General features: G+C 42.5%; 5 protein-coding genes and 2 pseudogenes across 5 annotated transcripts; 2 read left to right on the top strand and 5 right to left on the bottom strand.

The window, feature by feature from the left end:
- Positions 1-7,875: 7,875 nt before the first annotated feature.
- On the bottom strand, positions 7,876-13,187 carry LOC129082413 (zinc finger protein 883-like). Its single transcript, XM_054588120.1, has 5 exons — positions 13,170-13,187; positions 11,745-11,868; positions 9,875-10,455; positions 8,193-9,454; positions 7,876-8,038 (listed from the first exon to the last, which is right to left on the bottom strand). Exons 1-5 carry the CDS (start codon positions 13,185-13,187, stop codon positions 7,876-7,878), a joined length of 2,148 nt encoding a protein of 715 aa, XP_054444095.1.
- Positions 13,188-20,355: 7,168 nt separating this feature from the next.
- LOC129082412 (zinc finger protein 551-like) lies at positions 20,356-25,037 on the bottom strand. Its single transcript, XM_054588119.1, has 3 exons — positions 24,996-25,037; positions 24,779-24,902; positions 20,356-23,491 (listed from the first exon to the last, which is right to left on the bottom strand). Exons 1-3 carry the CDS (start codon positions 25,035-25,037, stop codon positions 22,263-22,265), a joined length of 1,395 nt encoding a protein of 464 aa, XP_054444094.1. The 3' UTR covers positions 20,356-22,262.
- Positions 25,038-32,223: 7,186 nt separating this feature from the next.
- Positions 32,224-32,534, top strand: LOC129082411 (NADH dehydrogenase [ubiquinone] 1 alpha subcomplex subunit 3-like; annotated as a pseudogene).
- Positions 32,535-35,195: 2,661 nt separating this feature from the next.
- LOC129082541 (zinc finger and SCAN domain-containing protein 4-like) lies at positions 35,196-37,100 on the bottom strand. Its single transcript, XM_054588241.1, has 3 exons — positions 36,705-37,100; positions 36,033-36,198; positions 35,196-35,941 (listed from the first exon to the last, which is right to left on the bottom strand). Exons 1-3 carry the CDS (start codon positions 37,098-37,100, stop codon positions 35,196-35,198), a joined length of 1,308 nt encoding a protein of 435 aa, XP_054444216.1.
- Positions 37,101-48,314: 11,214 nt separating this feature from the next.
- On the bottom strand, positions 48,315-50,000 carry LOC129082410 (zinc finger protein 211-like). The gene has a single exon (XM_054588117.1). It carries the CDS (start codon positions 49,998-50,000, stop codon positions 48,945-48,947), a length of 1,056 nt encoding a protein of 351 aa, XP_054444092.1. The 3' UTR covers positions 48,315-48,944.
- On the bottom strand, positions 49,847-67,701 carry LOC129082409 (vomeronasal type-1 receptor 1-like; annotated as a pseudogene).
- Positions 67,702-69,805: 2,104 nt separating this feature from the next.
- On the top strand, positions 69,806-70,729 carry LOC129082542 (vomeronasal type-1 receptor 1-like). Its single transcript, XM_054588242.1, has one exon. The coding sequence runs from the start codon at positions 69,806-69,808 to the stop codon at positions 70,727-70,729; it is 924 nt and encodes a 307-aa protein (XP_054444217.1).
- The last annotated feature ends 594 nt before the right edge of the window (positions 70,730-71,323 follow it).

Raw genomic sequence — 71,323 nt, 5'->3', positions numbered from 1 at the left:
ACTCAATCCACTGAGCCACACCAGCCAGGGCGAACATTTACAGATTTCAAAGGAAGAATCAAATCTGCCCGCACACATCTTTAACATATTTTATGTTGCCAATGTTCCTTGATCACTGAATATTTCATTATTTGTGCTTGCTCTTCTCCATTTTCCATAGAACTTAACACTAATGAACTAAATTTAGTAACTGGGTTTTATGTAATGCTGTCTCTCCATTAGAAGTTAGGTTACATGTCTTATACAATAATGGTCCAGTATAGCTACCAAAGTGCCCAAAAGACGTAAGAACCTCAACGACTCTTTGGTAGTTACTGAAATGACATCACAGATATCTGTTCATTTGAACCACCCTGCTATCCTTTCTGTTCATCTCTTATCTCTTTTTCTCTCTCATCTGCTACTATACCTTCTGTTCCAGTACTCTGGAAAGAAATATTTTGAGAAAAATTTTCAAAATTATTAATAATCCTGGATAACAAAGAGCTGTTTCATTCTCACTTATTACATCCTAGTGTTTTCAGGCCTGCCCCGTGTTCCAAGATTTTTTTCAAAAATATGTTTCACAGGTAGGTCGTTCCCTAGCGATTTGTTTTCAACACAAAACTTTATAATTCAACATTAATTGCTTTCAGTAATTTGTACAATCTGCAAATGTTTTTCAAGGATCATCTCAAGTGCCCATGCAAGTATTTAGTGGAAATTACAGGTGACATGATAATCATTTTATACCAAGGAGATGAGAGATGACATCATGGTGTCCCAAACCATTATCTCAGGTTCAGATGGCCCTTGCCACACCTACACAGGTGCTTCCCTAGTACCCATTATCTTTTTTCCCGCTCCTTTTTCATTTCTTTTCTTTTCAACTTGACACCCACTGTCTTGACTGCAAATATCATTTGGAAAGTATCTGTATTTTTAGATGGGTATCAGATTCACTTACTTGTATCACTGAAATACAGTAAAAAGACAAACATAAAGCTAGTTATGTTTTCTGGGGTTGTAACAAAATTACATTTTTTTAAAAGATTTTATTTATCTTTTAAAGAGAGGGGAAAGAAGGGAGAAAGAGAGAAACTTTGATTGGTTATCAGTTGCTTCTCTCTCATGCCCAACCGGGAACCTGGCCTGCAACCCAGGCATGTGCCCCAACCAGGAATCAAACCGATGACCCTTCAGTTTGCAAGCTGGTGTTCACTCCACACCAGCCAGAGCCACAAATACATTTTGTACATAGTAAGGAATTATACTTCCTGAGACCATCTGATATATGCTACCCCTTTGCCCAACTGCTTTAGGCCTGCCTCAAACCGCATCTCTGCTCACAATTACAACTTCAGTGAATTGTTTTCATTTTCTCTCTCTCTGAACGCTGCACTCTGGAGACAGGTGCCCTGCAATTAGATGCAATTACACGCTGCCACTGCTGAGTTGCCTGGGGGTCTCAGCACAAGGACTGACATGCGTGTTTGGTTTTTGTGTATTTAATTTTGAAAAGAATTGATTTGTGAGAGATCAATTTGTTGTCCCACTTATTTATGCATTCATGGGTTGATTTCTTGCATGTGTCCTGACCTGGGACTGAACCCACAGCCTTGGGGTATCTGGACATCACTCTAAACAACTGTACTACTCAGCTAGGGCTGGATTTGGTGTGTTTAGTTGTGAGTTTATTGTGCTGGTCTCTGTAAAGATCCAGCTCTCAAATTTCTGTCATCAGAAGTGTTAGCATTTACCTCCTGTGTAGAGACCTCAGGGCCTAATCATTTCCTAAATGAGGAAATAAAATGCTCATTTAAACATAAAGCCTAATGCTTTTATGGTTTGGGGAAAAACAGGGAACAGTCAATACTTCAGTAGTGTTGATGGTATTACCCTAGTATGAAATATAACTGGATATTAATTGCTCTTCTGCTATTTGTCTCTCTACCCTCTAAGATATGTGTTTATTAAACTAAAAAAATAATAAAATTTTGACTATAGAACCTGTTTGATTGGCCAGGTGCATGTCCCTCCAAGAGCAAGAGCCACTTAATTCAGATCCCACTTTTGTTGCCCTGAGCCCCATGATCAAGGGAATATTATGATCCTTTCTTGTCCTGTGTTTCTGAAGTCTTTAATGAATGGAATGATTGATATCCATAGCAATTTGCAGATTTACAGGATCCTATAGCAGATGAGTTCAACAAATTTTACTAATTCTCACACCATATCTTTTTACTTGTTTTAAATTTAAATATTTAATGTCTCATTTAAAAGATTCTAAATCTTTCATTTTCCCTCACTCTCTGTCCTAATTCTGTTACATATTTTATTCCATTCTTTAGGCCCAAAATTTCTTTTTTGAAACTTGTTTATAAAATTTAAAAAATTTAAATTTACAAACTATAAACTTCACTGTGAAATTCTTAGTAAATCAAGGTATGTATATATTTAAGGGCAGAATGTTTTAAAAGCATTTAATTTACTTAACCCTAAATTGCACAATCATTCTGAAAAACAAGATTAGAAAATATGTGAATGATATTGGTAAGATGATGACTATTCTCAGTCCAACACAATATTGGCAACTTTTAAGACTAATTCAAGTTTCTGAGTTTAGAACATTATTTATTAAATAATTAAACCAAGAACCAGAAAAATGAAAGTAATTCTTTCATAAAAAAAGAGACTATATCATATAAAGTTTTATGTATTTATCATTCCAAATAATTTTCAAGAAATTTTAAGTTAGCAGATGTTTTGTATCCCACAAGAGGCGACACAGGAGAGGCCCCCCAAAAAACACACTTTATTATCTTCACAGGTCCTACAGTCACCCATGCAATAAGGAGGCCACTTGGGAGGCGCAACAAGGAAGATGGCTCATCCAAACAGGTGGAGAGAGAAGGGAGGGGTGGCCAGACCATTGGGCAAGTCCCCTTTTGGGAATGAGGGTGGATTACACAAGCAAAAGGTAGGAGATTTCATTAGGATATCTGAATGTCCATAGGTCAGTCAGGGAAGGGGAACTTGTGGCAGGGGCCAGACCTATCCCACTATTGCGCATGGCTACCTGGGTGGGGTGCCCACATCCTGCTTGGGAGGATGTTGAGACAGCAAGATAATATAAAGCTTTAGAATTTAGAATACATAAGGCAAGTATAGTCTTTGGGGGTATTGACTATGTCATAATGTGCTTTACACATAGAACTTATTCAGTCAATGTAGAAGGAGCTTGTTTCTTTGCTTTTTATTTTGCTTCACCTTGTAGCAAGTTAATTTTAGAAACCTTTGTTTCAAAAATCAGCACACTGTCAACTTAAATTAATTGGCTGCAATTAGTATAAATAATAGTCTCTAAAGTTGATTCCTTGGTTGAAAAATTTAGTTTTCATGCTTTTATTAATAAAAATGATGACAAATTTTACTCTGTAGTGCCTTCTATTACTTCCCCGCAAATATCCTTCTGCAAATTATAAATCATTTTTTATAAAAATGCAGTATTTTTTATTTGCTTGTTTATCTATCTATCCATCTATTGAGAGGGGGAGGGAGGAAGGAGGAGGAGAAAAACTTAGATGTGTGAGAGATACATCTAAGATAGATCAGCTGCCTCTTGCATGCCCCCAACTGGAGACCTGGCTCATAACCCAGGCATAGGCCCTGACCAGGAATGGAACCAGTGACCTTTCAGTTCGCAGGCTGGCACTCAATCCACTGAGCCAAGGTTGAAGGCGCACTTTTTAAAAACAATGTTTTAAACCTGCAGCTTCCCAGTCATTTTACTGTTTTATTATTGATGTTCTTGAAGTTGTTATTTGTTGCTACTGTATCAGCATGATAAAAATAGTGTTCTACTGAAATATCTTACCATCTCCATGTTCTGTGACATCACTACAGCAGCTTGAAACTGACCACGATGGGAGTATTTACACCAGGGACATTGACAAAAGATTACAAACCTAGACTTGACAATGTAGTATTGAATGTTTAGATTTAAAGAAAGTGGTGGATATGTTAACAATATAGGTTAAACTTATAAAAATGGTACAGGTGGCCTTAGGTTGTACATTAATATAAACATTGAGAAAAACAATATTCCTTCCAGTACTCAAAAATAACTGTTCTCTATGGCAAAGAAGTCACTCAGGTCACTGGGAAATGAGTGAAATTCCAGCATGTCTTTGTTGCTGCACTGTGTTCCTACTGGTTAAAAGAATAAATTCATAAAAAGAAAATAGGCAGCAATATTCAAGCAGATGTGTTATCAAAAGAAATACAGGGTAAATAAATGCATTTTAAAAAGGTAACCATTATAAATTCTTAGGAAAATGGAATCAAATCCAAAGCAAGTTATCACTACACTGACTTCCAGTACTAATATTTAAAAAGATTAACCACAGCAAGTACTGGCAGGGTTGCAGAAGAAATGGAATTTTCATATGCTGTGGGTAATGGGAAAGCAAAGGAAACCATTTTAGATCATAGTTTTTCATTTCTTAAAATGCAAAACATTCACTGACATGGTACAGTATGAGAAATAAAACATATGCATATAAAGAACTGAATGCAAATGTTCATAGCAGCTTTATTTGTAATACCCAAAACACAATAGAAATAACCCAAACCACAAATGGATAAACAAAGTGTTACCTATATAACACAAAACTACTCACTAATAAAAGAATTAACTATTCACATAAGCATTATTTTTGAATCTCAAAATAATTGTGCAGCACAGAAATACTTATTAAAGAGTATACACCTTATGGTGCCTATAAAATTATAGAACATACAAACTAATCTATTGTAAAGGAAGATAAATCAGCAACTACCTGGAGCACTAAGGAAGACAGGGAGAGAGACTATAAAAGAGCAGGAGGTAAATTAAATATAGGGTGGGACAAAAGTAAGTTTACAGTTGTCTGAATAAACAATATAATAATAAATAATACAAGAATTAACTCGGTGTTTTGCATACTAACAACTGTAAACCTACTTTTGCTAAACCTGTATGAGTTCTTTTCAACTGTGACAGTTTCACAGCTTTATCCTTATGTCAAAGCTCACTAAATAGTACACATTAGATAAGTGTACTCTTGTCGCATGTCAATTATATATATGCCTAAATTAAATTTAAAAAGTGGTTCAAAATAAAAACCTGGATATCCCTCTTTTCTTAGAAAATTAGGTTGTAAAAAAAATCAGGTTTTCAACTGTACATAAACTCTACCTCCTTTCTTCTCATACCCTATGGGGGCAGCCTTGCTTCAGTGGCAGCAAATATTGGGAAGCAGCCCCAACAGAGATGCTCAGTTGGGCATCATTCTGCAAAGTGAAAGGTCACCAGTTTGATTCCTGGTCAGGGCACATGTCTGTGTTGTTGGTATGGTCCCCCGTTGGGGGAGCACACAGAAGGCAACCAATTGTGTTTCTCTCTCACATTGATGTTTCTCAACCTTTCTTTCTCCCTCCCTTCCCCTCTCTCTAAAAATAAGTACATATAGTCTTTAAAAAAAATACTAGCAAGTAGTGAAGACTATTGCATTCTGAATCAAAAGCAATGCTGGCTGAGTTACAAAAGGACACATCCTAGGACTTACTACAGAGTCACTCTTCTCTCTAGCTTTGTTCTCTTGCCTAAAGAGCAATAGCCCTAAGATGAACACCCCAGAGAGGCTAGGGGAAGGCCACAAACTGTTAAATTTATCTTCTCTGCCAATGATCTCAGCTAGAGGAAACTGTTATGGAGGTCCTGAGAATGTCTGTACACACAGATCACACAAGCCATAGTCCCTAAAATATTTGTGAACATTCAGAAGAGGCACCTTCCATCTAATTTCCTGTAGTCTATTCCACTCCCTATTAATAGTGTTTGTCTCAAATGTGGTTGCACATAACCCAGAGTCTTAAAACAAATGACACCAACTTATCAAATTTTGCACATCATGGCACATGGCTCCTTTGCACAACCTGTGGAGGAGATCCTTCAACATTGCTGGGAATTGTGTAATATGTGTAAACAAAGCAATAAAATCCATTTTGTTCACAGAAGCACAACAAAAGCGTTCGCCTTAGGGTGACCTTTGACCTCTCCAAGAATTACAGCACCAGGCTGCAAATTAAGACCACAAAGTCATGCATTATTTTTCTTCTAAGGCCTTGGGTAGAATTACAAAACCAACTTATATTGAACAAAGAATGATTTCTGCCATCACACCTTACCTTCCGAAGCACAGGAAGTCTGGGATCCCCACAATACCTATTCACTTCTACATGCTGACAGACCACAATTCTCCTTTAAAATCATCCCACCAAGTAAAACCACCAACATTAAATGTACAAAAGCAAAAAAAGATGCTTTACCAAAAAAATCATAATCAAAAGCAGTGTACAGCAGGCAGTTTACAGGTTGGTGAATGAGAGCTTAGAAATATTTATCACAGCATAATGTGAGAACAACAATGTCCTTGAAAGAGGAAGTCCTTCTTGGCTAAGGATGGGTCCCCTGGACCGTATCAGTCAGTTCCAGTCCCTAGTCAGACAGAAAGGAACAAGGATAACACCAAAAGCTTGGAGTATTCATAATTTCCTCAAGCAAATGAGAACACGTGGGTCAGTTTACCTGAACATGTTGTAGTTGTGACTGACACACCCTGTGCAGGTGAGCCAGGATATAGAAATGAAATGGTTTTAGTCACAAAAACTGGCACTGACATTAATCTGGTAATAGCACAGTTCAGGTTAGAAAGTGCAGTGCAACTTCTTGAAGCCTCACTTCTTCCTGGAACTTACCAGAAATCTAACACGGTGTACATTCCACTACAAGAAATTTAAATTTAGGTAATTGGTTCTAAAGAGTCCCTTCCAGTGTTGTTATAGAGAGGAAATAAAACATTCCAAGCACATTTAAGGCTTTTTTTCATTGGGAACTCTCCAGTGTACAAGGAAGTGAGATTTATGAGTGAACTTAATGGTGCTGAATAAGGTGGCAGCATTGTCTATAGGATTTTGCACATTCACTGCATGCCTGAGGTTTTTTTGTCAGTATGAATTCTCTGGTATTGCATAAGGGTAGATTTGCAACTAAAGCATTTTGCACAAAGACTGCACTCACATGGCTTTTCTCCAATGTGAACTCTCCAGTGATCAGTGAGGCTAGAGTTTCCCGATACATTTGCCACAATCACTACACCCATAAGGCATTTCTCTGGTGTGAACTTACCTATGTAAAATGAGGTTAAATATTTAAGGTGTTTTTGACATTTTTAAAAATATCTATTTGTTAAAGAGAAGGGAAGGGAGGGAGAGATAAAGAAAAACGTCAATCGGTTATCTCTCATACGCTCCCAACCAGGGACCTGGCCTGCAATCCAGGCATGTGCCCTGACTGGGAATCAATGCAGCAACCGTTTGGTTTGTGGTACCCACTGAGCCACACCAGTCAGGGCAGGGTTTTGTTTTTTTAATTTGCTGCACTTATAAGCTTTTCTCCAGTCTGAAGTTTGTGGTGCCAAAAAAGGCTACAGTTGTTTCTAAAGGACTTCCTTCACACAGTACATTTGTAAGACTTTTCACTAGTGTGAACTCTCGTGTTCAATAAAGGTAGAGGTTTGGCTGAAGGACTTTCCACATTTATTACACTCATACAGATTTTCTCCAGGGTGAACTCTCTGGTGATCCATGAGGCTAGAGGAATGCTAAAAGACTTCCCACATATATCACACTTATAAAGCTTCTCTCCAGAATAAACTCGATTTTGTGAATGACTTGGGAGGTTGTCGAAAGGATTTGCCAGTCATTATAGTCATAAGGCATTTCTCCGGTATGATCTTTCTTAATGTCAAATGAGGTTACATTTTTGTCCAAAGGTTTTTCCAGTTGCTTCACTCATAAGGGTTTTTTTCCAGTGTGAATTCTGCAGTGTTGGAAAAGGTTAGAGTGTTGTCTAAAGGACTTCCCACATTCACTACATTCATAAGGCTTTTCTCCAGAATGAACTTGACAGTGTTGAATAAGATGGCTGTGTCGTCTAAAGGATTTCCCAATTTCACTACACTCATACGGCTTTTTTCCAGTATGGACTCTCTGGTGCTGAATGAGGGCAGAGCTTTGGCTGAAGGACTTTCCACAATCAATTCACTCATACATTTTTTTTCCCAGTGTGAATTCTCTGGTGATTATTGAGTACGTATTTGTAGCTAAACCACTTCCCACAATCACTACACTCATATGGCTTTTCTCCAGTGTGAACTCTCTGGTGTTGAATGAGGCCAGAACTGTGGCGGAAGAACTTTCCACAATCATTACACTCATATGGCTTTTCTCCAGTGTGAACTCTCTGGTGTTGAATGAGCGAAGAGCTTGTGCTGAAGGACTTCCCGCAATCACTACACTGATAGGGCTTTTCTCCAGTGTGAACTCTCTGGTGCCGAAGGAGGTGAGATTTGTGGCTAAAAGATTTCCCACACTCACTACACTCATAAGGTCTTTCTCCACTGTGAACTTTCTGGTGTTGAATGAGGTTAGATGTATAGCTAAAGTATTTCCCACATTCACCACACTCATAAGGCTTTTCTCCAGAATGAACTCGACAGTGCTGAATAAGTTGGCTGTGTCGTCTAAAGGATTTCCCACATTCACTACACTCATACGGCTTTTTTCCAGTATGGACTCTCTGGTGCTGAATGAGGGCAGAGCTTTGGCTGAAGGACTTTCCACAATCAATGCACTCATACGGTTTTTCTCCAGTGTGAATTCTTTGGTGGTTATTAAGCACGTATTTGTAGCTAAACCATTTCCCACAATCACTACACTCATATGGCTTTTTGCCAGTATGGACTCTCTGGTGTTGAATGAGGCCAGAACTGTGGCGGAAGAACTTTCCACAATCACTACACTCATATGGCTTTTCTCCAGTGTGAATTCTCTGGTGTTGAATGAGTATATATTTGTAGCTAAAACATTTTCCACAATCACTGCACTCATACGGCTTTTCTCCACTGTGAATTTTCTGGTGTTGAATGAGTATATATTTGTAACTAAAGCATTTCCCACAATCACTACACTCATAAGGCTTTTCTCCAGTGTGAACTCTCTGATGTTGAATAAGGGCAGAGCTTTGGCTGAAAGACTTCCCACAATCACTACACTCATACGGCTTTTCACCAGTGTGAATTCTCTGATGTTGAATGAGATTAAATTTGTGACGAATGCATTTCCCACAAACACTGCACTCATTCAGCTTTTCACCAGTGTGGCTTCTCTGGTGTTCAATAAGCTTACAGCTTCGGCTAAAGAACTTTCCACAATCTCTACACTCATACGGCTTTTCACCAGTGTGAATTCTTTGATGTCGAATTAGGTTAAATTTGCGGCGAAAGCATTTCCCACAAATACTGCAATCATACTGCTTTTCTCCTGTGTGAATTCTGTAGTGTTGAATGAGGCTGGAGGTTTGTCTAAAGGGCTTCCCACAATAATTACACTCATATGGTTTCTCTCCAGTGTGAACCCTTTTGTGTTGAATGAGAGCAGAGCTTTCACTGAAGGACTTTCCACAATCACTGCACTGATAGGGCTTCTTACCAGTATGAATTTTCTGGTGTTTACTGAGATTAAATTTGTAGCTAAAGCATTTCTTACAAATACTACATTCATAAGGCTTTTCTCCAGTGTGAACTCTCTGATGTTGAATGAGGATATATTTGCAGCTGAAGCATTTCCCACAAACTCTGCACTCATATGGCTTTTCTCCAGTGTGAACACTTTGATGTTGAATAAAGGAAAATTTGCGGTTAAAGCATCTCCCACAAACACTGCACTCATACCGCTTTTCTCCCGCATGAACTCTCCTATGTCGAATGAGGTAAAAGATTTGTCTAAAGGCTTTCCCACATTTGCTACACTCATAAAGCCACTCTCCTGAGCAGACACCCTGACACTGAATGACATTGTGATTGTGGCTGGCAGCTTTTTCAGATTCACCCCACCGGTGATGACTTTTTCTATCGCGAAAAGCCTGCCATATCTCACAATTGGGTGGCTCTACACTATTAGGAGTGGTCTGGTGCTGGAGAAGGCCTGAAATGGCTGGAAAGTTTTCCTCAACCTCTCTACTGGTGAAAAGTGCCCCTGATACACAGCACCTGCACCTAGTTACAAACCAGGCCCTGTCCATATCTTCTTTCCAGAGATTCTCTCCACTGGCAGGCCTTGGTTGTTGGTGAAGGTCTGCAATGAAGCAGAAGCCTCTCACACACACGTCACTGAAGAATGCTTTCTGTTCAAGGTATGATGCTTGGAACTCAGTCAGGTGCAAGATAGTTTTCAAGACTGAGACACAGTGCTCACAGGGATGGATCTTCTGCAGTGCTGGAGTTGTTGTAGAAACCTTTACCTGTGACTCTCCTTCTATAGATACACTCTGCTCAGAAGGGACCTTCTCATCTCCCGTCTCATGCCAACAACCTGAAAGCAGAGAAATGCTGAGGAAATGGATCTTGACTTTGGTGGAAGGGGTAAGACCCATTTCAAAAGAATGTCAGAAATAATATGTTGGTTTCATGGGATTATTTGAAAATAAGGGACCTGGAGGCAGGCTACGTAAGGGTCTGTTATGTAGTACTGGGCCTCTAAAATCACATATTAGGGGACACCTCACCAAAAAAAAAAAAGACAGGTTACATGCACCACATGTAAGAGAGAGCCAGACCCAACTCATTCTTCTGCTAACTTCGTACAGAAGGGCTTGTGTGCTAGTGACATGGGCAAGCTGTGCAGAATGTTAGTTACATCTTTCTCCTAGTAAAATTCAAAAAATGAATAGCTGGTGTTTGAGGACTACTTAAGGATATATGCACACTTCATAACACATGCACAGGTCAATGTTTTAGAATACTTCAGAGGAGGCAGTGCAATAAAACAGTGACACACAGAAACCACAAAAGTGAAGGTAGTCAGGAGCCAGGAAGTCACATATTAAATGACAAGTCAACGAAGTATTAAGTATTGGAAACAAAAAGTAAAAATAAGCTGTGGCCAGTGGCACTTGAACCAAAACAACATAGGGGAGGTTGCTGGTATGATCTGAACACAGCCCTTATCTCATGCCCTCTCCCACTGCCAGTCACCAGGACCAGGCCTCCTTTGAGACCATCCTGTGCTGTCCACCCTGTGAAAAATACCAGTGTTTTTCCTGCACCTTCTATTGTGAAACTACTGAGAATCTGAATAATCCGAGTCTTAATAAAAGGCAACAGTGGTGATCAGCCAGCACTGGCCCAGAGCAAGCCAGCATACAACAGTATCCAGGGAAGACAATATTACAAAGAACAATTGAGGAGTATGTTACAAGAACACCCCACGGTTCATGTAAGTAATGACCATGACCTGGCACGGGCAGGCACAATGAACTGTTAGCTAGAGGAAGTGGGGAAGAGCTAGAGGCCATCATCTGGAGGGTTACCAAGCAAGGAAGAGGGCAAGCAAGGTGGGATCCATTAAGCTCTCTGCAAAATTTCTGATTCACAGACATTTCCAGCACCTTTTGAGACAATAGGTAAGAGGGATGCTTGCGGTGTCCATGGCCCAGGGCACACCACACAGCTCAGCACTGGCAGCCATAGCACAAATGACAAGAAAGTGGGGTAAATTAGCAGAGCAAATAGTTTCGCTGTGAAAAAGACAAAGCTACCTCTAAAGAAAATAGGCAAGGCAGCACATCTCCTCAGGATACTGGGCAGATGCAAAGGTCTTACCCACAGATGCTACAAGTGCAAAGATTTCCAGCATCACGTCATAGTACAGAAGCCTCTGGGCCTCATCAAGGAGCCCCCACTCCTCCTGGGAGAAGGCAATGGCCAAGTCTGCAAACGTTGTATCCTGTCAAAACGAGGACAGTTTATTCTATCATCAGTTTCTGTTCTAGGATTCCAAGTTAGTCATACCCCTCAACCCTCCACATCCACAGGGATTCTAATGAGACCTGGGTTAAATCATCTGCCTCCACTTCTCAAAATATTCTATATCCCCCATGACCAACCAACAGACACCCAACTTGACTCAAAGCTGCTCCACCTATACCTGACTCCTTTCCCATTTGTCCCATATCGAGAGAGAGAGAGAGAGAGAGAGAGAGAGAGAGAGAGAAAGAGAGAAAGAGAGAGAGAAAGAGAGAAAGAAAGAAAGAAAGAAAGAAAGAAAGAAAGAAAGAAAGAAAGAAAGAAAGAAAGAAAGAAAGAAAGAAAAAGCAAGCAAAACCAAAAACTCTCCAGTTTCCTGATTCAACTCAGCCTCTCCTGCAGGCTTTGGCCTCTTCTCCAATCTTTGCCTGGGAGACCTCCCAAATGTCATTTCACTTGTTGCCAAAAAGTGGAACCACTTCATATAAATTTCAACCTAAACTAAGGAACCTGGGCTTGGTGGCAGTTCAAGGTCCCCAGGCCCAACGACTGTTAAGAGTGGCACCAGTCTCAGGAGACCTTTATCTCACAGACCAGAAGAATGGGAGGCCCTGAAATAAGCTCCACAAACCAGGACCCTAAGCGATTCTGCAGATTTAGGAATCTGGAAAGAGAAAGGTCTGCTGAGAGCCAGGCTGCCACTGCCAGGACCCATGGGCGCAGGCCGCTAAGTGCTCTCGCCCAGCCTGGGACCAGGTGCCATCCGGGTGACTGCACTACCTCAGGGCCTCCATCCTCAGCACAGACTCTGCCAGTCACCTCACCTTTTACAGGATTCGTACCCAATTGCCGTTATCTCGTCTGGTCTCTCCTTCCTCTGAGCAGTGTTTGGAAAACATTACAACCCGATCTCAGCTAAAGTTCCTCTTTCAGTTACAACGTTCCACAGCCCCCGCGCCCAGAGAAAAGAAGTACAACTCCTCACGCACAACTTTGCCTCAGCTTCTCTGTCGCCTTTAGACACAAAACAGGGCCTGGTTGTCCCGATTCTCCCCGTTCGGCAACCCTGTGTGGTTTAGCCGCCCCTGTGTGTCTTTAAACGGAGGCCCCTCAGCCCGTCACCCTCCCCCACCCCGTCACACCGTGTCACCCAAGAGCGCCTCACGGTCCCAGATGCCGGGGCCTGGGCTGTAGGATGTGACAGGCGCCCTGCACCCGAGCTGAGCTGTAGTGTTCACTAGGTGGGCTGAGGGGGAAAGGCCGCGGGGGACACGCACTCACCTCAACCCTGCGCTTCATCGCGGCTGCCGCCAGCGGACTCTGGGCAGAGCAGAGGCTGCGATGCTCCGAGGCCCCGATCCGGCCAGTTGCCGATCTTCAAGCTTGGGAACGTGCCTCTGAGCAGCAAGTACCACTTCTCTGGTGCCTCTACGGTCGCCACCTCAAGCTCTGGAGCTTCTGACTTGAAAAACAGACCGGAGAGCTCAAAATGACCGCCACTAAGACGACGAAGGAAATCCCGCCCCAACCTGCTGCGCACGCACGAAAATGCCCCACCCCTGAGCGCTCAGGGGCTCAATCGCACCATCCTTGTTCGCATTGCCCTCTGGGTAATGTAGTTTCCTCAGCAGCACAGGGGCGTTAGCGGTCCAGACTCTGACCTTGGTGAATAAGGAGGTTGTGACTCCCCTAGTGGCGCTGGGATATGACAACTTTAGGATTCAGGGGCGGTTCCAGGTTTCTGAGGCGTGTGGCCTGCATTATTTGGTGATGTTCCTTCCAACTCCGTGTAACTCAGAATGCTCCGAGGCAAAAGGTATTATTCCTGTTATTCCTTAATACTACAAATCTAAGTGGACAGGTGTTTTAATTCAGACACAAAATGCATCCACTCTTACCTGGGCTGTGGTAAACATTTTCTGCTAATTCAAATACATGGAGTCAGAATAAGTAGACTGTGCAACTTTCTGTATGTTTAGTCTGAGCCATGACTTGGAAGATAAGGAGGGATTTAGTTTACCCTAGAGGAGGACAAGGAGTTACCTTTGCCTCTAGTTCCCACAGAGAACATCTCTCTTGTCTGTATCCTCAGTGACCGTGTCTGTTGAGCTCCAAAAGTCTAAATTCAGCTCCTATTCTGAAGAACTTAAACGGATCCTTATTCAAATTCTTAAGATCTTTAATAGGAGAAGCTTACGTACACTAGCAATGCAGCTTCTCCCAATGGTAGCTGGCTGGGAAGAATCCACACTGCTCCCAGTACAGGATTCCTTTCTATAGGGGTTCACAGTAAAACCATATTGTGGGTAGTCATGTAGACAACCACAAAGAACAATGCCTTCCTAAGTTAACAGATAATATCAGGCAGTTATCCCACTGTACACATTTATTAACCCTCCTCTTGGAAGCATGATGTTTATCTTTGGGTGCATTCCTGTTTTCTGGGTACTCAGCCAAGCCTGAGGTTACAGAAAGTTAAAACAGGGAGTCCAGCATCTTACAGACACCTTTGCTTCTGGAGCCACATTGCACCTCTAGGTGGGTTTCTGTACTTTATAGAGCAACATTCATTATCCATTAAGTATTTCCAACTCAATATTCTAAGTTATATTCAATTCTTGTAAATATCTGACATATTTCTCAAACTGAGAAACTTATCAAGTTCCATTTGGGTATGGGATAGTAACTACAGTGCTCTCAAGCAGGGCACATGTGGAAACGGGGCATCTGAACACCATCATCTCATTTTGTTTTGATGAGAAGTGATTATCATTACTCTGGTGATTGCTGGGAATATTGTGCATGAGGAATTCATGTGTCAGGGGGAAAAAAAGGTATAAAATGCAATTTACAGAAAGATATTAATAACAATTATGTAATTAAAAGACAGTGGTAGAAATATCTCTGGGAAAATATCAGTGGAGGGGGAAAAAGAGTTAAGACCTCAGATAATATTTATCAAGAGACACTAAAGTCTGACTTAGGCTGAGGCCAATCTTGGTATTGTGATTCTTTTTAATTGGTTTCATTTTAGCAAATTTATAGGGTTTTCTCATTGAAGTTTTAAGTTACAATTTTATGACTAATATGAAACTCTTCTAGTCTAATTATTATGTGTCCTTTAACGAAGACTCTGCTCAAATATGTTGCCTATTTAATGTGTTGCCAATTTGCTGTTTCTTATTGATTTCTGTGATTTATATAAAAGTTTTTTAGTCAGATGCAATTTCTCTTCTATAATTCTGTGTTGGCAATTTTTAATATTTTAGGTTATGTAATATGTGTAAATATTATGCAATTTCTGTTTTTAGAGGTGTCTTTACTAGTAATTAGCAATTCCTCAATACTGCATTGTTTTGGTTATAGTTTTTATTAAAATTTCTCTATACAAATTGTTATGTAATTCCTTTCTCCTGATTGAACCCTAAGTGATAGTGAGTTGGTTCTGGCAATAGTCCTAGGCGATAAACCCATAAGAATGAAATTTGGAGATTGGTTTGGCCATACCCTTGGGCTTGAATGAAGTGCTCAGCATCCAGCCCATGAGAAATCAGATGCTACTGACTCATGGCACACAATGGTATCATAATTAATGTTACTTGAGACTGACTTTGATAAAGTGGCAAGTATCACACATCTTGAGACCAGTGAGGTGAGCAATGAGCATTAAGGCAGTGAGAATGACTACAAAGACTGTGGTTAGGAAAGAATACTTTTGAGTTCATGTTATTGCTTACAAAAAGAAAATGGTAAACTCAAGTCTCCGTATGAGAAAGTTCCATGATAGCCCGAAAAGAAGCTCTGATTTCTGTAGCTACAAGGTATATATTGCTGAAAAATCAAAACATGTATTCTTTTTATTATAATAAAAGTAGAATACAGTATCACAATATTTCTCATGTAAAACTTAAGGCGCTGATACATAAAGCAAAATTCAGAATCTTAGAATGGGGACATACGGTTAAATGAAGAAGAAAATAATCTGGAACTCTAAAGTGACTGAGTCTCTTTTGCCAAGTGTCTGGTCTTCCTCTGAATATCACCTGGGGTAGCCACTTGTAAAAAAAAAATGCCAATTCACCCTGACCTGTGTGGCTCAGTTTGTTGGACATTGTCCTGCAAAACAAAACGTCGCTGGTTCGGTTCCCAGTTCAATTCACAGTCAGAACACATGCCTAGGTTGTAGGTTCAGTCTTTGGTCGGAGTGGGTAGGAGAGGCAACTGATGGATGTTTCTCTCTCACAAGGATGTTTCCCTCTATCTTTCTCCCTCCCTTTCCCTCTCTCTAAAAATAAATAAATAAAATTTTATTGGAAGAGATGGCAATTCTTCTGAAGACTTACCACAACAAACCATAACTTATACTAACTCCCTTCATGATCCAGTAAAATAACAGGCACATCAGAAAAATTGATATTTTGCCAGTTTTTATTGTCAGAAAAGAGGGGAGCAACTGTGGGTATGGGTTCTAAGGCTGTTTAACCAATAAGGGTAAAATATACAAAGAGACCAAATACAATATATGAATGGATCAAATTCATTGACATTGTGCAGTACTAGAGAGTCTGGATTTACTGTGTTAGCTCATGAAGAGGGAGGAGGTGGCTCTAACAACCTGTGTGTTAAGTTGACTGTGGAGTAATTGGTGACTTTTTAGTTAATGAGGCGGAGATGCCAGAGTTAGTCTTGCATGGTGTACAAGACAGTTGTGGGGCTTAGGGACAGAAATATTGGCTGAATTTATCATGTGTGAGAAGTACATCTGTACATGCATTAATGTTATATCTTATATGTATTTTACAATGTTGACATTTGGAGGCCCACAGACCTGGAAGAGACTGCCCTTCCCAGGGCTGGTTAATTCTAAAAGATAATAATAAATATGCCCAACCACCTAAATTTTTCATGTGCAAACCAATTCAAAACCATACCACCGTCTACCTCCTTTATCTGACTCTCACAAAAGCCAGTATGTCCCCTAAATCAACTCAGGATGAAGTCCCAAAAATTTAAGGACCACCCCTATGCCCCAAAGCCCGCCAGAATTCTTCAAACTCAACCATCTTATATGCAACGCTGACTCGCCTTTCTCAAGGAAACTGCTAGGAAGTTTCAGGCCCTCTTTACCAGACCTCCCTTTCTTTGAGTCTGTCAGACATAATTAGCTGTTGTTTCTCTGAGCCTCTATTCTCAGGACTGAAGAGATTATTAGAAGTATTCCCCACCCAGGTGTTTTCAAATGTACACAAACAGGACACACCAGACCAGAGCACCTGGACACGGAACACAAAGGTAACAGCAAACTGAAATTGCACAATCAGCCTGAAACCTCCTCATTTACTAAAACTTATCACCACGACTACCCAGTTACGAGGTCTCCTCCCCCTTAGGGCAGGTGCATTTCTCTGCACCTAGAGCTCTCCCTCTCTTGGGAAAGTCAAAAAAATTAAGCTTTGCTCTCTGGGTTTTCTTCTCTTTGTGAATTCTTTCACAGCCTGCATTACCAGCCGCCCTAACACAAAGGATTGTGCCCACTCTCTCCTCACTCCTTTATGCCTTCCAAGCAACCTGTGCTTTGCCATGTGGCCGTGTGTGGCACAGCGGGTCGCTGCTCTTGGGAACTGTAACTAATGAAAACTTCTTACACATTAAACTCTCCATGTCACCATGCAGTCACCTCTGTAAATGAAAACTCCATGGGTATAATTGAGATAATTTGTGTAGGGAGTTGGGTGACGCTGCTGGACAGAAGAGCATGCCTCCCTGATTGCTCTTGGCTGCCTAAGTGGATTCATTAAACAGCCTGCAAGGCTGGGGAAGGCACAGCTGGCTGTTAGCCTTCTTACACTTTGGCTGCCATTTCTTTATTCTGTGAATATGTACGCTGCCATTGAACTCCAAATCAAGTATAAGATCTCCAAAGATATGCCTTTATGGCTACCTTCATTTAGTTTTTGTTGCTGAAATCTTCTAGGATATACAGTTGGATCCCTGGGTGCCATTTGATTCTCTATTCCAACATACCCAGAGGGCATGACTAAGATAATTGGATAACATACAAGGGAAATTTTTAGGAGTGAGAAACTTTCCCTCAATAAGAAAGTTTTGTGACTTGACCCAACAACACTGAAGTTAGTGTGGGCTAACCCATTTTCATCCAACTCTTGTAAGCAAAATCATACATTGATTCACAGAGATGTCTCTGGCATAACTGTGTTACTAGAAGGAAACCGGACTGCAGCAGGTCTGCCTAGGGCCAGCCTGTAGCGTATAGGCTCTTGACTGCGCAGGCAACATTTCAGCTGGTAATTTTGTGTCTATGTTTACTAAAGCTGAAGACAGTGAAAGAAGGAAAAGCTTAGGATAAAAGAAGCAACAGGAGAGAAACTTGGGGGGGCTACTATGCCTCTCTAGAAACCTTATAGGAAATAAGTGAGCCAAGGAGGGGCTGACACCAGCTTACTGGGGAGTCAGATAAAACGGGACCGTGATGAAAGATTCAGGGGGTCAGTCTGGGGACAAGCTGCTACTGTCCATTGCTGTCCTGGTTTCCAGTCTTTTGGGGACCCTCAGACTTTAAAAGGTGCATGTCTCTGGGGAAAAAGGAGGAGAAAGAGAAAGGTGTGGGTTTTCTCTGGGAAAGCAGAGCGTGCACTGGAACCTTCATTTTGAGGGTTTTAATGGCTGGACATCTAGGGGAAATTTTAGGAGTGGATCTTAATAAAATATTCATCAGCTTTATGCTGATGTGCCAAAATGAGATTTATTCCCTTAACTTAATCTGTACTTAGGTGTGGTTGGCAGGAGTGCTACTAATTGTCAACCACTTACACTTTTTTTTTCTTTGGTAAACCACTTACTCCTGTGTCCTTGGTAGTAGAAGATAGGATTTTGTGACTAACTAAATGGCTGTAATCACTTTGGCCATTTAATTATGTTTCTGTTCCATTTGTCCTGGCTTTCTGGCCTGTCTCAACCTCATGTTCAGTGGTATCATTTTGGCAGTCAGAAATTGATCACAGTGAGAGTATTTACACCAGAGAAATGGACAAATATTACTAACCTAGACTTGACTTAATGTATTATTGAATGTTTAAAGAAATTGGTAGGGAATATGGGGGTTTTTTTGGGGGGGTGGGTGGAATATATCTTTTTCCATTACCATTTATCCCTATTTTACCCCCCAGTAGAGAATGTTAACAATGCAGATTAAATTTACAAGTGTACGGTAACAGTAGGCTTTAAATTGTATGTAAAAAATTGAGGAAAAAACTCTTTATCTAGTATTCAAATATAATTGTTCCATATGTCAAAGAAGTCACTTGGGTCACTGAGGAATGACTAAAATTCTAACATATGTCTTTGTTGCTGCACCGTCTATTGGTTAAAATAATTTGTAAAAAGAAAATAAGCAAAAGATTCTGAACATTTTACCAAAGGAAATAAAGAGATGGTAATTGAATGTAGGAATGAGTGGCCACCATATGGGTTCTTAGAAAAATGGAATTAAAACCAAAGTGAGTTAGCACTACGGTAATTTACAGGACTAATATTTACAAAGATTAATCATAGCAAGTGCTGGCAAGGTTGCAGAAGAACTGGAATTTTCATACGCTGTGGGTGGGTGGTAAAGCAAAGGGAACGATCATTTTAGATCATAGTTCTGCATTTCTGAACGTGTAAAACATTCTCCAACACTGTAACAGTTTGGAAATAAAACATATCAATATAACGAACTGAATGCAAATATTCGTAACAGCTTTATTTGTAATACTCCAAACCTGGAAATAACCCAAACCATAAGCAGACCAATGGATAAACAGAGTGGTTATCCATCAAACAGAATAATACTTAGCAATAAAAAGAATAAACTATTCACATATGCATTATTGTTGAATCTTCAAATAACTGTGCAGCATGAAAGAAACCAGTATTTTTTAACATGTATACACCTTATAATGCCTATTATAGAAAATATGAACTAACCTATGGTAAAGAAAGATAAATCAATGATTGCCTGGAGGGCTGGGGGAAGCAGAGAAGATTATAAAAAAGCAGGAGGAAGCCCTGGCTGGTGTGGCTCAGTGGACTGAGCACCTGCCTATGAACCGAAAGGTCATCAGTTTGATTCCCAGTCAGGGCATATGTCTGGGTTGTGGGCCAGGTTCCCAGTAGGGGCAAGTAAGAGGCAACCACACAGTGATGTTTCTCTCTCTCTCTCTCTCCCTCCCTTCCCCTCTCTTTAAGAATAAATAAATAAAATTTTAAGGAAAAAAAAAGGAGATAGAGGGTGGGGCAAATGAAGGTTCACAGTTGTTTGTATGGAAAATAATACAACAGTTAATTAATGATAATACGAGACTAAAATTTGTGTTTTGCAGACTAACAACTGTAAGCCTAAATTTTCTCCACCCTGTATATGGGTGACAGGTAAGTTCATTTCAGTATGACAGTGTCATAGCTTTATACGTATACCAGAGCTCACCAAACAATCCACATCAGGTAAGTGCACTTTGTCATATGTCAATCATAAAGGAACCTGAATAAAGCTTTAAAAAGTGGTTCTTAATAAAGATCTAGACATCTCTGTTTTGTAGAAAGTCAGGTTGGCAACACTGTATAGATTTTACCATCTCTCTCCTCATGTCCTAGGAGGGGCAGCCTTGCCTCAGCAGCAGCAAATGCTGGCAAACAGTGAAGACTCTTGGCATCAAATCAACAGTAATGCTGACTGGGTCATAATAGACACATCCTGAGAATGACAAGATCATCCTTCTACTTTTTCTTTTCTGTAGAGCAACAACCTTGAGGTGAACACCAAGAGAGGCCAGAAGAATCCACAAAGGCATTACATTATTTTCTCTGCCAGTGACTTCAGCTATAGGAAACAGTTATGGGGGCCCAAGAATGTTTTTACACACAGATTACACAAGCCATAGTCCCTGAAGCATTCATGGATGAACGTTCAAAAGAGGCACCTTTCATCTAATTTATTGCAGTCTCTTCCACTCATTATTAATACGGTGTTTCGGTCCCAATTGTAGTTCCACATAACCTGCAGAGTTTTACAATAAATGATACCAGCCTATAAAATTTTGTACATTATGGCACATGGGACCTTTGCAAAACCTGTGGAGGATGTCCCCTCAACATAGCTGGGAATTATATAAAAGTAAAAAAAGGAATAAAATTCATGTTGCTCATAGAAACACAACAGGATGCTTCTTCTTCAGGGTGACCTTTGACCTCCCCAATAGTCAGGGAACAAGGCTGCAAATTCTGACCACAAAGCCATGCAGTATTTTTTTTCAAGGCCTTGGGCACCAATGCAAAATAAACCAATACTGAACAAAGAGCAATTTTCTTCCATCATTCTGTCCCTTCCAAAGCATAGGAAATTTGTGATCCCCACAAAATCTGTTCACTCCTACATGCTGACAGATCACAATTCTGCTTTCAAATCATCCCATGCACTAAATAGATACACCAAAGTTAGAGGCACAATAGCAAAAAGACCACTGGAATAAGACCATATACCAGAGCAGCGTACAGCAAGCAGTTGGTGAAAGAGAACCTGTAAAACTTTATCACAGCATATGAGAACAATGTGGTGAAACAGATAGTCCTTCTTAGCTGAGGATAGGTTTTCTGAGACAAAACAGAGTCAGCTTCATTCCCCAGTCAGAGAAGAGGGAATGAGGATCCTGCCAAGAGCTCAGAGAATTGATCATTTTTTCAAGAAAAAGGGACAACAGAGGTCGGCTTCCCTGAACACATTGTGCAGGTGGGACAGGTGGTAGTAGTGAAATGACTTCAGCCCCAAAAACTGACATCAATCTCTGGTAATACCCCTGGGCAGGTTAGAAAGTGGAAAGCAGCTTCTTAAAGACATGCTTGTACCTGAAACTTATGAGGAATCTAGCATGGTATATGTTCTGTTAAAAGGGCTTAAAAAGGCATAAAAAAGGTAAAAGGATCTCAAAGGAGGATCCCTCCTGTGTTGATATACAGAGTGAGGAAATAAAACATTCACAGCACATTTAATGCTTTTCTCCAGTGTGAACTCTCTGGTGTTTAGGGAGGTGAGATTTATGGCTAAGATATTTCCCACTTTTGCTACACTCATAAGGCTTTTCCCCAGAATGAACTTGATGGTGTGGAGTAATATGGTAGCATTGTCTAAAAGATTTCCCACATTGACAACACTCATATGGCTTTTCTACAGTATGAACTCTCTGGTAATTAATGAGGTTAGATTTGTAGCTAAAGCATTTCCCACTATCACTGCACTCTTAAGGCTTTCCTCCAGCATGAATTCTCTGGTGTTGAATGAGGATGATTTTTTAGCTAAAGTATTTACCATAACCACTACAGTCATACGGTCTTTTCTACATTGTGAACTCTCTGATGTTTAATGAGGTTAAATTTGCGGCTAAAACATTTTCCACAAGCACTGCACTCATAAGGCTTTTCTCCACTGTGGACTCTCTGGTGTTCAATGAGCTTAGAGTTCTGTCTGAAGGATTTCCCACAATCTCTACATTCATATGGCTTTTCCCCAGTGTGAATTCTCTGATGTTGAACAAGGTTAAATTTGCGGCAAAACCATTTTGCACAAACACTACACTCATACCGCTTTTCTCCAGTGTGTATTCTCTGGTGTTCAATGAGGGCAGAGCTTTGTCTGAAGGACTTCCCACAATCACTACATTCATACGGTTTTTCTCCAGTATGAATTCTCTGGTGATTAATAAGGATATATTTATACCTAAAACATTTCCCACAAACACTGCACTCATTTGGCTTTTCTCCAGTGTGACCTCTCTGATGTTGAATGAGATTAGAGCTTTGGCTGAAGGACTTCCCACAATCTCTACACTCATATGGCTTTTCTCCAGTGTGAACACTCTGATGTCGAATAAGGAAAAATTTACGGTTAAAGCATTTCCCACAAACACTGCACTCATATGGCTTTTCTACCCGGTGAGCTCTCCCACACTGAATAAGGTTAAAGAGCTTTCTATAGGCTTTCCCACATTTGCTACACTCATAAAACCATTCTCCAGAGCAGACGCCCTGACGTTGAACAAGTTTGTGGTTGTGGCTGGCAGCTTTTTCACATTCACCCCACTGGTGATGACTTTTTCCACCGAGAAAGGCCTGCCCGCCATTGTGGGGTTCCTCACTGTAAGGAGTGGCCTGGTGCTGGAGAAGGCCCGAGATGGCTGGGAAGTCCTTCCCAACCACCCTACTGGTGAGAGGCGCCTCTGATACATGACACCTGCCTCTGGTCACAAACGAGGCCCTGTCCGTGTCTCCTTTCCAGAGTTTCTCTGCACTCACAGGCCTCTGCTGCTGGTGAAGGTCTGCACTGAAACAGAAGCCTCTCACACATGCACCACTGAAGAATGCTTTCTGCTGAAGGTACGCTGCTTGGAACTGAGTCAGATGCAAAATAGTTTTCAAGATTGAGACACAGTGCTCACAGGGATGGGTCTTCTGGGGTGCAGGAGCTGTCTTAGAAGCCCCAACCTGTGACTCTCCTTCTACAGATACACTCTGCTCAGAAGGGGCCTCCTCATCTTCCTTTTTATGCCAACAACCTGAAAGCAGAGAAATGCTGAGGAAATGAATGTCAATATTGGTGGGAGAGGAAAGTCCAATTACAAAGATGTCAGATACAATACATTGGTTCCATGGGACTATCTGAAAGTAAGGGACCTGGAGGCAGGTTGAATACGGTGTTGCTGTGCAGTACTGAACCACCAAGATCACAAAATAGGGGAGGCCTCACCACAAAAAGGACACAAAGATGACAAGTACTACATGGAAGAGAAGTATCTCTAACTCATCTGCTGCTAACAGCGTTTGTCAGGGCTTGTGTGCTGGTGACATGGGCAGGCTGTGTAGGAGGTTGGTTATGTTTATTTTCCAGTTAAATTAAATGAATGAGAGATTGGTGTCTGGGGACTATGAAGGATGTATGTATACCTCATAACACATGCACAGGACAATACTGGATAATACTGCAGAGGGGGCTGTGCAGAGAAACAGGTGATGCATGGAGGCCACAGACATGAAGAAAATAAGGAGTTGGGATATCACAGATGAAATGACAAGTCAATAAAGTGTTATGGATGACATAGAAAGGAAAAAATAGGTGTGGCCAGTGGCATTAGCAACGAAATACTATTGGACACCAGCCACGTTCCTGGTATGATCTGAACACAGCTCTTATCTCATGCCCTCTCCACAGCTGACATAACGAGGGCCAGGCCTCCCCTGAGACCATTTTTCCATGTCTACCCTGTGAAAAAACCAGGGTTCTCCCTTTATACTCCAATGTACTCAGAATGTGAATGATTCGAGTTTTAATGAAAGACAATGGTGGCGAGCAGCCAGCACTAACCCAGAGCAACTCAGCATATAATACTATTTAGGGAAGACAATATTACAAAGAAAGACTTAAAGAGAATCTTACGAGAACAGTCCACAGCTCATGTAAGTAATGCCCATGACCTGGCACAAGCAGTAACAATGAATGGTTAGTTACAGGAAGCGGGCAGAACTGGAAGTCATGGATCTGGGCATAGTCACCCTGCCAGAGAGAAGGCAAGCAAGGTGGGATCCATGAAGCTGTCTGTGAGACTCCTGACTCCCAGACACTTCCCTGCACTCTTTGAGGCAACACATGTTAGAACTGCTCAGGAAGTTCATGGCTCAGGACATTCCACACAGCCCGTACTAGCAGCCACAGCACAGTCGACAACAGAGTGGTAGAAATTAGCAGAGCCCATGATCTGGTTGTGGGAAAGGCAATGCTACCTATGGAGAAAATAGGAAAGGCAGGATATCACCTCAGGACATGAGGAAAGATGTGAAGGTCTTACCCACAGATGCTACAAGTGCAAAGATCTCCAGCATCACATCGCAGTGCAGAAGTCTCTGAGCCTCATTAAGGAGCCTCCACTCCTCCTGGGAGAAGGCGATGGCCACATCCTCAAACTTCATTTCCTGTCAGAATGAAGAGAGTTCATTCCATGATCAGCTTCTCTCCTAGTATTCCAAGTCTGTCCTACTCCCCACCCTCCACATTTATCGGCTCACTTGAGTCACCACATCAGAGCAGATACCAGGTCTTGGTGCCATAGTTGGCACTGTCTCCAGATACCCCCACTGATACTGTGTCTTCCCACAACAGGCTGATGGGCGGATAGACAATACCTGAGCTCTGAGCCTGGCACATAGGCCATGCTGCCTCTTGTCAGTACAGTGGGTGTCACAATCACAGGTAGGAAGAGAAGTTGGCCATTGAGATGGTGTGAATCATTTGACACCGGTCTTCTCAGGCAATTACCACTGTGGTCTCCCAGATTATCCCTCTAAGACATGAAAAATAAGGCATCCCGTTCAACCTATGACCTCCACCGCAGGGGCCTGTGGCCTTCAGTTTATGCTACTCTCTGCACATCCGTTTTTTAATCACCCCTCTCACACAGCTACCTTCTCAGAAGGACAGCCTGAAATGTACCACAGTCCTACCACGACAGACACTATTCCCTGATTAGCTTCTTTCCCAGGATTCTAATTTCACCACCTCCATAATCTATCTCCTGCTTACCTTTCCCCCTTCCCCATGGCACCGGAGGTTTTCAAGCCCAGCAACACTGACGTCTGCTTTTTCATCAAAGTCCCATTAATCACTGTATCAGCCCTCAACAACAATAAGCAAGTGGGCAAATAAATGGAATCTAATCTCTGGACCTGGCATGAAGCACCACCATACCTCCTCTTTTCAGGAAATTCTGATGTTCCCCATATCTGTCTCTTCCAGAATCCACCAGACATGGGCTGACCCTTCATTCACTCTTACGTCACTGCAAGGGCCCAGAGGCCATAAGTTCACACTCCCCCTCCAAGTGCACCTTACTCTTCCTACCACACCTCTCTCTTATACCTGCACTCCCACAGCCCGGGCCTCCTCCTGCCCTGCCTCACAGTCATTACCTTGGCCTCTACTCAGTACTCAGCATATGTGGTCCAGAGCACACATGGTAAATTGAAACAGGATCAAGTACTACCCAGACTCTGATGGTCCCCACTGACAGGGGCTGCCTTGAATCCTACTGTGAAGGCTTCCCTCCCTGACAGTTCCTTGCTTCAACCTCACAGACTGAGAACCACATCAGATTTCAGATATGCACAGCTCTCCTCCTCCTCCACTAGTGCTGCACCTGATGTCCGTCCACCAGTCTCAGCCTTCTCCTCACACTCATACTCACTGAAGGACCAGCCCCAGTGGTGCTCCATCCTATGCCCAGTGAGTCTCACAGATGACCACTTATGCCCCTAAGCTAATCCACCAGCTTGACTGGGACACCCCAGGCCACACCAAGAGTCACAACAAAGTCCTGGTGAGTCTTTAGAGCAGTGAATATACACCAGCTTGTCTCCTCTTGTATGAATTACTCTTGGGCTTTTAATCTGTCTCACATCCATGCATCCCTTATGGTCCTTGGCCACTTGGCACACCATACTCTCCTCCTACATGACCTCCTACCTGACAACTAGTGTCCCTAAGCTGTGTTGTGACATCTACTTGGCACAACCAGGGTCCCCAGCAGGAAACTCAGTCTTCATTCCCACCCTCTTCTTACTAGGCTATTACTACCAGTATCATCCTGACCATGATGCACATTTAACACTGACCTACAGCTCCTCCCTGGTCCATACACTCTCCACTATCTTTTGGAGAAGTCTCCATTCTGAACTCCTTCTCAGAGTTCCAGATGCCCATGAATTACTCTTTGAAACAATTCATACCATTAACAGGCCAAAATAAAATTGATGTTCCTAGTGAAAATCACTCATACTACTGTGGATTTCACGATTTCAGTTGATGGGACCAAAACTCCTCAACTTGTCATCATCCCCGACGCTTACCTCTTTTTCTCTCTCTCTCCCTCCCTCTCTCTCTCTCTCAACATCCCAATGTGAAAATTCAGGTGGTGACCTGGTCCAGTTGCTCAGTAGGTTGGAGTGTCCTCACAATATTCCATGGTTGCGTGTTCAGTTCCTTGTCATGGCACATGTGAGAATCAAACAATGAATATATCAATAAGCTGAATTACAAATCAATGTCTATCTCCTTCTATGGTGTCTGTGTCCATCTATTACTCTTCTTCTATCTCTAAAATGAATAAAATTGTTTAAAAAAGAAAGAAAATCCAGGCAGCCACACCTAAAACCACCATCCAGAATCCACTGCTTCTTCCACCTCAAGGGCTCCCTTCTGGTCCTTCACACTCACCCAGATTATACAAACAGCCGTTCTACCAATCCCTCACACCCACTCTTCTCTATGCTGCAGCCACAGCAAGCCTACTGAGACCTGAGTCAGATCTCCTGCCTCCACTGCTTTACATCTCCATTGCTTCCATCACCTGCAGAATAGAGAGCCAACTTGTCACAGAGCTGCTCTAGACATGACTCCTGTCCCATTGTTCCCAGTTTCTATAACAATGAAAGGATACCTGCAGGTGCTGCACCAATTAAGCCTCCCTCCAAGCCCTTGCACATTCTGGTACCTATGCCTGGGAGGACCTCCCACATCTCATTCCAACGGTTGCCAAACACGGGAACCACTTCACATAACCCTATACCTGGACCTAGAACCCTGGGCTTGGGTCTGTTCAGGGTCCCCGGGAGCAAAGGCTGGAACAGTGGCACCACAGTCCCAGGACACCTCCCTCTCACAGACCAGAAGAGTGGGAGGCCCTGAAACAAGCCCCACAAACCAGGACCCTAAGTGACTCTGCAGAGTCTGCGGAGAGAGAAAGGTCTGCCGAGAGCCTGGCCACCTCCGCCAGGACCCACCGACTCAGGCCGCTAAGTGCCCTCGCCCGGCCCGGGACCCGGTGCCCTCGAGGTGCCCGCGCCACCTCAGGGCCGCCGCCCCCCGTGCAGACTCTGCCAGTCCCCTCACCTTCCACAGGACGCACCTTCCGGTTCCCACCCGCCGTCGCCTCTTCTGGTCTCTCCTGCCTCGGAGCGGTGTTGGGAAAACGTTACAACCCGATCTCAGACAATGTCCCTGTTTTGTTCATAATCCTCCACGGCCCCCGCGTCCGGAGAATGGAAGTAAAACTCACGCACAACTTCGCCTCCGCTTCTCCGTCGCCTTTACACACAACACGGGGCGCGGGTTTTTGGAATCCCCCCGGCTCAGCCGACCCGGCGCGTCTCCGCACGGCGGCCCCTCAGCCCGTCACCCTCTCCCACCCCGTCGCACCGTGTCCCCCGCGAGCGCCTCACGTCCCGGACGCCGGGGCCTGGGCTGCCGCACCTGACGGGCGCCGGGCCGGGGGCTGCAGGGCTGAGGAGGGGGGGCCCGGGGGACGCGCCCTCCCCTCAGCGCGGCAGCCGGCGCCGGACTCCGTGGGCGGCGCGGAGCCTGCGAGGCTGGGAGGCCCCGATCCAGCCCTTTGCGGGTCAAGCTTCGGACGCACCCTTGCGCAGCGGGGACCACTCCTCTGGCGCCTCCTCTGGGGCGACCTGGCCTCTGAAGACTCTCACTCGGCGAACCCAGGAGAGGCCAAACTGACCGTGTGTCACGCACTAACCGCAAGCTAAGTTCGGCAGTGCCAGTTCGGGGCCATTCACGGACTCAACCCCGCCGTCGCTGGGCGCGTTGCGCTCTGGGTAATGTAGTTTCCTCCGCCGTTCAAGGCGGTGAGCCTCCCAGCCGCACTTTGGGGATGAAAGGGGTTGAGGCTGTAGACCTGGCGCGAGTCGGTTAGGGGGTTAAGGCGTCCTCTCCCATAGGACACCATCCCTGATCGGGGAACATGGGAGAGTCAACCAATGAATGCATAAATAAGTGGAACAAGACATTGTTAATTCTCTTTCTCTCTCTAAAATATATATTTTTTAAAACGTGTTGCCGCCGCACGAATGGCCCTGGGAATTAAGAATTTTAGGTTTTAGGGGCTCTTAGCAGGTTTCTGGGGAGTGTTGTCTTCAGCAGATCCCTTGTTTGGAGACATTATTTCAGACTCAGGGAAACTCAGCTGCTCCCTGAGGCAAAAAAATACTATTTCAATTATTTCCAAAGACTAGAAACCCCTAATCTAACTGGGGTGGGGGTGTTGTTTGTTGAATAGGAGGAAAGGCAACAGGAAGAGCATCCGTGAAACTCAGCATTTCTGTTTCCTGACTCATGTGAATGGAAGAACTTTTAGTCAGATTTAATAGACTCAGTGAACTTGTTCTAATGGTTTCTAAATGATTGTTCTTCGTGTCAGCTTCAAATTTACAGGTGTGATAATGCGGATTGGCACGTCCTCTGACCACACTGTGAGCAACACTAACTTGGACCCTGGGTGGGTAGCTCAGATGGTTAGAGCATCACTGGACACACCAAGCTTGAGAGTTTGATCCCACTTCAGGGCACATACAAGAAGCAACCCATGACTACCTCAATAAGTGGAACAACATATTGATGTTTCCTTCTCTCTCTCTAAAATTAACTTTAAAAAAAAAACCCACTTATTTGGGGTAGAAACCAGATGCCTAACAATGGCCTGGAGACTCTGCAGACAAGGTCCCTGTGTCCTGTCTGTCTCAGTTGCTCCTCTCCACGCTTTCTTTGCTCTGGTCAAACTTCAGAGTAAATTGAAGTGACCACAAATTAGGTGATAGTGGTTGTAGTGCCAATTTTCTAAATAAAATACATACCTCCCTGGAGTGGGTGATGGAAGAGGAGCCAAAGGATGACCACACTCTCTGATAGCATTTTTGTTCTGACGGGGAGTAGGGCAATAGTATCAGCTGAAGGAAAGCTGGGACATCAGTACTGTATTGTTTATTGTGGCCACACCACCATGTGTGGATATTGCTGGGAAGAAGATGGAGGAAGGAAGATGTTTAGCATTGCAGAGAAGGTAGTTAGCCTCAGGCATACTGTCCTACAGAAGACAAAATTGGTGGTTTTCAATGCAAAGTTAGTAAATGGATCTTGATCACAGCACTTTCTGTTTTCTGCTAAAATAACAAGGAAGGCAGGGAAGGTGGATCCAGTGGAGGTAAGCTGTCAACATGGCACTCTTCATTATTTTACCTGAGTTGAAGTCCTCTCATTATACAAATGCAAGGAAAAGTAGGAACATTTACAGATTTCAAAGGAAGAATCAAACCTGACCCCACACAGCTTTAACATATTTTCTTCAGTTTCATCTTCCAAGATCTACGATGAATATCCTGTTTAATGTCGCCACCCTTCCCCGACCAATGAACATTTCATCATCTGTACCTGCTCTTTTCGATTTTCCATGGAACTTATCATTAATAAACTATGTAATAACTTGGTTTTATGTAATGTTGTCTCTACATTAGAAGGTAGGTTCTGTGTTTTGTACAATGAAGGTCCAGTGTAGCTACCAAAGTGCCCAACAGTTGTGCTCAATAATTTTTGACATAAGACACTGAATGACATCACATATTTCTGCTCATTTGAACAACTCAGCTATTCTTTCTATCTCACATGCTGCTGTACTTTCTATTCCAGTAAACTGGAAAGGAATCACATTTGGAGACAAACTTTCAAATAACTAGTAATCCTGGATAACAGGGAGCTGTTTCATTCTCTCAGTTATTACATCCCAGCATTTTTCTGGCCTGCTCTATGTTCCCTAAGATTCAAAACAAACAAACAAACAAAAACACCAAAAAACATTTTCACAGGTAAGCTGTTCCCTAGCTATCTGCAGTTTTCAATACAAAACTTTATAATTCAATATTAACTTATTTCAGTAATTTAGTAATCTGTACAATCTGCAAATGTTTTCAAAAGATCATCTGAACTCCCCATGCAGGTATTGCCACAGAAATTAAAGGTGACATGATAATCATTTTATACCAAGGAGATGACATCATGGTGTCCCAAACCTTTATCTCAGGATCAGATGCCCCTTTCGACACCTGCACAGGTGTTGCCCTGGCACCTGCTCTTCTGACTGCAAATGTCATCTACTCAGTTTATTTTGTAGAAGGGTATCAGATTCATTGACCTATATCACTAAAATTAGTAGAAAAGACAAACAGAAACCTCTGTCTCACGTTTTCTGGGATTGGAACACAAATACATTTTGTATATAATGAGAAATGATGATTCCCAAGAATACCTGATACATCCCATCCATTTGCCCATCCATGCAGCTTTAGAGCTACATGACACCTCTCCTCAGTTATAGTTTCTGTGAAATCTTTTCATTTTCTCTCACTCTAAAAACTTCATTCTGCAGACACATGCCCAGCAATGAGATGCAATTATGTGCGGCTGCTGAATTACCAGGGGTCTCAGCAGAGGGGCTGACATGCGTGTTTGATTTTGGTGTATTTAATGATTTTAAAGTCATTTCATTATTTTTTGAAACTGTTTTGTTTATTGATTTGTTTTGAGAGAGAGAAACATGAATTTGTTGTTCTATTTATTTATGCACTCATTGGTTGCTCCTTATGTGTGCCCTGACCAGGGATTGACCTGCAACCTCACTGTATAGCGATGATGCTCTAACAAACTGATCTACCTGGCCAAGGCCATAAAATTGACTTTAGAGATAGAGAGGGAAAGAGAAAGGGAGAGAGAAACATAGATTTGTTGTTCCACTTGTTTATACATTTATTGTTCCTTGTATGTGCTCTGACTTAGAACTGAATCCACAACCTTGGGGTATCAGGGCAATGCTCTAACCAACTGTATTACCCAACCATGGTGAACTTTGGTGTGTTTAGTTGTGAGCCTGTTGTGCTCCTGTCTATAAAGATCCAGCTCTAAAATTTCTGTCATTGGGAGTGTTAGCATTTACCTCCTGTGTGGAGACCTGAGGGCCTAATCATTTCCTCATGTAAGGAAATGAAATGATCATTTAAAGAACATAAAGCCTAATGCTGGTGGGGTTTGTGGGGGAAAAGGGAATGGTCAAGACTTCAGTGCATCTCACGGTCCCAGACACTGGAGCATGGGCTGCAAGATGTGATGGGTGCCTCACACCTGGGTTGCAGGGCTCAGTGCGGTGAGCTGGGAAGGCCAGGGGGATGTTCACTCACCTCAGCTGGTGTTTCAGCGTGGCTGGCAGGCACCAACAGATTCTGTGGGTGGAGTGGAGGATGGGAGGCTCGGAGGCCTCACTTCGCCTGCCTGCCGTTGTGCATAGTCAATCCTCAAAAGGCCCCTCAACAGTGGGGATGACTTCTCCAGGGACTCTTGTCACCACACACTTCTCTGGACTGACTCTCATCAATAAATAAAAACACTTTTGAAAAATGTGTTGATTTGATGGCCGGGAGACTTGCCTCCTTTTTCAAGAATGCCTGGGCCAAGGAGCCAGTGCTGGTTGCATCTCTCACCATTGCGAGCCTTGCTGTAATTCTGCCCTTCTTCAGCCCCTACACCAAGTATGCTGCCGTGATCAACCAGGTCACACCCTACCACTACCCAGTGCCCATTCGAGATGATGGGAACATGCCCAACATGCCCAACCACTCCAGGACCCCCAAGGCCCAATCCTGGAGTGGCTGAAGAAACTGAATACCTCCATTGACTGGAAGGACATCCCCCCTCCCCTATGGCCCACAATAAAAATGTGAAAACTGAAAAGAAAGAAAGAAGGAAGGAAAGAAAGAAAGAAAGAAAGAAAGAAAGAAAGAAAGAAAGAAAGAAAGAAAGAAAGAAAGAAAGAAAGAGAGAAAGAAAGAAAGAAAGAGAGAGAGAGAGAGAGAGAAAGGAAGGAAGAAAAGAAAGAAAAGAAAGAAAGAAAAATGTGTTAATGTGTTGTGCCACTGCGAATGATGCTTGGAAATAACAACTTAGGGTTTCAGGGGCTCTTGGCAGGTTTCTGGCAGTTTTCTGCAACACAACCCTTACTTGTTTGGAGATATTATTTCACATTCTCGGAATCTCAGGATGCTCTCTGAGGTGAAAAGCATTATTTCAATTATTCTTTTTTTTCCCTATTTATTTATTTTTTTAATTTTTATTTTTTGTTCAAATACATTTTTCTCCACCTTCCCGCCACCACTTTCACCTGCCCCCCCCCCACCTCCCTCCCTCAATCCTTCCCCGCTTTGGCTTTGTCCATGGGTCCTTTATACATGTTCCTTAACTTGATGCTTCCCTTCAATTATTCTTAAAGACTACAAATTCAAATGGACATATATTCTCATTCCGACATAAAATGCATCTACTCTTAGCTGGAATGTGTTAACAATTTGCTGCCAATTTTAATGAATGGAGTCAGAAGAGATAGTGGATTTTGTAACTCTCTGTATCTTCAGTCTGGACCATAATTGAGAAGAAAAAGAGGGATATAGGTTGCTGTAGGATAAATGGAGGCAGTCTGGTTCCCTTGCCCAGATGCATGGGTAACTGGAGGGAGCAGCTTCTCACACCCTTGAAGGAGTCTGATAACACAGTGTTCTCACAGCCTTGAGACTGGGTCTCACTGCCTTGAGCTTGGGTGCAATAAACTGCCCCGTAGCCTGGAGTAGGCTCACGTGCGCAGTTCATGCTAGTTACTTCACTTTCTGGCCTGCAGTCTGCTTTGTTGGGGTTAGTACTTAAGGGGTAGGAGCTTTGGACGAGGTGGGAAGTTGGGGTGCCAACTTAGACACGGGCTTGTGGCCTGTGTGACTCTCCTGAATAAAGGCTTGTGAAGCACCCACATGGCTCCATACATCTTCTGTCTACCTGAGCCCCGAGTGGACCTGCCCAGCCTAGAGAGGCTGCAACATAGTTGCCCTCAAGGAGGACCAAGAGTTATGTCTACTGCTGATTATCTCTCCTGCCTGTATCCTCAGTAACAGTGTCCAATCTATAGAACAACATTGCTTATCCATTTAATATGTCCTACCCAATATTCTAAGATATAGTCAGTTCCTTGAGGAATCTATCATATTTCTCAAACTGAAAGCAGTTCATCAAATTCTGTTTGGGTGTGGGATAGTGACTGACGTGTTCTTGGGCAGAGCACAGGTGAAATACACGGATGGTGTATTGTAGAATTGTACAGCTGAAACCTATATAATTTTATTAACCAAAGTCACCCCAATAAATTCAATAAGAAAATAAATAAATTTTAAAAATGGGAAAACCTGATCGGTGTGGCTTAGTTGGCTGGGCATCACCCTGCAACGCTAAAGGTCACCTGTTTGTTTCCCAGCCAGGGCACTACCAGGGCTGTGGGCATGTTTCCCAGTCATGGAGCATGCAAGCAACCAGTTGCTATTTGTTTCTCTTCTCTTTTTCTTCCATCCTTTCCTTCTCTCTGGAATCAATAAAAGGGAAAAAAGTAACGAAAAAAAATAAAGAGCATTCATAATGCAAAGCACTGGGATACAGCCCCAGAAGGAGGGCAGCTTCTCCACACAGTGGAGCCTTATCTGCAACCTGATAGTCTTCCCTTTTATGAATGCAGAGAGAAAAACAGAGAAATGTCACAATTTACCCTGCAGATTGCCCTCTTCCATGATTTAAGCCATTCCTACATGGCAATTTCCAGTTTCTCAGTGGGACTGAGCCCCAGTTCCTAGTGGACACCAGATCACAGTTGGATTCCAAATAACCAGCACATGTGCTTTTGCCTCCAAGCTGCAGAGAATCTTTTCTTTCTCTCCAAAATGCCTTTTCATACTGGTTGGGCAAATAAGTTCCTTCACCCCCTATACCTGCCATCTTTAAAACAAATGAATGGAAAACATTGGATTTTTATGATATCTGTTCAGAAAAGAACATTCTGCAACTTTCAGTCACCAGTCATATTTATGTCCTGCTTAGCTATTGATATTTCCAGTGGATTAAAAAAACAACTACATCATTTGAATATTACGGTTTGCTTTTATGGGCTAAGGCCTATTCCCATGTTCCCACCTCCCCTCCCCATGGGTGCCTGTGGCTGCACGAAAATAAAGGGCGTGGACAGGGGACTGGGTAGCAGGTAGGTTTGTGTCCTGGCGTTGGAGCTCACTGTCTTCTCACATGGGACACATGCCTGGATTTTAAAAAGTAAACAACACAAACATTACACTTTCATTTATTCAACAGGTATTTATTGGTCATTTAAAATGTATCAGACACTTTCCAGGCACCCGAGATATTTTGGTGAACAAAACAGAAATTCCCTGCTCTCCTTAAACTTTAACATTTTAGAGGGGGAGAGAATGAATGGAATATATGATTGAGAAGTTATAAAGTATGTTCTAAATAGAGAAGTACAATGGAAATATACACACTCTCAGACATTTTCCTATGCATTACCCGGAGGAAGCTTCGGGCATGGAGGAAACACATCTGAAGACAGTTCTCTGGTGTGTCCTCAGGTGGCGGTGGTAGGTAGATGACTGGCGGAAGCATCTCTGGCACACGGAACACACATAGGGCTTCTCTCCTGTGTGGATTCTCTCATGAGCCTGAAGGTTGGTTCTGTGGCTGAAGGACTTGGCACATATGCTGCACCTGAAAGCCTTCTCTCCCACGTGAATCTTCTGATGCACGTGTAGGTCTGAGGCCTGGACAAAGCCTTTGTCACACACAGCACAAATAAAAGTCCTCTCATTATTGTGTCTTCTCTGATGGACTTTTAACCAAGAGGAATACCTAAAGATCCTGGGACACTTCTTACACTGGTATGATCTTTGGGCTCTGTGGAATCTTTCTTGGTGTCCCCCACAGGTGGTGCTTCCAGCATTGCTCTGGTGGGTAGGTATGGGCTCAGGGGCAACTTGATGCAGCCTGGAGGGAAATGCTGGTCCCACTCCCTTGAGGACACCTTGATAAGAGGGTCCTTTCTGGGACCCTTTCTGGGACCTGGAGGTGCCTAGACTTGCTCTTCTGGAGCTGAGTGGATTCTCCAAAGGAGCATCTCCACCTTCAGGCCCAGGACAGTTCTCTCCCTGGATAATGAGTAAGAAAGGTGTTTGTTGGCTTTGACAAGTAATATTGTCATCTTCTTCAGTAGTTTTCACAGAAATATTGCCACCATTTTCTGTATCTTCATCTCCTGTGAATATAAAGACATGACCCAGTGAAAATGTATCCAAGAAAGAGTTTACACAAAACATTCCTCTGATCCCTGGACACCCCTCACTCACCTTGTCGTCTTTGCAGAGAAGCATCTTGAGGAGTCCAGGAGGGTGTCCCCACATTTGCCACTGTTGGGGTCCCTGCTGACAACTGTTTCTTGAAGTGAACAATAACTTCTCTTAAGGGCATATTCTCAGAAAAGAGGGCTTCCTGTCCCTGCATGTGGACGTGGACCTGTAAACAAAGTCTGATCACTGTCACATATGGATCTGTTCGGCCAGACACCTGTGTGGAAAACCTACCCTCATTGGGCTTTCCCAAAATACCTCTGCTGCATGCTTCTGTGCCCACTGTCCTGCCCTGTATCTCTGCTGGCCTTAAATTCCTTGTACTTTCTTGTTTATGTGTCTTTCTGAGGGATGAACCAGCTCACGTTAAGTCATTTCTCCTCATCCTTGAGGTGTCTGCTCAATTGTGAACTTGTTAGTGAACCCTCTTACCAACTCACCAGCTTAAATGAGTTAAATCTATCAGTACGCGGGCTCTTATATGTCTCATTGAATATATGAATATAGAGTTTTTTCCTTATTTACTTAGAATGCTAAAGATTCCCTTTAGTGAGGACTAACAACTGAGTCTACCGTAACTCTTCTTTCTCTACTTCTGGGCACCCCCAATGGATTTTTTTCCCTTTTTTTCCCCTCAGCCCCTCACCCCACACATCAGAACCCTCCACTCACCAGGCCAGGGGGCTCCATGAAGTCATCACTCAGGCCTTCCATGAATGTCTCCAGGTTTCTGCCACTTGCTTCCCATTTCTCCTTCAGCACGGACCTGCCACTGCAGTGCCTATTGATCATAAACTGTTCCAGCACCAAACAAGAAATAATTTCATCCTTGCTGTGTTGTTCTGGCTGCAGCCATGTGTGAAATGACTTATAGAGCCTTTGTAGTTCCTGCCTTGCACACAAGTTATTGCTGTTTTGAAATAAGCTCAGCTCAGTGCCCGGAAACCTGGAGATCCCTTCTCCCTGCTGGATGGCAGGTCCTTGGCTAGGTTTGAGCTCTAGGTTTTCTGACTCATGATCATTCCTGGATGGTTCACCTTGACACCAGATTCTGAGATCCAAAGCCATTCTTAACATGAATTTTCAGAGACTAAACTTCAGGAGTTCAAGCTCTGCTCAGTTATTTCTCCAGGGATTTGTTTTAATAACCGGAAGATGCTTAAACATTGCAAGCTAGAGATAGAAAGGATGTATAATTAATTACAGCACTGGCATACAAAAAAGTTCAGGTCCAGATAAACTCATGGATGAATTCTACTAGACATTTAAGAAAGAAAGAATTCTAATTTTATGTAAACTATCCTAGAATTAAAAAAGAAAGTAGGAACACTTCCCTTTTGGTTAAGGAGTTCAGCACCTCCCTGATAACAAAACCTTGTCAATACATTAAAGAAAGGAACTCCACAGAACAATTTGTCATGAATGTAGGTGTAAAAATCAAAAGCAAATTACTTGTAAATAAAATCCAGGGTTTACTTTCTAAATGAAGAGTCAAAATTTAAAAATCAATGTAACCTACCACATTAATGGAATATTGAAAAAAAAAACACTATAATCATCTGCTGAGATACATTTAAATCTTAAATTTAAAATGTTTAATAAAAGTCAGTGCTCATTACTGAAAGACACTTAGTAAACAAGAAATAAAGAGAACTTTATTGATGTGAACAAGTATACAAAATTCAGCAGAAATTATGCATAAAAGTTTTCACCTTGAGATTGGGAGATGCTGTACTTCCTGTTTTTCAGCTGGCAATTGTCTACCTCTGACCTCAGAGGTAGTTACATAGGAGTGTTCCTCCATAAAAATCTACTTTACCTTTTAAATTCTTAGTTATGTGCTTTATACTTCAATAAAAATATTTAATTTTATTTTATTTTTAAAATTTTCTTTTTCAATGACAGTTGACATTCAATATTACACTAATTTCAGGTGTACAGCATAGTGATTAGGCATTTTTATATCTTAGGAAGTGATTCCCTGGGTAAGTCAAATACCCCACCAGGTTCTATACATAGTTATTACAGTATTATTGACTGTATTCCATATGCTATACTTTACATCCCTGTGACTACTGTATTTTGCCATGTATAATGCCCATCCATGTTTTTGGCCCAAACTTTCAGGAAAAAAATCTTTTGTTTTAATTTTTTTAATTCAATTATTTCTTTATTTACCTTTAGACACAAAACCGATCATTGTATTCCAGGGTATTATTTTGCATACAGATATCATTCTTGCTTTCTAGAGTTACACTTTTAACACATAAGAATAAATAATAGAATTAAAATCATTTATAGATATACAGAATTAGTACTACCCATGTGTAATGCGCAGCCTTATTTTTCCCTCAGAAATTTGGGCAAAACATTATACCTTATACACAGCACAATAGGGGTATTTTGTAACTGTCCAATTTTACTTCTTAATCCCATCATCTTTTTCACCCGTCCCTCAACTCCCTTCCATCTGGTGACCGTAAGTTTGTTCTCTGCACCCATGCAGAGTTTGTTTCTGTTATGTTTTTTTTCATTTAAAAACTATTCAATTGAAAATACTAAATGGGGTCTTAACTTGCAACTGGACATGATGTGATTGAATGAAGGCAATGATCTTGTACAAATATACTTTCATTTATTATAGGAAAACAAAATATGAAGAAAAGTTGAAAAACAAAGTGAATGAAATGAAAGAGACAGGCCAGAATCCATACAAACAGTCTCCTACTGTGTTGGAAATGCCTACATCAAACATGGATGCCTGCACGACCAGCTGCCCCTGCTGTGTCAGTCCAGGGACACATTCCATAGGAAATTTTTCTTCACTGATTTTCTTTTTCTCCACCATCAATTACCCTTCCTTGTGAAAAACATTTCTCCTTGCTTAACTGCATTCATCAAAGTTACAGTTTGGTGTCCCTCTGTTTTTAATCCCTGATCTTTTCCCCTGGGTGTGTAGGACCCAGCAGAGATGAAATTGAGTTTGTATTGCTCCATATTGATTTCTGACCACAGATCACGTTACCTGGGCAACAGTAGGCATACCATTTGTGATGTCACATGGATAAAAGATTTAATCCCTTCTCTATATCATTTCTCTATTTTTGTGTCCTTTTTCCATTTCATATTTAGTTAACATTTCGAAGATCTGTATTCTTCAAAAAATATTTTATTTATTTATTTTTAGAGAGGGGAAGGGAGGGAGAAAGAGAGGGAGAGAAACATCAATGTACGGTTGCATTTCGCGTGCCCCTTGCTGCAGACCTGGCCTGTAACCCAGACATGTATCTTATACTGGGAATCGAACCATTGACCCTTGAGTTCACCGGCTGGCACTCAATCCACTGAGCCACACCAGCTTTTTTTAAAAGCAAGTTTCATGCCACAAAATTGGAAAATGTGGGTATTGGGTGGTATTGATCCGTGGGTACACAAAGACCTAATTAGTTTCTGTTTAGTCAGTGTCATGGCAGCTTTGTGTCAACCTCACAGTGGCCATCAGATCAGATTAGCTACCCTGACCTCATCATTTATTGGGGAAAAGATGAGTGGAAAGAAAAAAAACCCTAGATAAACTTGAACACACTTTTGTCTTTCCCTAATCCATTTATCACAAAGCTTCCAGTCAGCCTTTATAAAATGCTAATCCGTTTAGGTCACACTCCACTTTACTCCCTACACTGATCTCCCTTGATCTCAGAGGAGTACCAAGTCCTTCCTGGTCATGCAAGACCTCGCCAGCCCACCTTCTCACCCCTCCAGCTCCGTTTTAGATGTTGTGGCCCATCCTTATATCCAGGTACGCTGCCATCTGTCTCTGTGTCTCTCCTGTGGGATCCATGCCCTGCCCTTCTTCTCAATCTCCCCACAAACTTTCTTTCCAGACGGCCGCCAGGCACACACAGCGCAGGTGGTCACACTTGCGGACATGCATTCAATCCCACACAGACACAGCTGGAATTTTAAGGCCAGGCTGCAAAATAAAATTTCCTATCACAAGAAAACAAAATTTTGTAACTATGTGTGCTAACAGATGTTAACTAGACTTAGTGTGGTGATCACTTTGCAATACATACAAATACAGAATCATTACATTGTACAACTGAAGCTAGTAGAATTTTGTATGTCAACTACATCTCAGTAAAAAACAAAATAAAACAAACAAACAAACAAAAAACCCCAGACTGTCAGGCTCCTTAATCTGGAGTCCAGTGTTTACAGAGCTGCATTACTCGTCAGGTATCCATCTGTGTCATGGGGGCTCTGATCTCCAATGACACCAGCTCCCAGAGTTACCATGGCAGCTCAGAGTTAACATTTATTTGCTGGCACACGGTAAGCACTCAGTAGAAGTTGGCTAAATATCCAATATTGACGCTTTCAATGTCAACTTCTACCTGTACCCAGGTCGGCCATGGACCAATACTTTCCCAAGATGCCATAAAAATGAATTCCTAGAAACATACAATTAACCAGACAACACAGCCATACAGACAGGCTTTCCCAGGAGATGTCTCCTGCAAACGGGCCAGATTTTGCACAGCTAGAGCAGTAGCGACAACATACCCGCCCCATGCCTGAGAGACCCCTAATCTTTGCAAGTAGGCACTTTCTCCTCATAGCTAAGCCTGTATACTCATGCATGCACTCTCACCTACAGACACACGTGATTAGAAATTTTCCTTTCTTTCCAGAAACCGACCTCCTTGAGAAGGCTGGACTTCCAACTGGGTAATCCTGGACCGGAGGCTGAGCTGCCGACTGCCTGGCTGCACTGGTTCCTCTGCTGTGCTTTCCCAAGGCTCCTCCCTTTCATAAAGGGACTGGGGTCAGTAATGCAATTAAAGGCGTGATGGGATAAACCCTGCCGCTGACAGATCCCGGACGGCACCTTCCTGCTCCAGCCCTCTGATACCTACTGCCTCAGAGCGTATTCCCCGGGGCCCGGGCGGGAGGCCCTCCTGGAGCACACCGACGTCTCTGCAGTGCCCTCTAATGACACTTACACTAAGTAGGAGTGTGAAGGTTAACATTCATCTCATAGAAACCCTGGCCAAGTGGTGTCATAAGTGAGTCTCATACGAATTTGCTAATTTTCAAAGATTTGGGGGATTGCAAGTGTAGGAGAAAACAGGCTCATGTTCTCTCCTGCTGCGCCAGTGAGTCAGAGCGGCCCCGGGACCCCAGCGGAGGGGCTACAAGTCCAGCAAAGAGACCACAGGGCCTGAGACTAGGATCCTTATAGCGGGAAGGGAGAGCCTGGTGCTTATTTTATGTTGAGAAACACATGATGTTTGATAGACTTATGAGGACTAAGGGAGAGGAAGGGGTTTCAATGGTGAGAGGCTCCTGGTTTGAAAATCTGGCCGGGAGGGAGCCTCCTGTACCCACTCAAGAGAAACTCAGCACTTCTGTTCCCTGACTCTTTGTGGAGCGAGGGACCAGCCTGCAGAAGACCAGGGAGAGTTTCGGAAGCAGGTAGAGTGGGGTTTTTTGAGGGAAGGGACTTGGGCAGCCGTCCAAACACTGTCTGTCCATGACGTTCAAGTTACATCCAGAATCAAACCACTTTTAAACCCTCCCCATCTTCCCTCTCTGGATTATTGAGGTCAGTTCCTGACTGGGATCCCGTCCTCTTGCCAGCTTTCAGCCCATTCTCAAAGCAGCCTTCACAGGGACCCTGTTAGAACCAACGCTGACCATGTCCCTCCTGTCCTAGAAGCTCCCCAGTGGCTTCCAGAGTCGCACTGCCAGAGCTCAAACTGCCTCTGGGGAAGGACCCCACCGTTCCCCAATCTGTCATGGACTCACAGTTTCACAAAAGGCAGTAAAAATGAATCACCAGAAGTGTGGAGTTACCAAGAAAACAAGGTCATGCAAAAGGCAAAGCCTTTGATATCATCAGTTAACGGACATAAAGTGTCTTTCAACTTGCCTGAAGGGCTCATTCCTTAACTCCCGGTTCCTGTGCTCACGACGCTGACGAGAGAGGGCGTGGAGAAAGGCAGTGTCCTCAGATCACATTCCGAACTTCATTGACAGGGTGTAGAAATTTCTCCCGGCTTCCTGACCGTGGCCTGGAGACCCCGTCAACTTGTCTCCCAGACAGGAAAGCAAGGCTCTCCTTGAATTCTCTCCAGGTCTTTGTTCAAGCATCTCTTTCTTGGTGAGAGTTCCCCTGAATACAATTTCCTTCTTTTCTTTCCTTCTTTCTTTTCCTTCCCTCCTTCCTTCCTTCCCTTCTTTCTTTCTTTCTTCCCTTCTTTCTTTCTTTCTCTTAACATTTTAAAAAATCCTCACCCAAGGATTTGGGATCTCTCAAGATTTGAGAGATTTGAGAGAAGTGTTCTTTGTGAGAGGTTTGAGAGAGAGAGAAACATCAATGTGAGAGAAAAACATCGATTTGTTGCCTCCCATACATGCTCCAAGTGGTCAAACCTCAACCATTCGGTGAACGGAAGACACTCCAACCAAATGAGCCACCCAGTCAGGGCTGAACACATATTCTGAAATTTTAGTGCTCCCACTCCACCTCCCTGCCTCAATTGGTCTCTGTTTACCCTCTCTGCTCTATTTTTCTCCATAGGTTTGGTGTGCACCAGATGAATTATATTCTCATTTATCATGTTGACTGTCTGTCCCACTCCACAGAATTTAACGAGCACCCACACATTTTGTTCTCTTTTGTTCTGCCTCATATCCCCAGAAGTTTACACAGAGCTTGGCATTTGACAGGTCCCGTTCGGTATGTGTCAAAGTGAAATGAATATTGCAGGTATAAGAGGGTGTGCAGCTGCAGGGAAGGCAGAATCACAGGAACCACAGCAGGATGCAGGTAGTAGAAACTCAACACAGCTTTGGGGCCCCGGGAGGAATCCTGATCACACCCCACAGTCACTGTACAAAAATTAGGAGTTAGAGGGAAACACCAAGGACAGTGACTAGCAGAGTCCTGTTGCCAGCCACAGAGGAGATCCACGGGGGAGATCTGGGTCTCTTTTCATTGCCTCCCTACTTATGTGTGAAGGAGGCAGCATGGGCTAGTAGCTAAGCACTTGGATTCTGGGGACAGGTTGCGATTCTAACTCCTCCGAGCTGAGCCCATTACCATCTGGCTGACCCTGGTTGTATTCATTCTCACCAAACCTCAGGATCCATGTCTGGAAAAGTGCGGACATGGACTTTAAACTGTGCAGCACAGACAGTAAATAAGAGATGATGTTATGCATCAGATGCAAAGGTGAGGAAACATTTTTGGCGAAGAAGAAAGCATGGACCAAGACCCCATGGCCAGTGAGAGCTCAGCTTGCTGGTGGAATTATGTGAAGGTTGGTTGGGCTGGAGGAGGTTGGGAAGCTGAGCGGGGAGCGGCTGATGCACATGGTTTTGCAGGCTACGGTGAGAAATTTAAGATTTTATTCTAACTGCTCTGGGAAGTTCTGGGGAGGATTTATCAAGAAAGACACATAATCCTTTCTTAACGTCTTATTTAGAAATCATTATAGATTCACAGGACATTGTAAATATAGTACAGATCATCTTCTCACTTAGTTTCCCATATGGTAGTATCTTACATAACCTTAATATCAAAACCAGGAATTTGACATTGGTTCAATCCTCAGAACTTGCTCTAGTTCACTGTTTTATACATACTCATGTGTGTGTGCAGTTCTATGCAATTTTATCCCATATATAGATTAGCAATCAAGATACAGAACTTTTTTGGCAAGAGGCCAGAAGGTTATATTTAACCCCCAAATGTGATATTACAAGTCAAATTAAGAGGAGAAGTTTGAGGTAGAGGGATATATGCCTATGCAAGACAGGAGTACTTAGAAGATTAAAACCAATAGTTGACAGGGGCTAAAATGTTGGACTTTGTGTTTGGCATAAGCAAACAAGATTTAATATGTTACCAGGAAGGATTTAGGTCAGGACATTATAGTGACCATCCTGAATAGTTGGAATTGGTATTTTTTTTAAAAAGATTTCTTTATTGATTTGAGAGAGAGAGAGAGAGAGAACATCAATTTGTTGTTCCGCTTATTTATATATTCATTGGTTGCTTCTTGTAAATGCCCTGACTGGGATTAAACCCACACCCTTGGTTTATCAGGACTATGTTCTAGCCCACTGAGCTTGGAGTTGGGATTTTAAAGGGAAGGCCAGGAGAACAATTGAGTTTTAGCTTTGTAAATGTGACCTTCTAAACAGATCAACAGGGTGTGGGTAGGGAGATAATAATGGCTTCTTAAGAATCAGCTGAATAGGCTACGATCTGGGCAGGTGGTTGAAAGGGAGCCTTAAGCCGTATCAAACTTTTGCCATAAAAATAGGAACAAAATTATGGTGCCAACTAGCAGTTAGCTGTGGCCGTGGTATTTAAGAGGCCATTTAAGTATGGTGCCTAAGTGCCAAAGTAGAGACAAGCAGCTGCTGCATTGCCAGGTGGGGGCAGCCCATCACCTGCAGTGCCCCATGTCCAGGCTATTCATCTATCTACCAAAAGTAGGTACAGTCAAATCTTGGTTCTCGAATATCTTAATTCTCTAACGATTCAATTCTTGGCCAAGTTGTTTATGGAAAGAGTGTCTCTGTTTTCTAACAAAACTTTAGGTCTTGGTTCTCCATCTGACAACCCTTTCAGGCCTGATACCTGAATGTTCATTGACATGTCTCTCAGGCAACAAGGAAGATTCAATTTTCCAACAAACTGCTTCTTGAACAGTTTTCCAGAATGAATTCAGTGTGAGAACCAAGGTTCCACTGTCTAGCCCGGCTACAAAATGCCAGAAGGCCAAGCAATAGCATTTGTTCTTTGTGAGTGCTACATCCCGAGGCACGAAAAGTATCCTTTATGGCCAGGAATATTTGGCAAAGCTGTGGCTTAGGCTAGGCAAGTCAACATTATCGGGGTGCCAGAAAACTGGCAGATAGCTAAAGATGCATTCAATTGTGGGAGGATCATAACTCGTGATAGTTCAAGTCTTGGTCTAGCTACCTTCCCAATTAGGGTGGGAACAAGACCAAAAAGGATAGCTGAAAGAGGAGGAATGTCTTCTTCAATATGATCTTTGTGGACCCTGAAATGTAGTGTTACTGCAGAGGGCAAGGAAAGGTAATTTTTTCAGTGTATTTTGATTGGGAGTAGAGAGCCCTGAAGGTCAGGAATTTAGTATAATGAGGTCCAGTGGTAGGAGGGAGACCCATTTTAATCCTCACCCAAGGATTTAATTTTTCTTTATAGGTGTTTTTAGAGGAAGGGAGAAACAGCAATATGAGAGAGAAACATCAATCAGCTGCCTCCTGTACATGCCCCGAATGGGGGTGGAACCCGCAACTTTGGTTATGTGCCTTGACCAGAGATCAAACCTGCAAACTTTTGGCATACAGGACAATGTTCCAACCAACTGTGCCACCCAGCTAGGAGAGGAAGACCCATTTTATAAGATCATGTTATTTTATAATTTCTGGAAGGTGTAATTAAGCCACTGTGGCCTTTTGTAAGCCCAGTTGCCTGGGACTGATAGGGAAAGTAGAACATCTATTGAATGCCTTGTTCTAAAGTGAAAGCTTTCTTTAATGTCGGTAATGTCTGGAATTCTGTAGTGCACAGAGGGGATTTTTTGTGAGGCCTAAAATGGAAGCTTCAGCACTGGCATGTCTAGTGGGGTGGACAAATGTTTGGGTAGGTATCCACTGTCAAGTGGCAGTGGTCGGGGGGCAGTGGCCTGATAAAGGTGACTTGGTGAAAGCAGATCCATTTTATTGCCAGTGGCAGGTGTTCACACCAAGTGCAGACTTGTCACCATGTTAGCCAGGTAGAAGAGTGGGGAAGCTCTTTGTGTTCAGCCCAAGCTTCAAGGGCACAGATTCCTCTACAGCTGGTGTGTCCATTTTGCCAAAGATAGACAAATGGGACCTGGAGGGTCATTGGACAGTTTTCACCGGAGTTTTTGAAATCTGTTCTATCAACTTCCGAATTAAATTGGACCTTAGCAGTCCAAACTTTGGCGTGGGGAACGACATAGCTGAGCTTGATTACTCTTTGGGGCAAAGTAATTCACCCTAAAGAAGGCAGTCTTGAATGACACATTGTTGTTGCAATTAGATGCACTGAAGAGCTAGAATTGGCAATGGCACAGGAATCTGTGAAAGTGTCACTTCCTAATCATTTTAGTGTTTTCTTATCATCTTTGTTCTAAAAGTTATTTCCAGCTACTGGATTAGTACAGGGAAAATAAAGTGGTGTGCCTCTGGCAACTCTTCCCAACTCCATGTTCCATGACATCATTTTGACAGTTTGAAATCGGCCATGGTGGGAATATTTACATCAGGGAAATTGGAGAACACTACAAACCAGAATTTAATTAATTATATTACTGAAAGTCTAAACAAAGAGCATAATGGTGAAAAAGTGAATAATACAGATAAGTTTAAAAGTACATGGTATATATGTTCATTACATTGCACATAGCACAAAAAAATTGAGGAACAAAAATGAACTGTTTGTTAATGAAAAGGGAAGTAGCCACAATTCATAAAACAAACAAAAAAAATAGGCAAAAGATATGAACATTTTACCAAAGATTCACAGATGGCAAATAAACACATAAAAAAAAACTGCTCAACATCAAGAATGCTTAGAGAAATGCTATTAAAACAATTGCTTACTTATTAAAGGATAAATTCAAGTGATTGACCATATCAAAATACTGACAAGAATGTTGAAGAACTGGAATTCTCATATACTCCTGGTGGGTACACAAAAGCAAACCATTTCAGATCATGATTTAGCAATTTTTTAAAAGATTTTATTTATTTATTTTTAGAGAAAGGGGGAGAGAGGTAAAAACAGTGGGAGAAAAACATCGTTGTGTGGTTTCCTATCACGTGCCCCCTACTAGGGACCTGGCCTGCAACCCAGACATGTGCCCTGACTGGGAATTGAACCAGCAACCCTTTGGTTTGCCAGCCAGTGCTCAACCCACTGAGCCACACCAGCTAGGGCCAATCTCACAATTTACATTAAACAATTTACATCTTAAACATTTAGTTATACTATGAGTCAGACATTACACTTTGATTTTCTAACACAGGAGAAGTGAAGCACACATACATATAAAGTATTATATACAAATATTCTAGCAGCATTATTTGCAATAGTCAAACCTGGAAGTAACTCAAATCCCATAAACAGATGAATGGATTAATGGTCTATCCATAGAAAAAATACTACTCAGTAATAAAAAGAACTACTCATATAAGCATCATTGAAGAATCTCAAAGAACTATGAATGAAACCAGAAAAAACAAGCTTTTAACAGATCAAACCACATAAAATTCTAGAAAGTACAAACTAATCTATCACAAATAAAGGTAAATCAGTGGTTGCCTGGAGGCCTGGGGAGGGGAAGGGCAGATTATAAGATCACATAAGGTAAAGCTGATGGACATTTCACAATTTTAATGAAGTTTCATGGGTTTGTATGTCATGTCAGAATTTAACAAATCACACATGTCAAATAGGTACAATATATTGCATGTAAACTATACCTGAATAAAGCTTTATAAACTGGTTCAAAAGACAAATCTAGATCTCCCATTATTTTCAGAAAATCAGGTGTGTCAATCATATATTGACTCTGATGACCTTGGAGGAGTAGCCTTGCCTCAGTGGTAGCAAATATTGCTGAGCATTGACATCTATTTCCACCTAAGTCAACATTGCTGGACAAAGGGATTTTGTTTCAATCTATGCTTGTTTTTCTGCCTGTATAGCAATGGCTTTTCTGTGAACGTCCCAGAGTCTGCAGGAATCCACAAAACCAATACCTTATTTTCTTTGAAATGAACTTGGCTACAAAAGGTACACGTACCTGAAGGTCCTGAGAATTTATTTGCACACAGATCCTTCACAATCACAGTAAGAGTCACTGGGACGTTTTTGGTGCCATTTTATCAGGGGCACATTCCATCTACTTTGCTGCAGTCTCCTCCACTTCAGTGTTACTGTACCAATTATGGTCCCCGCCCCCCTCCGGGGCCTTGAAGTCTTATGGCACTAGCCTAGTGAATCCTGGGTATCAAGACACGGGTCCTTTGTAGGACCTGGGGTTTTTCCCTCAACATCAAGGTTGCCACAGCTTCCTAACTCTTCAGGGTGTTCCCTGAGCCCACCAGAAGATTCTGACACCCTATGTACAAATAAGGACCACAAATCTCTTCCTAGGAGACCTTGGTCAACAATGTGTAGAGAGGTATATCCTTCCATCACTGTCATCTCTGAGGGACACAGAGCTTTGAACCCGCATGACAGCTGTTTTCCCCCTTAATTCTGGCAAAGCCAAACTGTTTTCAAATAAGCTCACACGGTAAATACAACCCCAAAGTCAAAGATGGCTTAAACAGTACCTTTATTCTTGCAAAATCCAAGTGTCACAGGAAATTAACACGTCCATACATAGTCCCTCTTGACAAAGCCACCAGCAGAACTCAGATCAGGTACAGCGGGCAAAAACTGAGCGAGTTCCATGCCCTAACTTATAAAAGAGAAGGGAGAAGAACCCTGGAAAGGCAAAGACTACAAAGGACTTCCTTCAGCAGGTGGGGAGTGCAGAGGTTAGCTTCCCCGAGTTGGGTAAAGTGGTGACTGATGCGCTATGTGGACCTGCCAAGTGGTAGAGGTGAAATGAATTCTACCATAGAAACTGGCAGTGACATGTATCTAGCATGGGCCCTGGGGCAGGTCAGAAAGTGTAAAACACTTCCTTATAGATTCCTATACCCAGAATTTAAGAACTTTTCCACTGAGGATATTCTGATATATGGGTTTTAATTCAGGTAAATGGCTCCCTCAGAAGTTCTCTCCTCCAGTGTAACACTAAAAGAAATTGCACATTCCCTGTACATCTAAGATCTTTCTCCAGTGTGAAGTCTTTGGTGTTGAATGAGGTCAGATTTATAGCTAAAGGATTTGCCACATTCAATATGTCCATAAGGCTTTTTTCCAGTGTGAACTCTCTGGTGTCGAATGAGGACTGAGCTTTGGCTAAAGGACTTTCCACATTCCCTACACTTATAAGGCCTTTCTCCAGTGTGAACTCTCAGGTGTCTAGCAAGGTTAGATCTGCAGCTAAAGGATCTCCCACATTCTCTGCATTTAACATGCCTTTCTCCAATGTGAACTTTCCTGTGGTTCTTGAGGCTGGAGCTACGGCCAAAGGATTTTCCACATTCCCCACACTCATAAGGCCTTTCTCCAGTGTGAACTCTCTGATGTATAATCAAATTGTAGTAGTAGGTAAAGAATTTCCCACATTCGCTGCATCCAAAAGGCCTTTCTCCAGTATGAACTCTCTGGTGCTGAATGAGGTTACATCTTCGGGTACAGGCTTTTCCACATTCACTGCATTTATAACGTCCTTCTCGAGTGAGGAGTCTCTGGTTCTGAGTTAGGGTGTCTGTGCATCTGAAGGCCTTCTTGCATTCTCCCCAGCTGTGAAGACTTTTTCCACTGTGAAAGGCACCCTCACATTCATTACTGTTGTTTGGCTTCTCCCCAGTGTGAGTGACCTGTTGATGGAAATGTCGCAGGCTGCCCAAAAAGTCCTTCCCAATCTCCCCACAGATAAAGGGCTTCTCTGATGCATAGACAGTGCAGCTCTTTGCAAACAAAGCTCTATCCACAGAACTAATATGTTGCTCCTTGTACTGTTGAAGGTTGGCTGTGAAGAACAGTTCTTTACATGTGTTTGTTTTCTTCCCAAGATGTGTTCCCTGATGCTCAGCCAAATGCATAATATCTTTTAGGATCAGGCCACACATCTCAAGGAGCTGGGTCTTCTGGGGACCTGAACCTGCTTTAAAAGTCCCGCTCTGTGATGCTCCTTCTAAATAAATGCCCTCTTCAGCCCCTTCCACTCCATTCCAACAGCCTGAAAGCAAAGAAGTGATAGTGAAGTACATGTTAACTTTATTGGTCAATAAACCAGGGGGCAAAAGCATTACAAATGTACATCTGACACATTAAGAACCAGTCCATGGGATCGTTTTCAGGAGAAGGGAGTTGGGGTCAGACTGATGAGCAGTTGCTGCATACTACTGGGTCCCTAAGGTCACAAAATTAGGCAGGCCTTATCAGGCACAGGACATAAGAGAAGGGTGTAGCCTGGGGATAAAAGGCATTTCTACAAGTCATTCTTCTGTCCGTGAATTTGGGCAGAATTTCATCTGCTAGTGACATGTGATACTGTGCAGAAGTCACATCCAGTCCCAGGAAAATTTGAATAGAATAAAGTAACTGGTGTCAAGGATTATTAAAAGGTATGTGCACACGTTAGGACACAATAACACTGGAAAGCACCGTGCAAGGAATAAGGTGAGGACTGACTGAGATAAGCAGTCCAGAGAGTAGGGATTAGCCCCAGGGCTGGACTGCGAATGACAAATCAGCAGAGTCAAGATTGGACAAGGGAAGGTTGACGTAAGGGGACCACTAGTAATGAAATGGCCCCAAAACGTTAGTCAAACAGGATAGGTTCCTAATATACTGTGAACGAAGCCCTGACGTCACATCCTTCAATTGCCATTCACCTCGGTCAGGCCCCACCCCGAGCTCCTCTTGTTGAGACTGGAGTCATGTACATGCTGTGAAGCACAGAGGACTCCTCCCTTAGCCCCAGATGAGCAACTGCATGGGACCTGGATGATCCGAACCCTAAAGGAAAGACAGGACAGGTCAGTGGCCATTACTGGTCCAGAACAACTCAGCACACAACTAATCACAGGAAAGATATTAAATACTACAAAAAGTACCTCGGAACTCCTAGAGGGAAGATGGCAGAGTAGTACGCACAAGGAATCTGTCTCCCTACTCAGACAATAACTGCACTGACAGAATCAATATGACCATAAATATTTTGGAACTCCAGAGCCCACAGAAGGCTTGCAACATGTTAAATTGATTTCATTCTGATAAAGTTCAGCTTTTAGGTAGTATCAGTTATACATCCCCTCACACAGTTCCCCACACTGAGCCCATGAACATGTAACCAGAGCAGCTTGCACAAGCCAGGATCCCTGTTCTCAGGGATCTGTGCCTTCATTTCTGCTTCTGATGGTGGAGGTACAACAGAGAGGTGGGCAGCCACTGTTGCAAACCACACCACCATTGTTGCAAGGCCCCTACCTACCTCACTGGCTGAAGTGACTTTGCGGGGAATTTAAAGGGCAGGCATCTATTCCCTCCATCCCCTTTTCTTTCATTTTTCTCTTATTCCTCTGTTGAGAGGCAGAATTTAAAGGACCAGGACATTCAAAATCAATCATATGGGGGAAATTTAGAAAGTTATCATACATGCCCAGGGAAAAGCACAGGTTCAGAAAAACTCCACAAAGATCTTAAGTTTTTACTCCTCAGACTGATCTCCGGCACTGAGATAACCTACAACCACTAAACAAACAAACAAAAAAAAAAAAACCACCACCGCTCCAGCAAATCCTAGAGGATGGGGATCAGATTTCTTGAGTTGTCACATCATAAGACACAAATGTCCAGTTTTCAGCAAAAAAATCAAAGAGCATACGAAACAATAGGATAGTATGGCCCAATCTAAGAGGAAAAAAAATAATCATGTGAAACTAAATTAACTAAGAAAGACCAGGTATTGTACTTCTTAGACAAAGACTTTAAAACAACTATCTAAAAGATGCTCAAAGAACTAAAATAAAATGTGGACAAAGTCAAGAAAGCATTGCATGAGCAAAATGGAAATAACAGTAAAGAGATAGGAAACATAAAAAAGAATCAAGAAAAAAATTTGAAACTGAAATGTACAACTACTGAAAAAAAAAATCACTAGAGAAATTCAAAAGCAGGTTTGAGCAAAGAGAAAACCAGTCAGTAAACATTAAGATATCAAATATGAGGAACAAAAAATAAAAATACTGCACAAAAATGAACATAGCATAAGGACCTATGAGATACCATGAGGTGGATCAACATATGCAATGTGGAGACTCAAAAGAAGGAGACAAAAGGGCAGACAGCTTATTTGAAGAAATTATAACTGAAGACTTGCCAAATTTGGGTCTGTGGATGCCTGATTGTTAGGGCTATCCAACAATGAGAATGTACTAAATGCCACTTAGAAATGCTTTGTTTTGAAAATTCTGCATTTCAGTTTTTTGGTCCCAGAATTTCGTTCTGATTTCAAGAATCTGGTTGCAAGAAGCAGTTGTCATCCACTCATTCCTCTGCTAAATTAAGTAAAAAATGTATGGACAACTAAAATGAGTCTGGATTAGCCAGAGAACATATATGCATAACCCACAGACACGGACAACAGTCTGGTGATGGCCAGAGGGAGGGTGGGCAAAGAGGGAGGAGAAGATGGAGGACATCTGTAGTAGTGTCAACAATAAAAATAAAGGGAAAAAATTTTTTAAGAGCCTAAAAGAATAGAAGAAAGAGAGCCCAGAAATAGATTCTTGCATAGATGGTCAAAAGATTTTCAACAAGGCCAAGGCCTTCTTGAAAGAACAGACTTTTAAAGACATGACGCTAGGAAAACTGGATACTCACACACGTATGTTGGACTCTTACCTAACATCATACACTAACATTAACTCAAAAATGGATCGAAAGTCTAAACTTAAGAGCTACAAACTATAAAATTCTTTAAAAAACAAAACAGAGGAAAAGCTTCATGATATTGTATTAGGCAATGATTCCTTGAATATGACATCAAAAGCACAAGCAAAACAAGAAAACAGACAAATTCGACTTCATCGAAATGAAAAACTTTTTTCATCAAAGGGCATTATTAAAATAGTAGAAAAGGCAACCCGCTGAACAGGAGAAAATATTTGCAAATCACATTCTGGTAATGGACAAATATCCAGAACACATAGAGAACTCCTAAAATTCAACAACAAAAAAACCCCGAACAACTTGATTCAAAAACAGGCAAAAAACTTGCCCTTGACAGGTGGCTCAGTGGTTGGAGCATCATCCCATACACCAAAAAAAGGTTGTGTGTTTAATCCCCTGTCAGGGGGCATTCAGGAGGCAACTGATTGATGTTTCTCTCTCTCTCTTCCTCTCTATCTAAAATCAATAAACATATCCTCAGGTAAGGATTAAAAAAAAAAGAGGGGGGCAAAAGACTTGAATAGATATTTCTCTAAAGAAGATATACAAATGGCCAATAAGCATATAAAAGGTGCTCACCACTAATTATTAACAAAATATAAATCAAAACCACAACGAAATACAACTTAACCATTAAAATGGTTATTATTAAAACACACACACACACACACAAAATAAGCATTGCGAAGGAGAGAGAAATTTGGATCTCTGTGCACTTCTGGTGGGAATATAAAATGGTACATGGAAATATGGATATGGAAAACAATATGGCAGTTCCTCAAAAAATTTAAAAAATAGAATTATCATATGATACAGCAATTCCAGTTCCAGGTAGTACCCAAAGGAACTGAAGCAGGGACACTAAACATATTTGTACACCTGTATTCATATCAGCATTTTTCACAAGAGCCCAGTGATCATCAATGGATGAATGGATAAACAAAATGTGGTACATACATACAATAGAATATTATTCAGTCTTAAAAATAAAGGAAATTCTGACACATGCTACAACAGATATGAATCTTACAAGGGGTGTCCAAACTTTTGGCATCTCTGTGCCACAATGGAAGAAGAGCTGTCTTGGGCCACACAATAAATACATTGTGACACATAATCACAAAAAAACTCTCATAATGTTTTAAGTAAGTTTATGATTTTGTGTTGGGCTGCATTCATAACCATCGTGAGCCACATGTGGCCTTAAGCTGCATGCTGGACACCCCTGGGCAATGTTATGCTAAGTAAAATAAGCCAGACACGTAAGTACAATTAGGATATGATTCTGTGCACACAAGATACTTTGAGGAGTCAAGCTCATAGACGTAGAAAGTAGAATGGTAGTTGCCAGTGGATGGGAGAGATACTATTTAATGTGTAGTTTCAGTGTGCAAGATTATGTTCTGTGGATACATGATTGTGATGGTTGTCCCATAATGAAAATGTACTAAATGCCACTTAGAAACGGTATTTTGTTATGTATATTTTACCACCAATTAAAAAAAAAAAAGAATCTTGGAGGAAGATCTCATAAGAACAGTCTGTGAAACTAGTAACCATAGAAGTGACTACAATTCCTGGCATAGTCAGATACAAATAAGTATCAGATAATAGGAAGGAGCAATACTAGGGTTCCATGGATCTAGACAGTCACTCAGCAAGGGAGAGCGCAAGACAGGTGGGATCCATTAGGCTGACCTCAAGACTACTAACCCCCAATCTTTCCCTGTGAGGCTTTGGGGAAGTGGGCACTGGGATGGTAAATAGAGAAGCATGCATGCACTCAGCCTAACCACAGCAACCACTATACACACCCATGAAACCAGGAAAGAGATCATGCCCATGCTTCAGACGTGAGAAAGACAAAGTTGTCCCTGGGAAAGAGAGAAAGGCAGAAACTCAAACAGGGCAGGAGGGTGGATGTGAGAGTCTTACCCAGGGAGGATGTAATTGCAAAGTTCTCCAGCATCACATCCTGGTACAGGCATCTCTGCGCCTCATCAAGGAGCTCCCATTCCTCCCAGGAGAAATATAGGGCCACGTCCTCAAAGGTCACAAGTCCCTGCCAGGACAGATGAAACCATGAACGACCTTACTCTTGAAAATCCACAATCTTATCTCCCCACACATCTATCCCATGTCCATCCTCCTCCCAAGATCCCCAAATTAGAGGAGATACCAAACCCTGGGTCCATTTGAGTCTTTTCTCATCTTCCCATTAATCATTCTGTTCACTGTTTTCCACTCCATAACCCGATGCAACTCTACCAAAGTAAGATCACCTCCCTCCTCTGACCCAGGCCTCCCACTGGCTCCAGGATACATGCCTAACTTCTAGGGCAGTCATTCCAAGCCTGACCCTTGTACCTTCTCTCGTTTGTTCTCACCAGAAAGGAGATCTGAAATTCCCTGAACCAGCTTAGACTCACCTCCAAGCAGTTCCGCATACTGTTACCTGTTTTTGTGATAAACTTCCATATCTCCTTCCATTGATGGCTTGAAATAAGAACTCCGCCATATAACTGCTGGCCTAGACTCAAGACCCTGAGCTCCCCTGGGAATTCTCCAGGGTCCCCAAACCAAAGGCTGGGAGAATGGCCAGTGAAGAGACTCATGACATCACCAATCCAGCGAAAATGTGGGCTGGTAACAATGAGGTCTGGGACACCTCCGCTTACCTGTGTAGGTGGCAAAAGCACTTCCGCAGCCATGGAAACCTATGGGAGGAGTCAGATCTTAGACGTCATCATGGCAGGGTTTCAGGGGCTCAGACCTTACCTGTACCCCTGTGAGGCACCAGAGCCAGGTAGCCTAGGGCAACTGTCTAACCTCTGTGCTGTCTCCTACTGTTACCGAACAATGGACCCATTGGGGGCGCGGTGCCCAGATGCTATTATCAAAACAACGCCCCACTCCTTCCCTGGGGTCCCTCGGTTGTGGGTCCTTTGCCCGCTGCCCTTGAAATTATGGCTCTCAATGGCAGAGTTTGGTGAAAAGCAAAGGAGCCATTTATTCAAGTTATACAGGTTTGATCAATGGCTAAATATCGCCCTTAAATCTCAAAATCCCTTTAAAATACCCACCATTTAAATCACCCACAGTCCTGCCTCTCCCCTTTGCCCAGTCAGGGATACCATCCTTCAAAAGAAAAAATGAACAGAAGTCTGGGGTTCGGCTAGGCAGGCCTCTTGTGGTTCCCAGCACCATCAGCTGGGTCACCGCGATCTCCGGTTCTTAATCCAAAACCATGTAGCACCTTCTCATGGCCCACTAACAAGAGTCCTTTCTTCCCTTTTCTTCCTGCATGGTCTTCCCATTGTTCCCCAGTCTGTGTCCCTCTCAACTGCAGGTACTGTATCCCCTCTCCCAGGTACCTTCTGTTTACAAAGTTTTTCAGACCTTCCCGGTTAGCCTTGTTGAGATGCAAAATAACCATCTTTGCATATGAGATTTGAAGCTATCCTGTTATTGACATGCAAAATGACTCTCAACGGCCCCACTCCAGGTCTCCCATCCCCCAAGATGGCCCTTCTTGTTTGGAAGAATATATCTTTCTTGGACATCCCAAGTTCTGAACCCCATTACAAATACCTTTGGGGGGAGGGGGCCCTGGCTGTGCCCTGTTACACAAGTTGTGTGTCCTTGGAAAAAGACTAAATCTCCCTCTGCCTCAGTGTCCTCATCACTCCTACAATCTATTATTTTTTTCTTGATTTTTTAAATCACCACCTGAAACTATATTTATTGATTTTTTAAAGAGAGAAATGAAGGGGTGGGGAGAGATAAACATCGATGTATGAGAGAAAAATATCCATCATATGCCTCCCATACCCACGGACCAAGGAATCGAACCCGCAACCCAGGCATGTGCCCTGATCCGAAATCCAACCTGCGATCTTTTGGTGCAGGGCATGACACTCCAACCGAGCCACCTGGCCAGAACCTACACTCTGCTTTTGTACTGAACAGACTTTGGGGAGATTTTTCAAACTAACGCATTGTCACAGGTGGACACAGGTAACCAGGTTCTTAGTGATCGCGGATAAAAAATTGGAGCGAACACACGGAGTTTCTAGCAGAAAGCGAGAGAAAGCAGCTTTACTAAGCCACACGGAACATGGGAGCAGGCCGACTCTGAGCCGAGCCGAGCCGAGCCCCACAGGCGCGACCTCAGGGGCTAGAGGGCTTTTACTCCTTTAGGTGGGTCTCCCCTGGCTAGTTTTTGGCAGGCTTTTATTGCGCATGTACAGGTAGTTATATTATTTTAAAGTTATGGCGCAGGTGGTCTCCCACCTTGTAAAGACAAGGCGGACCGTCAGCGCGTCACCCTCTCCGACTCCCGTCACACCACGTGTCCCCCACGAGCGCCTCACGGTCGGGGACGCCGGGGCTGCAGCACGTGACGGGCGCCCCAGGCCGGGGCTGCGGGGCGCGGTGGGCCGAGAGGGGAGGGCCCGGGCGATGCGCGCCCTCACCTCAGCCCGGCGCCTCAGCGGTGCCGCCGCCAGCGCAGACGCAGGGACAGGGGGCGTGAGGCTATCCCAGCGACCGGGGCCGGGACGCCGTTCACAGACCTCTCGAGGTCGGTCTTGCAGGCAGCAATGTCCCCGACCTTCCACCAACCGCTGTGCAAGCGGACACAAAGCCTCCTCTCGCGCTTTGTCGGTCACCTCCTCCGGGACCTGCAGGGGCCAGACCCACAGCGCCTCAGTCGGCCAGCCAACCCGAGAGCCGCTGGAACGCCCGCCAGGAACGGGCCGGAAGGCCCGCCCCGATGCGATTGCCCCCGTGAAAAGATCCCTGTTCTGGGCTTTTATTCGTTTGACGCTACTGCCGCTCAACGCATGGCTCTCTGGGTAACGTAGTTCCCACAGCCGCACTGGCGGGGGAGGCGCCACGCCAGGCTCCGTGAGAAACGGTGAAGGAGCCTGATGAGATCGCCGGGAAATGACCTCGTCACCATTGTGGGCGCGGTAGCGGCTTCGCTCCCGCTAGAGCCCGAGGGCCTCAGGACGGCTTCTGGGGGAGTTTTCGCGGCTGCCGGTCCTTCAAGTGTTTAGACGTTATTACAGTATTTCAGATTCCGTGACGCCCACCCAAGTTGACCACCCGCTGGTAACTGGAAGCAAATAAACATTATCTTAATTCCTCTTCGAACGCGTGTCGCACGAAGCGTTAACGTCATTTTTGTGAGCTTCAGAAGTTCCGTCTGAGACGAAGGAAGACACCCTTCGGGGCCAAGATGGCGACGGCAGAGGACGGGGAGTGGACAGCTGTGAACCAGGCAGGATCTGGACTTCGGGTACCCACGGAACACATCTCCCTGCCTCTCTCCAATCGCAATGACTGTGCCCAGCACACTAAGAAATACTGTTATCCATAAAACGTAAAATTGTTTTACCTGTAAAGCAAAACTTCTATATATGCACATTTGTAACGGTACAGCGAGGCCCACCCCAAGGGGATTTGTAATGGGGCCCAGAAATCAGGGTTTCCAAGAAAAATAGAGGATATTCTCACCCTCGCCCTCAAAGGCAGGGGCTGCTGAGAGGACTGGGAGACAGGGAGCAGGGCCATTGAGAGTAACTTCGAGGCAGGCGATAATAAGGAAGGCGGAAACCAGAGGTGCTGCAGGGCTAAGATAAAGAACATGGATAAAGGGTGGAGGCCCTGTTCTAAGACCGGTAGTTCCTGCTTTCTGGAAAAGCACTGAATACTAGTGAATCAGGAATGGACCTGCGCAGGAGATGCTATCTGACCCCTGCTTTATTATAATATTATTATAATAAATTAGCATTGTAGGACCGCCTTCCCAGGGGCCAATCAAGGAAATCATGGGAGACCACTGTGCAGTAACTTTAAAGTAATGTACCTACTTGTACATACACAATAAAAGCCCACCCAAAAAGAATGAAAGCCCTCTAGCCCCTGAGGTCAGGCACTTGTGCTCTCTCGCGCGCTCTCTCTCTCTCTCTCTCCCCCCTCAGCTCTGCTTGGAGTTGCTCTGCTCCCATGTTATGTGTGGCTTAATAAACCTACTTTCTCTCGCTCTCTGCTGTAAACTGTTCGGTTCAAGTTTTTGTCCCCAACCCCCAAGAACCTAGTTACCTATGCTTGCCTGTGACAACTTTGCATGTCAATAACAGACCAAGGACCATTGAGGGTTACTTTGAATTCAACAGGTTGTCTTCAAACTGGACTTGGAACACGGCTTTCGAGAGTTACTCTGAATATCAATACAGGCCAGCCTCATACTGGACAGGGAACAGGGCCATTTGAGTGTCATTTTGCATGTCAGTAACAGGATAGCTTCATACCTCATATGCAAAGATGGTTATTTTGCATAGCAACAAATCAGGAAGGCTGGCATAACTTTAACCCAGGATGTAACTGAGAAGGCAGCTCCCCTGGTTGCAGGGCCTGCTGGAGGAGTAGGAGATGGGGTTGCTAGGGAGTATTCCTGCCTGGGTTGGGATGTGGGCTCAGCAGCCACGGTAGAGGATTTTAACCATGCGATTTTGGGAGCGGAGTGGTGGCTCCCTTGACCATGCAGCTTAGGAAGCAGGAAAGCAAGATGTAACAGCCATGCAGGTGGTTTCCCCGTGCCCCGTTACAGTGTGTGTGAATGAGAGCTCTGAGATGGTTTGTTCCATGCTGGGAGGAAACAATGAGAAGACCATGTGGGAAGGAGAGGGGAGAGAGGACTCTTGCTAGTGGGCCATGAGAAGATGCCACATGGTTCTGAATTAAGAACTGGAGATCGTGGCAATGCAGTGGATGGTGCTGGGATCAATGAGAGCCCTGCCTAGCTGAGGTCCGGAATTCTGTTCTTTTATTCTGAAGGATGGTACCCCTGACTGGCCTGACTAGGCAAAGCTGACAAGGCAGGACTGTGTGTGTGTTAGTGGGTGTTTTAAAGGGATTTTGAGATTTAATGGCAACACTTAGCCATTAATCAAAACTTGTATAACTTTTGAATAAATAGGTCCCTTTTCGCCAAGCTCTTCCATTGAGAACCATAATTTCAGGGGCAGTGGGCAAATTAACCTAGAACAGAGGGACCCCAGGGAAAGGGCGGAGGGCATCGTTCCAGTAATAGTGTCTGGCGCTCCCCTACAATGGGTCTATTTATTGTTTGGTAATGCATTCTTTTTCCTAATATACATTGAAAGATTTTAAGGTGTAAAATATAAATTTAACTATTGCTTATGAAGGAGTACTACTCTATGGACATTTAACAGAAAGTGTAAAGTATGAGAACTGCTGGAGAAAAACAATGTTGGCAGCTTGATGTCATTTCAGAATTCTGTCTGCACATTGAGGTACCACTGTGTGTGTGCCTGTGTGTTCCTATGTATTCCTATACAAATTGTTTTTTGTTTAGTATTTAGTTTGGTTTTAAGTGCAAATGAGGCACATCAAGAGAGAAGGTGTAAACACATTAAGTTTTATTCAGACAATAAAACAAACACTTTAGGAATTATTATATTGAACTAGTTCTGTACATATTTATAATGGAAACTTATTGGTGAAATAGACATTAAAAATAAATTAGGGCAGTATAACAATCACATTTCTTTTAAAAAAGATTTTTACTTATTTACTTTTAGAGAGAGAGGAAGGGGAGAGGAAAAGAAACATTGATATGTGGGTAGCTTCTGGCATGTCCCCAACTGGGGATCTGACCAGCAACCTGGGCATGTGTACTGATTGGGAATTGAATCACCATTCTTCCAGACCCCAGGCTGGCACTAAATCCACTGAGCCACACCAGCCAGGACAAAATCACATTTCTTAAAGATATGGTTACATATAAATGTAAGTATTTGAAAATGTTCTATTCAAATAACAATCCAGACTTATACCTTGGTGTTACATATGGAATTAATTAAACTAATTTTTTTTAAACTAAAATATAGACATTCCACTGGGGACAATGTTTACTGTTACTGAGCTAAGGGTGTCTATTCAAAAATGATACATTATTAAACAATATCCATAATGGGTACACATTTTTCTCAAGGTAATATGTACCTTGGCTTTGGAAATAAATTCTTGATATGGTTTATACCTTTACAATTTTACTTTTGTCATCTATCTATTTGTTACTGATGCAGTGCTCAGATAGGTGGTGAGATTGTTTAATTTATGTGTGTGAGGGGTCTCTTGGAATTGAAAGATCATCCTCTCATGTTTGGTCCAAGAAAGGAATCACGATGAATGTGACAAAAAAGGGGCTGGGAGCAGGGGCTTTATAGGAAGTGTAAATAACGAGGGTAAAACTTCTGAAACAGGATTGTGTTTGGTATTTCTCAGAAACACTGACAAGCCAGTGAGTCCGTCGCAATGTGAGTCCGAAGAGAAGTGACCTGGTGGTTTCCTGCCAGATAGGAAACGTTGAGGGCAGCTCACAGACGGGGCCATTTTAAGGAACAGGAACACAGGGCACTAAATGTCACACACTCCATCATTCATTTCCCAAGGGACATACATCTATAATGCTCCCTCATATACCTGGGCCTGTCAGAATTTCTGTCTTACTTCATTGCTGATTTAGCTCTTCACTGCCACGGTTCAGTTATGTTTCCTACTATCTGCAGTATACAAGTTATTTATATCTAGATAATAATACAAATAAGTAAAAGAAAATATTGCTGAGAGGAAGGAAAAATTCAAATGGGAATACTCACACCTTGATAAAATTATTTAAAATTTTTAAAAACTTTGAAGACAATGTTATACAAACTTACAGTATTAAAAAACTAATGAAATTGAGTTGAGTTCAGACTTTTTAGGAGCTTCAGGACCGTAAAGTAGTAAGACTTTTAAATAATTGAAGAAACAACGACCTTCAGACCAAGATCTTTTGTATATAGCCAACACGTTATTTCAGAAGGGAAGACTAATATCCATATATAAAGCTAAAAGTCAGAAGAATCTTTACCACACTCAGAGCCACATCAAAAACTCTAATAGAGAAAGTAGGAAGAGCAAATCATGTACACTTTCCATGTCACTGACCTTAAGATTTATTCCCAGAATTAATCATTATTTTCCCACTTTAAACACATCATTTGCCGATAATGAGTACCAGAGTTCGACTGTGTATCTTGGTCTGCTGTACTCCTAATGGGTCTTTTTAGAATGTTTTTGAACAAAATGAGTACCGGTGACCACAGTGGCTGGGGGTTGTCCTGGGTAAGTTGCGCTCCAAGCTCCCCCGTGGAGGAGAGGGCGCTTAAGGCCGCAGCCCAGGACGCTTGCACTTCCCAAGAGAGATAGGGAGGGAGAAAGAGAGGAGAGAAACATCACGTGACCAGGAACCATCCCTGCAACCCAGGCTTGTTCCCTGGGAACCCCACCTGTGAATCTCACCTCACTGGGAATCCCACCTGTGACCTTTTGCTTTGCCAGACAATGCCCAACCAAATGAGCCAAACTGGTGAGGGCTAATTGTCAAGTTTTAAAATAAGTTTGATATGAAATATAAAAAAAGTTTCTTGGTTGAAAATCTTGGATCGGTTGAGTCAATGAAATGAAGAATCACTTCTCAGAATATAGAATAAACATGGGCACAGAAACGTTCATAAATTTTGTGAGTTTTGATAAATTGGGATCCAGCATTTCATAGGTGTAGTTCCCAGATCAGGAGAATTAGCATCCCTTGGAAATTGTTAGCAATGCAAATTTATGCATTTTAACTCTAACTTAATCAGAAACTTTGGAGGTGAGGCCCAGCTGTCACATTTTAAGAGACTTTCCAGGTGATTTCACTTCAGGCTCAATTTTGAAAATGACTGAATTATATAAGCTAACATTGCTGTAAGAGTTCTGGATTAGGAAAATTGTTTAAGTCCATAATTTTGGTGTAGTAAATTAAATATTGTTCACTTCTAGAGAATGAAATGCAGCCAAAGGCACTATATATATCAACAATAGACAATTGCACAAAATACCTGACTTATAAATGAAAATTAGATAGATACATTTAAAGTCTTTTTGAAAATATGAAAAGACTTCGGTGAAAGGAAATAGTATCAAATTGTTGAAAAGAAAGAACAGTCTTAGTGATAAATAATAGAAAAAAGGAAAATACAATTGGAGTTATTTCAAAATCTTTGCAATTTATTGGCAATGATTGAGCAAAAAATATTTATTGAATGTTATTTAATAAAATATGAACCTCCAAAATGAAAATAATCTTTTCAGACCAATTAATACCATTTAAAAAATGAATATGAAAATGTAAATTTTTAATCAAATGCTTTATCTTTTATATAATGTATTTTTTAAATAAATTTTTTAAAATTTATTTTTAGAGAGGGGAGAAAGGAGGGAGAAAGAGAGAGCAAGAAACATCAATGTGGGTTGCCTCTTCCGTTCCCACAATTTGGGACCTGCTCTGCAACCCAGGTATGTGCCCTGGCTGGGAATTGAACTGGTGACCTTTTGGTTTGCTGGCACTCAATCCACTGAGCCACACCAGCCAGGTATATACTGTCTGTTTTAAAAACTGACATATAACATTGTGTAAGGTTTAAGTGCACAATATGTTGATACGACACATATTGCAATGTGATCGCCACCATAGTATTAGCCAACAACTCCATCAGATCACATAATTAACTTTTTTTGTGGTAAGAACATTTAAGATTCAGTCTCCTAATAACTTTTAAATACATAATATAATATTGTTAATTATAATCACAATGCTATGCATTAGATCCCTGGAAGAGTTTGTGAAGGGGCCAAACTTTAAAACTAGGTCAAGTCTGGGCTGAAACAAGAAACTAGAACAAACAATACCCCAAGATGAAGGGAAGAATTAGAGCCCCCCTTAGTAACAAGATAGGACAACGGCTGAGCCTTGACTCAGATAAACAGCCCGTAAAAGCAGGGTCAAAGCTGAGGATAAGGGAGGAACTAATACCAAGAAAAACATATCAGGGTGCAGCCCCCATGCAGCTGGGCCAGAGTCGACAAGAATGAGGAGGAGGCATAGGACAACGGTTGAGCCTTGCCTCAGATAAACATCCTGACCAGAGAAAGACAGAGTAGGGGGCCCAGTAACAGCCTTGAACCCAATCAGCAAAAAAAAAAAAGAAAGAAGCTGCCTATCGCTAACTGCCACTTCTCGCCCTTGTATCTTGCTTGCTTGCTCTGCTTATAAAAACCCGTGTACCCTTACAGCGGCGCGCCTTTTTCCTTTCGAGGGAAAGGTGGCTCCTGCGCAGGTAAAACTTGGCCAAATAATAGTGTGTGATCAAACTCTAATTCCTGAGCTCATACTTGCGGGGATCGTAACAGTTTGTACCCTTTCACAAACATCTCCTCAATTCCCTCACCCAAAACCCCTGATAACAACCATTCTACTCTCTCCTTCTATGAGTTCAAATTTTTTCAGATAACACATATAAGTGAGATGCAGAATTTTTCTGTCTTTGTTGACTTACTGCACTTAGCATAATGTCCTCAAGATTCATCCATGTTGTCGCAGGTGACGGAATTTCCTTCTTTCTCATGGTTGAATAATATTCTTATACACACACACACACACACACATACACACACACTCTCACAGGGTCTGGCAGAAGTAAGGCCTGCTTGAGTGTGGTTGGTAGGGTAATAATATGACTGTAATAATTTATAGTTTTAATTTAAACATTTCAACTAAAATGTCATATGGTGCTCAAATGCGATATTGTTATGTTACAGAATTATATGCTTATGATTTTGTAATAAAAAGGGGCATTATTTGTGCCAGACCCTGTATATATATCACATCTTCTTTGTCTTTATTTTTCCCATTGAACATTTACTGAATAATTTAGAGAGCTGTTGATTTTGCCTGTCACAATGGGCCTGTCACTAACTATTCTTAGAACAAAAGTTAGAATTCTTAACTGGTCCTATATTTTAGAACTGGGCAATACATACATTTATTGCTTCTCCCCCAACCATACATGTCCTCACTCTACATTCCAAACATGATGGAGTTCTTCAGATGACTGAAAACAGCATATGAATTCACATATGAGGTCTTTACGGAGGATGTTTTCTCCACACGAAACTGCTAGATTCTAAAGTCTATAATTGATGTTTTTCAGGCAGCCACATAAAAAACAAGTACACAGTGACAACACTTTTCTTCGAATATGATGTTTTTTCCTATTATATTAAAAGCTTCCCAGGACTCCCCATTAGCTAATGAAACAATTAGATTAAGTTTATATAACTGTGTAAAAAATTCATTTTCCAGTTACACTGTTAGCTGTACAAAAAAAATCATTGTTTTTATTCACCATTATGTCCCAGATTCCTAGTAAACTACTTTGCACCTAATACTCGCCTATGTTTTTAAGTGAAAATTAGCCCTGACTGGTGTTGCTCAGTGGGTTGAGCATTGTTCTGTAAACTGAAAAGGTTACCAGTTCAATTCCCGGTCACCATATATACCTGGCTGCTCAGTCACAACAATGTTTCTCTCCCTCCCTCCATTCTCCTCTCTATAAAAATAAATGAAATTTCTAACAACATGACAATTAAAGATTGATCCCACTGCAGAAATTAACTGACATAATTGTTTAACAAGACGAGGAAAAAGTTTTCTGGTACAGGAATCAAAGAAAATGAGAGACACCCAGGTGTCACAGCTGATGACCACGAAGAGGCTGAATGCCGGGAAACAAGAAGCTATCAGCACAGAGACATCCACCAGCCACTGGTTTGGATTCACAGTTAGAGCAACACAGAGCTAAAAACAGAAGAGAGACAGTAAAAGGAGACAAATATGCCCACCAGAGGCAGGATGCAGCTTGTGGCTCTGGCTTCATGGCAGGGCCTTAGGGAGATTCTGTTGCTGTGAATGTGCTGCACTCGCTGCTGGCAACTGCACCATGAGCAAGACAAGAACTATGGAGCCGCTAGGCCATGTCATGAAGCTCAAACACGTAACCTCAATGGAAGAAAATACAACCGCATTTAACAAGCTAATAAATCTGTCTAGCAGAAAAAGTATCCATAATTTGTGTGCACATTTCTATTTTTGAGGTTTTTGGGGTCAGTCATTTTCATAGGAATATAAACATTTACCAAGAGATGAAGAATCCAGAAAAGGAAACTGCAGAAGTCAGTGCATTATGGAGACCTGTTTCTGAAGTCCATCCACCAAGAGGCTGTGAGTCAAAACATGATGGCCTGGAAACCACTCAGAAGGCAAGTAGTGCTGAGAGGAACCCCTCTGGCCGCTCTGTGTAAATAGAAGACAAGTTTACACCTAGTATCACCCAGGAAATATTTCAATCAAAAAACTGTCATTGCCTAAGGAATCTCTTTGGAGAAAAGAGTCAAGTTGTGGGGAAAACCAGTTGAATGATAATCTGACCTGTGGGTGTCAATGTGTGTCTACTGATTACAGTGAAGTAATAAAGACAAAGAAGGGAGGAGTTTCCCAGCATGCCCACTGCAGTCTGAGTGAGGAAGGTAATCCCCTTTGTCAAATTGGCACGTTCATCCCCTTCATACCCAGGAGATGCTGATTTTAATGTCAGATATAAAGATTAAAAAAACATAAGTATGATACCTTCCTTGGCCAGGTATGTCTACTGCTTAGTTTAACACATATTTCCCCTCCATTGGTAAGAGATATTCTTTAAGTGGACTTTAAAAATATGTGCTATGGGTGTGGTGATTATTAATTAAGGCCTGAGTGGAATCAATCTAAATGTCCATATAAAGATAGAAGTTTGGATAAACCATGCACCAAGACTATAACAACTTTTAATAGAAAATGAAAAGAAAAAATATATATGCACATGGACAGGAAAGGAAAAAAAATCCTGTTTTTCTCCAACTCATTACAGCATTTTATAACATGGTATCCTCAGCATGAGTCCTACGGTAACCACCCTATTCGGTGCATAACCCATTCCTATTCCCATATTTCACTACACCTGTGTCCTGTTCTCTCTCTTTCCACAGAACCCACCAGCTTCTAATAACGTGATGCGTAGCTTAATATCTTGGGAGCATCACTTATGGTCTGTTTCTCTGAACCAGAATAAAAGTTCCATGAAGGAAAAATTATTTTCATGTTTTGTGTGCTGATACATCCTCTCTACCCAGAAGAGTGTATGACCCACAGAAGCTAGAAAATTAATCTTTCTTGAAGGTCTGTATAAATATGTCACCGTAACACTCCTGTCTGTTTGAGCCACCCTGGCTGCTCCTAACTACTCAGTTACTCTCCCCTCTTCAGTTTGAGCTCCCGGAAAGTCTCAGGAATTAAAAGAGAACCTTATTTTGAAAAGAAACCACCAAGATGATTAAAAATCCAGCAGAGTTTGGGTTTGCCTGTCTCACTCAATAGACTTCAGTGTCCTTTACTGTACTTCCATTGGGATTATTGTTGGTTTCAAATGTGTGGTCTCCCCCAGACTTTTCTGTCACTTCCCTTGGGTATTTTTGTTCTTCGGTGGAATAGCTTTCGGTAATTTCCACAATTAACAAATGTTTTTCAGGGACACTCCGCGCTCCCCTTGCAGACACTGTCACAACAATCACGGGTGAAATGATAATCGCTTCCCAAACAAGGAGATGAGATCATAGAAGCCCCAACCTTTGTATCAGGGTAGGATGCCGCTGTCCACACCTGCACAGGTGCTGCCTGGCTGCCCGGTGCCCCGGCTGCAACTGCCAGCCAGGTAAGTAGCGACTCTGTTCAGGTAAGTATCAGATTCTGAGATGGACTTCACGTGAACATTCAGTGATACAGAGGAAAAATGATTCTGTGTCTTGGAATTGGAACATAAAACTCTAACACACATGCAGACACACACATGCATGTATATCCAGGACAGATTTTATTTTAGGAAACCCTTGGCATATTGCCAGCTTCATTCACCTGCGTTGAGACTGCCTGACACCTCTCCTTCCTGTTACAGCTCTCTAAAGTCGTCTCTCCCGTGTCCCTGACCGCACACAGGGACCCACAGGTTTCCGGTGTCCAGGCTCCATGCTCCAGGTAAGTGACGAGCAGTAAGACAGAGAAGACAGGCCCCGGCTGCTGAGGCGACACCAGTGTCTGAGTGACAGGTGTTGTCCCTGCATTTGCTTTTGTTTTGTTTTTGTTTTGTTTGCGGAGAGTACGTTGGGCTAAATGAAGTTTGTGATAGTATGTTTCCTTATAGAAGAATATTAACATTTACTTAGAGAAAAGGAAGGCTCATTCCGTCTCCCATGTCAGGGACAAAAATAAAAAGCTTATTTCAGAAAACCTGTGGCTCACTATTATGTTTGACAAGGTCTTTTAGGGAATTTGAAGATATTTTTTGCCCCGTACATGAAAGTGTCACTTGTCGAGTTTTGCTCCCTTTTTTTTAGTGAGAAATGGCATTTACGTATGACAATTACTTTAGATGGTCATTACCATGAATGATGATGTCTAGACTCTAGCAACAAAAAGAAATAGGAAATGCATATGTGTCTTAAAATTATACACTACATACATTACTTTTTCCCAAATTTATAGGAGTAGAGGGTTTTTTAAAAAAAAGATTTTGTTCATTTATTTTTAGAGAGAGGGTAAGGGAGGTGGAAAGAGAGGGAGAGAAACATCGATGTGTGGGAGATACATGGATCAGTTGCCTCTTGCAGGCCCCACCTAGGGACCTGGCCCATGACCCAAGTATATGCTCTGACTGGGAATCAAACCAGTGACCTTTGAGTTCACAGGCTGGCACTCATCCACTTAGCCACACCAGACAGGGTGTAGACTAAAAGTTTTATTTAAAGTTGTATTTCATGCATAGATGCCATATTTTGCCATGTATAATGTACACTTTGTTGCCCAAGTTCTTGAGGGAAAAATAAGGATGCACATTGTTCATGGGTAGTACTGATTCCGTATTTATAGAACTGTTTTAATTCTTTATTTATGCTTATGTGTTAAAAGTGTAACTCTAGAAAGCAATAACGATAATTTATTGTACCATAATATGCTCAAAATTAAATGCTCAAATCCCTTTATATTACAAAAAAAACAAGTATCTAAATATAAATAAATAAATAATTGAATTAAAAAATTCAATGAGAGAATTTTTCCTGAAAAATTCGGGGCAAAGCATGGGTACGCATTATACACAGCAATATTCTAAAAGTCTTCTTTGCAAATTATATTAATAGAGTTTTTAAAAGATTTTATCCATTTATTTTTAGATGGAGTGGAAGCGAGGGAGCAGGAGAGGAAGAGAAGCATCACTGTGGTTACCTCTTGCACTCCCCCTACTGGGGACCTGGCCCACAACCAAGGCCTGTGACAGGACTGGGAATCAAACTGGTGACCCTTTGGTTTGCAGACAGGCGCTCAGTCCCCTCAGCCACACCAGCCAGGGCTATTAATAGATTTTTATATGTGTCAAATTATTAATGCACAATATAGATATGAACATTTTATTGTTTCTTTTTAGGAATTTCTGCCTTCATCTATGCCTTTGTTTTGTAGTAACTTAACCTTTTTCTTACAAGTAACACATAGAATACCATGCTGGTAGGCAATCAGGGTAATTTTTTCATTTAACTTGAATTTTATGGATTCTAATATCTGACTTCTATTACTGTTTTTCAAGTTATGTGGTATATTTATATTTATATAAATGTCAGAAATGTAACTCAGACCACTTCATAAAGCCTCGTCTTTATTTCTAGCCTTTCATCCTGATCAATCTCTGCCCCTATATTTATATATTTATATTTTTAAAAAATACTCTTACACCTGTTTTGTATCTTACATTTTCATGTGAGACTATATAATGGGGAAGGATTGTATCTGAGCACAGAATCTCCCTCATTCATCTCCATGTCTGTAGGGGACCCGGTTGTGTGGTTAAGCCTCTTCCGTTCACCCTGGACATTCACACCGAGACTGTTTAACATCCAGGTCTTTATTGAACTGCCTTTGCACACATGAGCCAAAATTCTAACTGCCCGCTTCAAGTGAGACTATGTGGGAGAGGATAAGCTTTAAAATGGAAGGACATGGTAATGGTGACACGTTTATTTTCCTTTAACTCTTCATTTCTCTGACTTCAGTTAAAACCCGTGCCCTCCAGTTTCTGATGCAATGCTCTCTGCCAACTTGGACATCGGGATTATGTTTCTCACTCAGACAGGAATTGGCCTCCTGGGAAGTTTCTCCCTCCTTTGTCTTTATACCTTCACTTTGCTCACGGGACATAATTCGAGACCCACAGACCCAATTCTCATGCAACTGGTCACAGCCAATTGTGTGGCTCTTTTCACTAAAGGGATCCCTCAGACAGTGGCATCTTTTGAATGGAGGTATTTCCTGGATGATAATGGATGTAAATGTGTCTTCTATTTTCACAGCGTGGCCGTAGGAGTTTCCTTCAACACCATCTTTCTCTACCATGGCTTCCAGGCCATTAAACTAAACCCCAGTATTTGGAGGTGGATGGAGCTCAAGATTAGATCCCTAAACTTCATTGCCTTCTGCTGCTCCCTCTGCTGGATCCTGCAACTCTTGTTACGTTCATGTGTACTCATGGTAATAAAAGGTCCCTTGAACAGGAAGAACTTTAGTCTGAAAAATACGTATGGATTCTGTTCTTGGCATACAAGTGAGAATTTTGCAGGGTCATTCATTACAGTGCTGTATTGTTGCCCTCACATTTTTAGTTTGGGCTTCATGATCTGGGCCAGTAGCTCCCTGGTTCTTGTCCTGCACAGACACAAGCAGCGAGTCCATTGCATTTGCGGCAGCAGACGCTCCCCCAGACCTTCCTATGAGGCCAGAGCCACATGCACCATCCTGATCCAGATGAGCATTTTTGTTCCATTTTACTCAACCTACTTAATTTTGACAATTTGGATGACTCAAACAAGAAACCGTGGCCAGTGGGTGCTGAACTTCTCTGTCTCTGTGTCATCGTCTTTTTATGCCGTCGTTCCCTTTGCTCTCATCATCAGTGACCGCCGGGTCTCTCAGCTCTGCTTGGCCTGCTGGGCTGGGAAATCCACTTCTTAATCTGGTTCTAGTTCCATCAGGCTCTTCTTTCTCGGTGTCATTCAGATATTCATTTCAACGTTTGTTAATGTTTGGGGACATCTGAAATGTAAGGAATGTGTGATGTTGTTGCAAATAAGGGCAGTAATGTGCCTGCCTGCATCAGTGCTAATGTGGGGCTAAAAATGAACATCACGTATACAGTGAAACAAAGAGTCCTTATTCTAACTGTTCGGTTCTTCAGTGGAGAAAGCCAGGAGACTTAAAATCCTGTAATGAAGGGAAATTCCTGACTTTGAGGCCCCTGGGAAGTCTTTCACTTTGGGTCTCGTAGAGATTCCTGGAAACCGTTTTCCTTTTACTTAAATATATTTCTAAGCATTGTTGAGTTCATCTTTTTCTGACAAGGGAATGTCACCTGGAAAGACCCTCATGTGGAAGATATGTACAGCCTCATGGGAGTAAGACGAATCCTGAATGTTGGGAGCGTTGATAGATGGGAGCGCAACACAAATGAAGGCGGTGGATGTTCTGAGTAACTACTTAGGACAGGCTGAGAAATCTGAATTTTGTTTTAGAAAATTATGGACAGCAAAGGGATTCAACCCAGTGGGT

The sequence above is a fragment of the Pteronotus mesoamericanus genome, unplaced genomic scaffold (genome assembly GCF_021234165.1).
Source record: "Pteronotus mesoamericanus isolate MK-2021 breed Mesoamerican mustached bat unplaced genomic scaffold, CSHL_Meso_final scaffold_128, whole genome shotgun sequence".
Classification (NCBI taxonomy): domain Eukaryota; kingdom Metazoa; phylum Chordata; class Mammalia; order Chiroptera; family Mormoopidae; genus Pteronotus; species Pteronotus mesoamericanus.
Note: the sequence above shows the minus strand (reverse complement) of the source record. Positions and strands in the feature narration are given on the sequence as shown.

Coding starts and splice junctions, on each gene's coding strand:
- LOC129082413 (XM_054588120.1), bottom strand. Junction 10,456..11,744: donor TGCACTTGTAGCATCTGTGG/GTAAGACCTTTG, acceptor CTCTGCTTTCAG/GTTGTTGGCATGAGACGGGA. Junction 9,455..9,874: donor AGTGTAGCAAATGTGGGAAA/GCCTTTAGACAA, acceptor TATTGTGGGAAG/CCCTTTAGACAAACCTCCAG.
- LOC129082542 (XM_054588242.1), top strand. CDS start 69,806: ATGCTCTCTGCCAACTTGGACATCGGGATTATGTTTCTCACTCAGACA.
- LOC129082541 (XM_054588241.1), bottom strand. CDS start 37,100: ATGGCTTTGGATCTCAGAATCTGGTGTCAAGGTGAACCATCCAGGAAT. Junction 36,199..36,704: donor TCATGGAGCCCCCTGGCCTG/GTGAGTGGAGGG, acceptor CTTTGTTTACAG/GTCCACGTCCACATGCAGGG. Junction 35,942..36,032: donor TTCTCTGCAAAGACGACAAG/GTGAGTGAGGGG, acceptor TTATATTCACAG/GAGATGAAGATACAGAAAAT.
- LOC129082412 (XM_054588119.1), bottom strand. CDS start 25,037: ATGGCACCAAGACCTGGTATCTGCTCTGATGTGGTGACTCAA. Junction 24,903..24,995: donor GCTCTGATGTGGTGACTCAA/GTGAGCCGATAA, acceptor TCATTCTGACAG/GAAATGAAGTTTGAGGATGT. Junction 23,492..24,778: donor TGCACTTGTAGCATCTGTGG/GTAAGACCTTCA, acceptor CTCTGCTTTCAG/GTTGTTGGCATAAAAAGGAA.
- LOC129082410 (XM_054588117.1), bottom strand. CDS start 50,000: ATGTACTTCACTATCACTTCTTTGCTTTCAGGCTGTTGGAATGGAGTG.